Raw genomic sequence first — 66,381 nt, forward strand, 5'->3', positions numbered from 1 at the left:
CCACTACTTCCCTAGGGAACCCAGCCCAAGCGCTTCCCCACCCTCCTAGGGAAATAGTTTTTCCTAATATCCAACCTGGACCTCTCCCACCACAACTTGAGCCCATTGCTCCTTGTTCTGCCACCTGTCACTACTGAGAACAGCCTCTCTCCAGCCTCTTTGGAATCTCGCTTCAAGGCTGCTATCAAATCCCCCCTCTCTCTTCTCTTCTGCAGACTAAACAGACCCAAATCCCTCAGCCTCTCCTCACAGGTCATGTGCTCCAGCCCCCTCATCATTTTGGTTGCCCTCCTCTGGACCATCTCCAGTACGTCCACATCCTTTTTGTAGTGGGGGGCCCAGAACTGGACACAATACTCTCGGTGTGGCCTCACCAGAGCCAAATAAAGAGGAATAATCACTTCTCTAGATCTGCTGGCAATGCTCCTCCTAATGCCCCTAATATGCCATTCGCCTTCTTGGCTACAAGGGCCCCCTGTTGACTCATCTCCAGCTTCTCATCCACTGTAACAGCAGGTCATTTTCTGCAGAACTGCTACTTAGCCAGTCGGTCCCCAGCCTGTACCAGTGCTTGGGATTCTTCCATCCCAAGGGCAGGACTCTGCACTTGTCCTTGTTGAACCTCAACAGATTTTTCTACTCTGCGGAGGGGCCCTCCTGGCTCAGCAGGCAGCCCGTGTTGGTGGGCGGCAGACCCATGCCCTGAGCTCCTTGGAGTGAGCCCAGTGGGGGCCAGCTGACTTGGACCTCTGGCCCTTCCCTGTCTGCTGCAGGGCCTGGGACCGAACCCTCGGGAGCGGGGCTCCTCTACCGGTACCCAAGGGGCCACAGGGGACCTTGAGACAGGGCCTCCTGGAAAGCCAGGAGACACTGTTGACTGAGCAAGGTCTGTGGACGGCCAGGCTCTTTGCAACTCCTGCGAGGTGCAAGGCCCTATCTGCCCCCTGGAACTGCCCTCCCCCTGCCCAGGCTGACCCCCCCACACTGGGCAAATGATTCTCCACATTGCTGCCACCAGGCCAGGGCGGGTGCCTTGGCAGGAAGCGGCCTGTGATGGGGGCTCAGAGTCCTCATTGAAAATGTTTCCCCTGGGCCTCCCCATGGGCTGTTCACTGAGGCCTCCTCAGTACGCGGCCACGGCCGGGAACAGAACGACAGGATCAGGCCCAAGGAATGCAGAGAAGGGCATAGTGCCAGGTCATTCAAGCAATGCGGAGCCTAGGGAAGGTCAATCCGGCACGCCAGGTTTTCCTCCTGTCAAGTAGAAGGGCAAAGGAGCAGTCAACGACGTGTAAAGCCAACATGTTTAAAACAGATGGAAAGACATACAGTTTTTAATATGAGGCATAGCTAACCTGCAGAACTCCTTGCTACAAGGTATCACTGAGAATAAGATCTTAACACGCGCCCATCGGCGTAGATAACGCCACCAGCCCCATCGACATAAAGCAGGCGAATGCTCATTTCAGTTTCAAACAGGAGGCATGGAGGACTGAGCTGCACTTTCAGTTTCCAGGGAACACCAGGCTTGTTCCTCCTCCCTGAGCCTGCCCTAGATATGGGCAGGGCTCCCATCCTGCCTGGCTGGGCACAGGCCAAGCTCCCCTGCAGTTCTCTGAAGCGGTTCAAGTGGCCGCTCAGCACAGGAAGCAGCAGGGATGTGGGGTCGGGGCGAGTCTCTGCCCCACGTGATGGGCCCACAGACTCATCGCTTTAGGGACTGGTCCTGCATGAGCCCCTGCAGCTCCCCCCATCTTCGGGCAGGGCCTGGGCACAGAGTGCCGCGGGCACATGGCAGCATCAGCCCGGCTGCCCCCGAAAAGGGCTGACAGGTGCCATCCGGCTCCGTTATCCACGCAGGCAGGGCAGGCTGCCGGGAGACACCCCAGGACCTGCTGGCCAGTGCAAAGCGGAGGCTGGGTTAGCTCTGCCCCTTGCCAGCCCGCACCCGAGGGACCATCTGTGCTGCCCAGCGGCCACACCAGGCTCAGGGAGCAGCCAGAATCCCTCCCCTCATCTGGGCCTCGTGCCAAGCTCAACAGCAGTGACGGAGAGGAGGGTCCCGCGCTCTGTCCGGGGAGCTCAGTGGCTCCAGGTGCAGTCCCCGGTGCCGGAGCTCGGGCGCTAGCCGCAGGCAGGCAGCCGAGTGGCCCCAACACACGGGACCAGCGTGCCAAGGCACAGCTCACCCCGTTAGGATGCAATTTGTTCCCCCTCCGGACTATTCCCCACAACTCACCGATCCCCTGGGACACAGACCCAGCAGCCTGGGGGTCTAGTGCCCTGCCTCGCACTAGGACTGGCCTGCTGGCCATTGCCAGGGGAAGTATGCAGTCTGCTCTGCCGCCTCCACAGCTAACGCCACGGACTGGCCTTGGGCGCCTGAGCCACGGGGCCCCGAATAACTTCCCTGGCAGGGATTCCAGCGTGGTGCCCCATGCAAGGTCTGTGGGTGTGAGATCTCAGCCTCTGCCCGCGCGGGCGTCTCTGCCCGGCTTCCTTTGCACCTGACCGGGTCCCTGCCTCTCCCGGTGATGCTGCTAGGCGGGGCCCGCACACTGCGGGGGGGGGTAACGGACAATGGGGGAAACGCTGTTGAGAGGGCCCCATGGAACCGGCCTTCCACAGCGTGGTATATCTGGTGTGGGGAGGGCAAACTGGCCCATGGGCTGCATCCGGTCCCCCAGGGCTAGTTCCTGAGGACCCCCACCACTGTATTTACCTGCGCCCCTGCATGTACAGGTGAGAGCAACTCCCATTGGCCGCGGGTCGCCATTCCCGACCAATGGGAACTTTGGGAAGTGGTGTCCCGGTCTGCACCACTTACTGCAGCTCCCATTGGCTGGGAATGGCGACCCGCGGCCAATGGGAGCTGAAATCAGCTGTCCCTGCGGAGGTGAATTCAGTGATGGTGGCCTGCTGGGGGCTAGGCCTGCCAAACTGGCACCGTTTTATTGCCCTCCCCTGCTCGCCTTGTTTTCTAGGAGCTGTCCCTTAAATTGGGAAGAGCTGCCGGCTTGCGGGACAGACGAGACGCACACCGTGTGCTCTCTCCGGGAGAGTTCACTGCTCGTGCTGGCTTCACTGTAAAACGCCACCCAGCCGGAGGGTGAAGGGCCACGCGCCTGCGCCTCTCCTGCAGCGTGTCTCCCTTGCCCAGGGGGATCTCCACATGGGGCAGGGACCCCCCCTTCCTGGCGCACACACAGTTAGCCGCATTAAAAGGCAGCAAGAGCTCTGGCGGGATGCACCTGCTCCCGACGGCCCCTGCAAGCCCTCGGCCTGTCCCACAGTGCAGGGGCACTGCTGATGGTCTGCGGGAGGGGCCGCCGGTGACTTTGCTTGGCTGCTCTGGGCCGGGCAGTCATGAGACCCCGGCAGCCTTTTTGTGAATGATCAGTGTCCGTGGCCCGCTGGTCACATTGCGCAAGGCTGGCGGCTCACTCAGCAGTTTCACTTCCCAGGCGCGGCGCTCACGCTGCGGAGGGTCTGCCCTGCTCTGGGCCAGGGGCGCTCTCCCGGCTCCATGGCAGCGCACTCGAAGGACGGGGGGCAGAGACTCGCTGGGCCCCTGGGCGAGGTGCGCATGCACTTGGCTCCATGCCCCTGGAGGGGCCAGGCTGGGAAGAGCCAGCCCTCCACACAGCCCAGAGCGCACCCTGCGGTGCTCCAGCAGCGATTTAACGGGCCCAGGGCACAGCGGCAGCGGGGAGCCCTGGGCCCCTTTGAATTGTCAGACCCCTCCCCCCATCAGTGGGCCTGATTCTGATCATCCAGGGGACCCCACACTAGGGTCCCGACCTCTCGGGGGGCGCGAGACGATGGGGGGGGGGGTCACGAGCTGCCCAACCCTGAAGGCAGCGCTGCCGCCGGCAGCCACGCAGCAGCAAGGGCTGCCAATGGAGTCTGCAGTGAAAGGCGCCAGCGGCGAAGTTTCTTCTCACCCCCAGGATGGAGCCGTCGCTGTTGAAAAGCTTTGCTGCGTCCAGCAATAATTCAGTCACATGTGCGGGAGTCGTGATTCCAGCGTGGCGAGACGAGGGTTCCGCCCGCGGCGTTCGAAATAGTGTTAAGTAGGAAAATGCGGTTGTAATGTCCGGGGGGGGGGGGGGGGGGGGCGAGGTTGAACTCAGCGGCTTGCTGCGTGAACGCTGGTCACCTGGAGAACGGTTTTGAGGACCCCTGAGTTGGAGCTCAGGCCCGGGACTTTCGCCTCCCGTTCCTGCGCGGAGCCCAGGAGGGGTGTGTTGCACCAGAGCCCCCGGCTAGAAAAGCTTCCCTTCTTGATTTAACCCTGCCCAGGGGGGAGAGCCTGCCACGCTCCCAGGGAAGCTGCTCCCCGGGATAAGTCCCTGCGCTGGTACCAGCCTGAGTTTGAGTCCCCTTTTCTAGCTTTCTAAGGACGTTTTCTAACCTCAGCCTCCAGACTCTGGCCCTTGATCTGCCTTTAGACTAAAGAGCTGTCGGGAATCAGCAGCAAGTGTAGGTGCTTCCAGGCCACGCACAAGTCACCCCTGCAACAGCTCTTTGGAAGGCCAAATACTTTCCACTCCCGGCTCCTTTTGCGTGTGAGGTGGCGTGTTGAGACCACAGCCTGTCCTGCTGGCCGACATGGTCTCTGAGTTGCCTTGCGCTGCCCCTGGGTGTGTATCCGTCTCTGGTCTTTATTCCAAGATCGAGCGCCCCTGGGGCAAGGGGGCCTGGGGAACGGTGGCCTCCAACGCTCGGCCCTCGTAGGGAGCAGCCAGAGACCTGTCCCTGCAGCAGTGATCGGCAGCCCTGCGGTGCCTTGGGGTGCCCACGCTGTCTGGGGGAGGGGGCTCACGCCCCTGGGGCAGCGGGGGGTGCCTGGGTCGCTCTGCCGGAGTGCTGGACTCAGCACGGGACAAGGCCGGGTGCCCTACCCCACATGACCGGAAACGGTCACCGATTGAGGGAGCCTGAGTCACATCATCTCAGTGGGGTTAAGGGGGTCCATGCAGACTGCAGCACCCCTGGCAGCATTAGCCGTTGCGTGTCTTGTGCCCCTCCAGCTCCAGCTCCCCTGACTGCTCTCTGCAGCCGTGCCAGAGAGCAGAGGCCTCTTGCTGGGCCAGGATCACTGGTAGTGCTGCCTAGTGGTTAGGGGATTAGGCCCCTGCTGGCCACCTCACTACCTTTTCCCCTGTTCCATCTTCACAACCAGCGGCCTCCTGCCGGCTACCCGAGATTCCCCCCTGAACGGGCTCTCGCACAGCCCTGTCCAGCCCACCAGGAATGGATCTGGGCACCACAGCCTGCTCCCGGGGCCGCCCTTGGCGGGGTGGGTCTTGGATGGGGGAGATGTGGGCCGTGGAGAGGAGGAGAGTCGCCGCCTTTGCTGGTTCTGGCAGGGGCCCTGGCTGGGTCGCGTGCTATGGGAAGTGCCTCGCTCAGGAGACCCCAAAGCACGTCGGCCGTGGAGGGAGAAGAGGGCAAGACCCCTGCCCATCACTCCCCACCCACCTACCCACCCTCCCCCTCCATCCTTGGGGGAGCCCCTGTGCCCCACCCTGCCCGGCCACTCCGGTTTCCTGCCCGGGTCGCAGCCACGAGCATCCCAGCGGCTGGCGAGACTCCGCTCGCTCTGCTCTCGCTGCCTGGCCACTTCCCGCTCCAGTGCAAGCGCACGAAGCTGGCTCTGGGGAGAGCCACGGGAGCCCTGAAAATGGGGCAAGAGCAGGCGGCAGCAGCTTCTCCCCTTCCCAGCGGCTGCAGCTCATGGCACCTGCCCCCTGCCTGCAGCGCTGACAGGCCACGAGCACAGGAGAGGTATTGGGAAAGCTGGGGAGCTTTGCTGAGCCGAGAGCCCGTGTCTGGCCTGCGATTCCCGGGCCTGTTTGGCTGCACACAGAGGAAGTTGTGAGGTCAGGAGAAACCGCTCAGCCACTCGGCGATGGTTTTAGCCTTCCAAGAATTCACTGATTCTAAGGCCAATCTCAGCTATCTGACTCCAGCAGCATCAGAAAAGGGCAACACAAATGGTGAGGGGTTTGGAACAGGTCCCATGTGAAGAGAGATTAAGAAGACTTGGACTTTACTGCTTAGAAAAGAGGAGACTGAGGAGGGATAGGAGAGAGGTCTAGAAAATCATGACTGGTGTGGAGAAAGTGAATAAGGAAAAGTTATTTACATAGTCCCACAATATAAGAACCAGAGGTCACCAAATGAAATTAATAGGCAGGAGGTTTAAAACAAACAAAAGGAAGTTTATCTTCACTCAGAACACAGTCAACCTGTGGAACTCCTTGCCAGAGGATGCGGTGAAGGTCAGGACTTTAACAGGGTTCAAAAAAGAGCTAGATAGATTCATGGAGGTTAGGTCCATCAATGGCTCTTAGCCAGGCTGGGTAGGGATAGTGTCCCTTGCCTCTGTTTCTCTGGAGGTGGGTGACAGAGGAGGGATCACGCGAGGGTTACCTGTTGTGTTCCCTCCCTCTGGGGCATCTGGCAATGGCCACTGTGGGCAGACAGGACACTGGGCAGGATGGACCTTTGGGCTGACCCCGTCCGGCCGTTCTTACAATCAAATTCAGCCGCATGTAAAGCTCAGCTGAGGAACCAGCTCTGTACCCCCCCCCCCCAGTCCTGCAGCCGGTGTCATTTTATTAGCACAGGCATTTCCCAGCTCAGAACTCAGCCTCCATCACACACAGCCTGTCTCAGTGATGCCACCCGCCCGCCTGAAGCAAATGGCTTGGAATATGAGGCCTTTTCGGGCCTGGTGGAGGTGCTTCACGCGCCGTATTGCTCTCTGACCAGGAGTTTTACAAAGATTCGTGACTTATCCCCTTCTTGCTAACCCCTGCAAGCCAGCGCAGCGGTGAGAGGGACCGGCCTGGCCCCAGAGCAGGTTACCCCTCCGCCGTCTGGACTGAAAGCAGTCGTGTGCCACAAGGCCAGAGCTGGTGATGGGACCTTTGTTACTGGGGGTGAGGACAATGGAAAGAACCCATTAGTGTTCATTATTATCTGTATTGATAAACGGGCTGGGCGTCCAGGCCCAGAACCCATTATGCTAGGGACTGTACAATCACACCCACCAAAAACTGCCTTTTGGCACCCAAACAACAGAAGCCTTCACACTGCAATGAGACTTGTTGGGGAAAACACCCAGGTTTGCCAACAAAAATCTTCCACCCTTACAAGCAACTTTTGTCTTTTCCCCTCCCTTTATTGTAAACAAAGAGCAGTGTGGACTCTACTGTTTGTTGTGTCAAGAGAGCTGGCTTCTGTCAGTGTCCCACCAGGCCTGCCCTGCTGGCTGTGCTCAGTGTTTTGTGATCTCTGCTGCCCTGCAGGGCGGCGCCCTCCCCTCCCCTTTTAGAGCTCTGGGAAGTGTCTGACAGCTGAGTGAGCTGCTCCATTTGGGGAAATGGCTTTTGTTCCTTCTCCCCCTTGCCAACAAATTCAGAGATTTGGGATTTTAATCAAAACTTGGAAATCTTCAGAGAAACTGGAACATTTCCAGTCCTGCTGATAGCCCTGCCATTTGACAGCTTCATAAGTGACCTGGCTAATGAAGGGGAAGGATGCTTTCTAACATTTGCAATGAGACCAAGTCAAGAGGAGTGGGAAGCTCTTTGGAGGAGAGGGTTGGAACCTTCCCAGGAGGTTTGCTGACCTGCTAAGCACCGCAATGGAATTTGAGAGTCATTCTAGATTTCAACTTCCTCTTTGATTTCTCAACTCAGCAAAATGTGGGTCTCCATGTCATCATCTGCTTGGTACAGCACATCCGCTTCCCTGCAACGCTCCTGTATAAAGACAGCGCGATGCCCGGGGGCTCAGTATCCACCGAGGAGCACTTGCAAGCCTTCCAGCTCTCGTCCTGCTGCTGCGCGCATCCCCTCCCGGCAGAAACATGAAGGCTTGTGTGGCTGCCTTTGCTGTTCTCTTCATCGCTGCCCTCTGCTCCCAGGCATACTGCCAGCTTGGTACGTCCCGTTTCTCTTCTCTTTTCCTGCTGCACTCCCAGCTCTCACTTTCCCTGGGTTTTGTGTTGGGCGGTGGAGACCGACGCACACCCCGTTCAGACACTGTGGCTTGGAGCGACCCGGCCTGGCTGGGAGGGAGCCCAGGAAACAGCCCTACACTTCTCTTGCTCTTGCTGGAGAACCCCTGTGCTCTGAGCTGCCCCAGAGCCGGGGCAGGGCAGGGTGGAGCTGAGAGGTAGCAAACCCTGCGGGAGAGGCCAGCGAGAAAGGCCACTCACGTCCCTTCTTTCCTTCCAGACGGTGTCAACACCCCAACCTCCTGCTGCTTCAACTACGTGGCCAAGCCTATCCCGCGGGCCCTGGTGGTGAAGTATCGGCACACCAGTAGCAAGTGCTCCATGCCGGCAGTGATGTGAGTATGAGTATCAGCTGGACCCTCTGTTCATGCAGAGAGCCAGCCCAGAAGGGTGACTGGATGGAGGGAATGCAGGACTCTTGGAAACCCCTTAGCACAAGCCTGCCAGAGACAATGATCCCAGACTCCTGCACATTCCCCCGCAGCCTGGGCTGCCGTTCGTTTAGAGGCCTCCAGCGGTTGCTCCAGAGGGCAGGGACAAAGGTTCATGCCTGAGCACTTGCTCAGGGATGTTGCACCGAGGGCTGGCCGAGCCAGCAGCTCAGCAGAGGCCGTGGTGCACAGCCGACTCTGAGCAGGAAGCAGGGCCTCCCAAGACAGCAAGAAAGCCGGGGCAGAGTCACAGCTGGGCTGCCCTGCTGGGGACCTACCCTGACCGTGCCACCTGGCGTCCCCACCGGGGAGCTTCACAAGGGAGGGGAGGAGAACGGAGGAGGAAAGAGGGTTGTTCCCCTCAGGCCAGCCAGGTTAAGGACGTGCTCTGCTTTAGAGGATGGTGACCACTGGTGCTGGCTGCATGGCCACGTGGAGACATGGTTCGGCAGAAGGGAGCTGCCCGGGGCCGGGGAGTGGCTGATGGGACCAGAGTGAGGAGGGTGTCTCCTAGGTAGAACGTAGAACTGTGGGGGTGGGCTGCTGGATGGGACCCGTCAGCACTGTCACTTTCATGCAGGGACCATAGGCCCAGGGGTATCGACACTGGAGATGCTAATCCAGGGACTGTGGGACTTTGTCCCCAAGATCTGACTGCAAGGTCTGAGGCAGGTTCAGTCCTGGGTCTGAGGGGGTGGAGCTACTGCGGAGTGACAGGTGCTTGTTGTAACATGGTTGGCCTGCTGCATTCTGATTGGCTTAGAGGATAGGCCTGAAATGTGCTACAGCGAATCACAGATCAGCTTCTCCCCAGTAGCGTTCAGAAAAAGTTTCACCTTCAGAAAAGAAGAGCTCTGATTGGCTCACAGACCGCAGTTGTTGTACAGCGCAGAACCCCCCTGGTCCTCACCACGCCCTCTCCCACTCCGGTGTCCCAGGGGGTCGATTTTCCGTCTGCTCCCTGTGGCGATGCTGAACTGAGCTTTTATCTCTGCAGCTTTACCACTAAAAAAGGCCGGGAAGTCTGTTCGAACCCCACCGCAACCTGGGTCCAGGAGCTCATCAAGCATGTGAAACAAAACTGACAAGCCCCGATGACGACTGCCTCAGAAGCCATCGGAGGCCACGTGTATTTTATATATTATTGGTGATGTTTACTTTTTGACAGCAACAACACCTTATTGTATTTAAATTATTTGCATTTAAGTTAAATCAATATCAACTTTGGATTAAAAAAACAAATAAAATATGCAATGAAATGATTTGGTTGGGCCTGTTAATGAAGATTCAGGGTTCAAGGAACTAAAATGTGACATGTTAACAACAGTGTCTGGGCCTTTGCATCTGTGAATGCTTTGGGCTGCCGCTCTGAGGCTTGCGCAGGACGGGCCCCTGACCTGGGGAGATGAGGGTCCCAGCAACACAAATGATGAAAGGTCTAGAGAACATGAGCTAGGAGGGAAGACTGAAAGAACTGGGTTTGTTTAGACTGGAAAAGAGAAGACTAAGGGGGGACATGAGAGCAGCTTTCAAGTATCTGAAAAGGTGTTACAAGGAAGAAGGAGAAAACTTGTTCTCCTTGGCCTCTGAGGACAGGACAAGAAGCAATGGGCTTAAACTGCAGCCAGGGAGGTTTAGGTTGGACACAAAAAACTTCCTGCCTGTCCAGGGGGTTAAACATTAGAATAAATTGTCAGGGGGGTTGTGGAATCTCCATCTTTGGAGACATTGAAGAGCAGGTTGGACAGACACATGCAGGGATGGTCTAGACAGTGCTTGGTCCTGCCGAGAGGCCAGGGGACTGGCCCTTCTACTTCCAGGATTCTATGGGTCCATGTTTCCGGCTAGCTCAATGCCCAGTTAAAATAATCCAGCCCCAGACGGTGACAGCTGGAAGCTGGAGGGATAAGGCTGAAAACCAAGTTCTGTTTCTGAGAGCAGGGGGAAGCTGGGTGCGGTGAGGCCTGATTCCTGTTCACCTGCTGAAACTCTGGCCCCCAGCTAAGAATCAGCAGGAGGATTGCCCACCGAGCTGGAACCCCGGCTGGGTGGTTTCTAGGTGGCTGCTGTGTCCATATTTCCACCTGCCCTTCTCCGGACACCTTGCCTGGCCTACAGGGCTGTTCCGAGGGGGTGATGCAGCATCTGGCTGCCAGCCATTGGCATGTCCCTGTACGTCATTAACTGCTCTGTAACTCCCCAGAGAGGACTCTGCCTTGGCAGGTTCTAGTCCAGGTCCTGGAAGGATGGCCGATGGGTGGGTTTGATGAAGGGCCTGCCGCTGGTACCTGGGTGACCCCACCTAGTATATCACAGTGTGTTGCTCTCTACGGGTATGTCTACACTACCACCCTAGTTCGAACTAGGGTGGTTAATGTAGGCAACCGGAGTTGCAAATGAAGCCTGGGATTTGAATTTCCCGGGCTTCATTTGCATATTGCCGGGCGCCGCCATTTTTAAATGTCCGCTAGTTCGGACTCCGTGCTCGTGGCTACACGCGGCACGAACTAGATAGTTCGGATTAGGCTTCCTATTCCGAACTACCGGTACACCTCGTTCCACCAGACCTGGTCACTCCACTGACGTTAGTGACAGTATCCCAGTGTCATGTTACTGGAATTTGAGGGAAGCAGCCAGATCATGGCTGTACCCATAGGGGGGTATTGGCCCCAACAATGGTATAAAAGGGGGCCATGTGGGGTGCTGAATAGAAGCTTATTATCTGATAATCCTATGTAAGCTATTTATGTGAGTGTATAATGTCTGTGTGTGTAGTTAGGAATCTGTAGTCTGTGTGGATACTGAATACTTCTCTGCATGTGGCTGAGCATTGGGCAGAACCCGGGCCTGTGGACATGCTAATTAGCGAGGCCCTGTGGGACAATGGCACTCAATGGGCCAAGGACACACCTAAAGCATGAGGGCGGACACCTAAGAGCGGCCAGCAGAGAGAGGCTGAGGACCAGGTGACCTGCTGCATACCAGAAGAGGCCAGGAAGGGGGTATAAATAGGCCATGTGGTCGATGCCATTTTGTTCTCAGCTCAGCACTTCATCCCAGAGGCAGCAGTGCAGGGATCGAAGAGCCCGGAAGACCTGTGAACCCATCCTGACCCTAGGATGTGCAACAAGAACTTTTAAACCAGCAGCTGTAACATCTCTGCTAGAGCCTGCATCGAGGACTGGGAGATTCGGTGCATGTAACGTACTATTCTTTAACAACCTTACTCTCATGCTTTTCTTTCTTGTGATAATAAACCTTTAGTTTTAGATTCTAAAGGATTGACCCAGCGTGATTTGTGGGTAAGGTCCAGAGGGTAAATTGACCAGGGATCTGTGGCTGGTTTCTTGGAACCGGACAGAACTTGTTCGGGGTAGGTGGGATTGGGTGCTAGGACCCCCCACCTGTGTATGAGGCCCGGGGCCATCTGGGGCACGGATATTGCTGGGGTTTCGGAGGGGTTTTGCTCGGGAGGCTTCAGGCAGGCAGCTGAAGCGCTCTGTGGGACTGGTTTGTGGCCTGTTTGGAGAGGTCACCAGTCTGGGGGCTGTAAGGAGCCCCGGATTTGAGCAATTCGCCCTGAGCGGACGCCCTCAGCTGTGCCCAGACACGGCCCGGTCCATCACACCCAGGGAGGGATCTGTCAACTCTGGCTGCACCGCGCTGGATGGCCTGGCTCCAAAAGCACTGACCCCCACCGTGGCAAACCCTCACTGCCCCAGGCCAGGGCCAGGCCACGCAGCCGAGTAGCTCTGCTCCCTCCAGCAGGGGGTGCTCTGAGCCTGGAGCCCTGCCTAGGTCACAGGTGACCCATCAATGGTTACCTAGTTGCCATGGCGTCGCACGTGGCAACAGGCTTGACCTGCACAAGATCAGGCTCCCGGTGGCAGCAGGTGAGTGCACAGGGATGCGCCATTCTGCACCCCGTGCCAGGCCTGGAACGTGCGACAGGGGGGCCAAGCGGCGGCCCAGCCCTGAGAGCCACAGCTGCTTGGGTTCGGTCCACGCTCGGGGCCCTGCCTTGGAGCGGTTTCCATCACAGGCAGGCTTTGTCGTTTGGTGCGGTGGCTCCCCGGGTGCCTGTGAGAAAAAGTCCCAAAGGGGTCTCGGCAGGAGCTTTTCCCTGGCCCGGGCGTCCCAGCCACAGAGCCAGGGACCGCTTGCAAGGCTGGTGTCACCGCTCTGCCTTGTGGGCTCTGCAGCATGTGGCCTCGGTTCTCCGCTGCGTGGCCTTTGACTCAGAACCCGGCAGAAGCCAGGCAGCTTTGTCAGCCCCGAACTGGGCTGTGACGTTTTCAGCTCTTGCTTGTTTGCTAGGTGAAGAGGGGGTCTGGGCCCCCGTCCCACGAGGAATGCAAAGCCGCAGCTGTGTGGCCGTGTCCCGCGCATCATGTGATGGCACGCCACCACCAGGCAGCATGGAGCAGCTCCCAAGGGGAGAGTGAAGGCAGACCCAGCGCAGTCTGAAGTGAGGCTCTGCTGCTCCAGTAAGGTCACAGCCCCGGTCAGCTCCGCGCATGGGAGGGGTTTATCTGGCCTTTCTCTCCATGCTGTGTGAGCACCTCACACGCTGTCAGCTGAAATCCCCATTGGGCAGGCTGGGAACCGAAGCTCAGAAAGACTAAGTGACTTGACCGAGGTCACATGGGATGTCTGTAGCAGAGCAGGACTCTGGCTCAGAGAGGAGAATGTGCAGGAAAGGGGTGGGGGTGCATGACTGTGCCTAAAGCCGTCCTCGTCTCGGACCAGCACAGCTGGGTGGGTTGGTGAGTTCCCATCAGCCACCCGGGACTCAACCACATTAAGTGGGCCTCTGCTGCCCTCGCTAAAGGATGGGGAATGGCTGTAGCAGGCCAGTCAACCTCTGGCAGGCCTAGAGGGGGACAGGGCGCCAGGCCTGGGGGACGTGGCCTCCGCTACAGGGGGAAAGTTCCTCACTATGGGCCAACCAGAACATTTCTGTTGTTCTGATTGCTGGGGAGCCTGGGAGCTGCTGACCCGGCTCGGGCCCTGCCATGCTAGGTGCTGTGCAAACGAGCCAGGAGACGGCCCTGCTCTGGAGAAGGTGCTGTCAGAACAAGCACAGGGTGGGAGGAGGATGTGGGGAAGATAGGGGTTAGTGGATTAGCCCATGGACACTGATGCAGGCACTGGCCGCCCCAGCTCCCAACCTGCCCCTTGAAGCTGGGATGAGCTGGCTCGCCAGAGTAGCCCTAGGAACCCAGCTAGGGCAGGCACAGCCCCAGGAGCTGACGGACCCTCCTTGCCCTTTGCAGCGCTGCTGGAATGAGCCCCCGGACCCTGGTGCTGCAGGAGGCGGGTGAGAGGAGAGGTCCCAGCTGTGGGCAGGGAGCTGGCTGAGCCCAGGCTGGGAGGGAGCAGCTGCTGTAACGGGGAGCATGTGGGAGGAGGGGCAGGCACAGCCCGGGGGAGGGGGGCAGTGAGCCCGGCAGGAGGGTCAAACAAGGGGAAGGCAGGTTACAGGGCACAGCCTGGGAGTCACAAAAGAGCCGGATTGGTCCCTCTGCAGCAGGGCCCTGGGCACTGGTGGAGTCTGGATCCCACAGGCCGGCCAGAGAGAGGTGACCCAGATCTGGTGGGGGGGGGGGGGGGCTCTGGGCTGGCTGGGAGCTAAGGACCCAGATCTGGTGGTGGGGGGGGGCTCTGGGCTGGGTGGGAGCAGAGGACCCAGATCTGGTGGGGGGGGGGGGGGCTCTGGGCTGGCTGGGAGCAGAGGACCCAGATCTGGTGGGGGGGGGGGCTCTGGGCTGGCTGGGAGCTAAGGACCCAGATCTGGTGGGGGTGAGGGGCTCTGGGCTGGGTGGGAGCAGAGGACCCAGATCTGGTGGGGGTGAGGGGCTCTGGGCTGGGTGGGAGCAGAGGACCCAGATCTGGTGGGGGGGGGGGCTCTGGGCTGGGTGGGAGCTAAGGACCCAGATCTGGTGGGGGGGGGGGGGCTCTGGGCTGGCTGGAGCAGAGGACCCAGATCTGGTGGGGGGGGGGGGGACTCCGGGCTGGCTGGGAGCAGAGGACCCAGATCTGGTGGGGGGGGGGGGCTCTGGGCTGCGTGGGAGCAGAGGACCCAGATCTGGTGGGGGGTCGGGGGACTCCGGGCTGGCTGGGAGCTAAGGACACAGATCTGGTGGGGGGTGGGGGGCTCTTCCCATGCTCGGTGCGACTCCATCTGGCCCCCCAGACCGTATGTCCAGGGCCGTCACAAGGGCGAGGTGGGCGAGGCGCTTGCCTCGGGCGCAGGGAAGTCAGCTCCTGCGCTGTCTGTGCTCCTGCCTCGCGCCACGTCAGCGCCCCGCCTGCGCCGAGGACGGTCTTAGCTAGTTACGACTCTGCCTACGTCCCAGCCAGCCCGGCTCCCCGGGCCCCGCCAGTGCCCCTCCCCCATTGGCAGTGGGAGTCGCTGTTGCCACCATGGCTGCCCCCCCAGGATGGTTGCGCCAGGGCCTGTCTGATTGGTGACGTCTCCCCCTGCAGCCTGCGGGCTCTGCCGCCGGCCAGACTCCGACCCCGACGCCTACGGGCAGAAGTGCCGGCGGGGGAAGCTCTGCGTGCACGAGAACTGCCTGGTGAGCGACCCGGCCCAGGGCTGCCGGCTGCCGTGGAGGGACAGTCGAGCCCTGCGCAGGGACTCCCGGCCCCGAGTCCTGGCCCCCCAACGCCAGGGCAAAGCTCCCCAAAGCCAGGATTTCAGCTGGTGGCATCAGCCGACCCCTCTGGGCCCCGCGCAGGGCTCCTCCGTCCCTGGCACAGACAGCTGGTTCCTCACCTCGCCAGGCTGCCCTGTGCTCCTGCCTCTGCCCCAGAGCAGAGCTGCTAGCGCTCAGCCAGGCTTGTGGTCCCCGGGGCCGGAGGGTCCCCGCGCTTGGCACGCTGGTCCAGTGGCCAGGCACCCGCCACGGTGCATCTTTTCCCGCCTGAAGGTGCCTACTTTCAGCTTCCAGCCGCTGGCCGGGGCCAGGCCTTTCTCTGCCCGATGGGGGTGCCCCGTGTTCGAAGTCCCCTGCTGGGGACAGATCCAGCCCCGGCTGTGCCATCTGTGTCCCCAGTACGCCCACTCTGCCCAGCCCCGGCTGAGGCTTCCCGCGCCGGCGCTCTGCTGGGTGGGGGTGGCCATGCCCGGGGAGGTTTCTCAGGCCCAGGCGGAGTTTCAGGTGACGAGCGAGGAGTTCGGGAGCCCGTCTCAGCGCCCCACCCCCGTTTCCCAGTACCACGCCAGCGGGCTGCGCCAGCGGGGCCAGGACGAGGAGGGGTTTTACGGGTTCCTGTATCCAGACATCCGGCAGGCGCTGAAGCGGGCGGCCCAGAAGGTGAGGCCAAGCCGTGCGGTGTGACTCTCACCTGGCGCGTTTAGCCAAGAGGGGCCCCTTGTGCTAGGTGCGGTACGGGCCCCGGGCAGAGCGTGCAAACAAAGGGGTACCACAGGCAAGCAAAGAGCAACGGGCTGGCGGCCATGGTTGCGGGGGCTGGAGTTAGCTGGGAGAGGGTTAGCCAGATTGCAAGGGGGCTCCAAGCAGGCGCGGACCCAGAGACTGAGGTAGGACCCATGGGCGGGGGGTGGGGGGAGGGCTACAAGCAGGTGCAGACCCACAGACTCAGGGCTCCCACCCCGCCCGCCAGTCCGGAGCTGGTGTGACGCTGGCCCCACCAACGCTGTCGGCCCCCCGTTCGCTGGGGGGAGAAGCCGAGCTGACCAAGTCCCAGCGTGGGGTGGGCAGGTCTCCTGATCCCCCACAGCTTGGCCAGGCCGTCACCCCAAGGCTCCAGCCGACGCGCCGGCTCCCTCGGGCCCGCACGGCTTAGCCAGCCCCTCCCGCCCTGGTTCCCGGCACCGGCATCCCCAGCGTGTCCGGTGGGAGGGGCCTGGTGTCTGCGTGACGCTCCCACGGGTCCCGAGCGTGGCGGGGGCGGAGCCCGGGACGGGGGTTCTCGGACCCGACCCCGAGGCTGCTCTGCTGTTCCCAGGCCTGCTGCGTGTGCGGCTGCCGGGGGGCGTCCGTCGTGTGCCAGGGGAAGAAATGCTCCAGGAGCTTCCACTTCCCCTGCGGCGCCGAGCGAGGCTGCATCTCCCAGTTCTTCGGGGAGTTTAAGTGAGTCGGAAGCTGCGGGGCCCTCCCGGGGCGGAAGGGCTGGTCAGTGTTTGCGGGGCCTGCTGCCCCGTGACAGATCCCCCACTCGGGGGGGGGGGGCACAGAGGCCTTGGGGCAGAGCCCAGATTGGGCAAAGCAAGGGCCCGAGAGACGCCGGGATCAGGCCCGGGAGGGGCCCCGAGAGCAGGGCTGGAAAACCTTTGGGGTTTCTCCGCTTTCCCAAGGGATCCGGGTGCAGCCTCCCCCTCCCCCCCACCACGGGATTCTTGCCAACTCCCTGCGCAGCACTGGGGGCAGACGGCCGGGGAGAGCTCCAGGGGAGGCATGTTGCACCCGCCCCGGGGCAGGGCAGCGGGCACCCCGGCCCAGTCCCGTAGGGCCCGCGGTGCCTATCGGCTCTGCCCTCCTGCCGTGCCCCTGCCCAGGTCCTTCTGCTGGAAGCACCGGCCGGCGCAACGCGTGAGGCGGCGGCGGCGGCGGGCGGAGACGGTCTGCGTGGTGTGCCTGGAGGCCATGCCGGGCAGGGCCTCCTACAGCGCCCTGGTCTGCCCGGCCTGCAAGCGCGCCTGGTTCCACCGCAGCTGCATCCAGGTGCGACCCCCCTCGCCCGCCCCCGGGAAACCTCCAGCCAGAGCACCCGCCTGCCCCCCGGCAATGCCAGGAAATGGCCGAGCCCCCAGCATCCGAATCGAGAGGCAGCCAGGCCAGTCCCCTGCCCTCCCGGCAGGACCAAGCCCCGAGCAGCTCATCCCTGCAGGTGTCTGTCCCGCTGCGGTGATGGGGATTCCACAGCCCCCCACAATTCACTGCAGGGGTCAGCCACCCGGACAGGCGGGAACCTTCCCTGGTGTCCAGCCCTTTGGTTCCAAAGTGTGTGGAGTGCAGAGCCATCTCCTGTCTGGCTGGGCAAGGAACTAACCCCCGCCCCCGCCCCGACCCCCACCCTCACTCTCACCCCAACCCCCACCCTCAACCCCACCCTCACTCTCACCCCACCCTCCACCCCCACCCTCTTACCCCAACCCTCACCCCAACCCCCGCCCCCACTCTCACTCTCACCTCCACCCCCACTGCCACCCCAACCCTCACCCTCTCACCCTCACTCTCACCCCCACCCCCATCACCACCCCCACCCTCACTCTAACCCCAATCCTCACCTTAACCCCAACTCTCACCCTCTCACCCCCACTGCCACCCCCACCCTCACTCTCACCCCCACCCTCACTTTCACCCCCACTGCCACCCCTCACTCTCACCCCCACCCCAACCCCAGCCCTCACCCCCACCCTCACTCTCACCCCCACCCCAACCCCAGCCCTCACCCTCTCACCCCCACCCCCTCTCCAACCCTCACCTTGACCCTGATCCCTTCACTCCAACCCTCACCCTAACCACAACTCTCACCCCCACCCCAACCCTCACCCTCTCACACCAACCCCCACCCTCACCCCCACCCTCACCCTAACTGTAACCCTCCCAGCAACCTTTTGGGGGAATGGTTCCTTTGCTGGGATCCAGCCAAAGCTGAGATCTGATTCCGTAGCCTGGGAACCCCCCTGCATAGGAGTGGACAGGTGTGAGCGGGCACCCGGCCCCTCGGAAGGCCTGGCTGTGGGGGCGCAGGCTGTCACTGGCGGATGCTTCCTTACCGGCCCTGAGCGCTGGGGACAGGCCCTGGCTGCTGCAGGGCAGACGCGGCCGGGGAGGGATTCATGGAGCAGTTCTAGCACGATGCATCCCGGGGGTCCCTGGGCCCCCCCAGGTCCAGGAGCGGGGGTGGGGAGAACCCCTCACTCCAGAAAGGACCAGAGCGAGGGTGGGGTCAGAGTCACTCGGGACCCAGGCTCACCCCTTGCTTCCAGCAGCAGCCTGCCTACCGCCAGCTCCCCTCCCCGCGCTGGTCCCTGACTTGGACGGTGATTTCCAGGGTCATTTTCTGCCCTTCCGGCAGCCCGTTTACTGCCCTGGAGCACGAGTCCCAGGCTGGAAACCTCCCCTCACCCGCGCTCCTGTCCGGGGGAGTTTCTCCCTCCCCGCCTCAAGCAGCACTTGTGGGTTGGTTTTGCCCCGTGCTAGTCAATGGCTGATTCCCAGCCCTGCCTCCCCGCCCCGATGGCGCCTCTGTCCCGCAGGGCCGTGATCTCTGCTGCCCGTTTGTGTCCCTGCTGCAGGGCCTGGCCCTCCGCGCCGCCTTGTACCATTTCCGGTGCCCCCGGTGCCGGGACGTGGGGGCCTTCCAGCCAGAGATGTTTCGAATGGGCATCAAAATCCCCGACAGGTGGGTCCCCTTTGAACCTCCAGGAAGAGCCGCTCCGCTGGGCGCCCTCCCTGCGCCAGCTCAGCCACCAGCTGGGGCCTGGGGCCGGGACTCGCCGGGCGAGCTGCCCCGGCCCAGAGGCTCCGTGCTCCCGCCAGACACCGAGCTGTGAGAAGCAAGGAGCCCAGGGTGACCAGGGACGGCGGGAGGGCTCCAGGCCTCCTTCGAGCTCCCAGCTCTGGGTTCCTGTAGCCCAGGGCCCACCAGCCAGTCGAGCGGGATCCACCGGGAGATCTCGGAGCCTCTGACGGGATCCCCACTGATTTGGCCAGGAAGCTAGCCCTGCCCCCCACTGTCCTGCTGCTCCTGCCCCTGCCTTGGAGCTGCCCCCCGGGAGCCTCCTGCTCGCTGGGCAGGGTGTGGGATGGGGGGGGGGGGCTGATGTCAGGGTGTCCCTCCTCCCCCCACTCCTGTACCCTGTCTCCACACAGGGAGGAGGGGTTGGAGGGAGCTTGGCAGTGCAAATCTGTGTCACTCTCACACACTATGTGTGTCTGTCACACACACACACACACTGTCCTTCCCTCCCATCTCCTGACCCAACACACATGGGGGGTTGTTACTTTTACGGCTGGCAAAGTGGGTGTTTTTGGCTTTGGGCTGGTCTGGGCATTTCATGGTTTCATTCTCCCTCACGCTTCCATGTAATTCTCTGAGCAGTGAGTCTAAACCGCCCAACCTGGCGTGGCTGGAGCCATTCTCCCCGTGGGAACTGCTGCTCCTGGAGGTGGCTGGCATGTCCCTGCGGCCCCCGAGAGAGGCAGAGCAGGGGGTCTCCAGATGCCGCCCTTGCCTGCAGACACCGCTCCTGCAGCTCCCCTGGATCAGTGATGGGGAACCGCAGTAGGAGCTGTGGGCTCAGTGCCCATAGATGGGGGGCAGCACATGGCGCTATGGAGCCATTGCTGTCCATGCCAGCTGCTTTCAGGGGTGGTGCAGGGCCAGGGCATAAGCCTGTCTTAACCCCACTGCTCACCACCCGGAAGGCGTCTCAGTTAAATGGTGCCCAGTCAGATCCTGCTTCCTGAACCCCTGTCCCAGCCCTGAACCTCCTCCTGGACCCAGCCTCCTGCCCCAGACATGGTCCCCCTGCACCCAAACTCCTTGCCAGAGCTTGCACCCTGAAACCCCTTCTGGATCCCAATCCCCCACCCCAGAGCCCCTCCCACAGAGGCCCAAGACTGGAGTCTGCCTACCCCAGCCTGGAGAAAGTGAGTGAGGATGGGGAAGAAGGGGGCTGGGACAGGTGAGGCCTTGGAGAAGGGTGAAGCCTCAGGGAAGGGGTGGGGCAGGGTGAGGTTGGAGAAAGGGTGGGGCAGGAGCAGGGCCTTGAGGAAGGGGCAGGAAGGAAGTGGGGGAGGGTCTTTGGGTCGGAGGTTGACCTTTCATTGCACTGAAATTGAAAAGTGACTTCATTACTGGAGACCCCTGCTCTCGGGCCTGGAACAGGCCTCGGGAGGCTGCCCAGCCTGCGCTTTGTGAGTTGCACGGCGCGGGCGCTCCAGGGCCCCCGGACGGCAGAGATGCCACTGACAGCGAGGGGATCCAGGGCAGCTGAGCCAGGTGTGGAAAGGGGCTAAGAGGGCCCTGGGCCAGGGGGCAAGTGGGGCCCTGCCCAGGCCTCTCAAGACTTGGCTTCTGGTCCTGGCTCTGCCAGCGGGTCCCAGGGAAGCCCATGTCCGTGGGGCTGAGGGTTGGGCTCCGCAGTGCGCTGAGGTCTGGGGCTGGGGCGCTTTTGAAGAGCTGGCGGGGGAGGGGAGGCTATTCCCACGTCTATTTTGGTAGCAAAGCGAGCGGCCTCGGGACCTCCAGGATGGCTCTCGGAGGCGTTTGCCCGGGGCACTGCCCAGGCGGCGGGCTGAGCAGCGGGAAGGGCCCCACAGGCCGGATTTGTGGCCCTCGTAGTTCTCGTGGCTCTGTGGACGGTTGAGTAGGGGTCGTGCCGAGGGCCCCGTGACAGTCCCCACGGCGGCACAAGGGCGTGAGTCTCGCCCTCCGGCAGGGCCCAGCCCCCAGGCGGCTGTGAGTTCTGTGCTCCCATTTCACCGGCTAAGGACCAGCTCTCTGGGCACCGTCAGGGCCTTACGTCCGAGTCGCAGGCAGCCGGGGTACCCTGGCCTGCCGTGCCACCCAGGTGAGCAGCTCTCTGGGATAGAGGGCCCCTTAACCAGGGACCCCAGCAAGTCAGGTGACTCGCCCAGGCCAATAGCACCTTCGGTCTCGCGCCAAAGGCAACACTTGCAGCCCAGCCTGTGATCGGCGAGAGCCGCTGACCAGCTTGGAGCGAGTGAGCCAGACCGAGGCCGACCAGCCGGGGATCTCTCGAACGCCCAGAGACCCCGATCCCAGCGTCCAAGCCGCACAACGATGCCTTTGGCTTGGTGCTACCCCTCTGAGCTGCAAGCTCCTGCGTGGCTCATCTTCCCGGGGAGCTGGGCAAACAGCGCCGCTAGCCCTTTGCTTGAGGGTTGCTGGGTGCAGCTGTGAGATGTGGCCAGAGCCCATCGGCCATGGAAGGGTCTCCTCTCCGCCCGGCTCGTCGCTGGCCGTGCTCGCTGGAATACAGGGACCCTGGCGTGAGCTGGCGCCTGGCAGCAGCATCCCAGCCCGGAGACTAGGCCTCTGTTACGCCAGGTGCTGCGCAAGCAGGGGCTGCTTTGGGATTCGGGCTCGCGGAGCACTAATTCCCTCTGCCCCGCTGCTCCCGCAGGGACGCCGCCTGGGAGGAAGAGGGCGCCTTCAGCGACCAGTACCACAGACACAGCCGCTGCGACGCCAGCCGGTGCCTGCACGAGGGCGGCCGGGAGCAAGCCGCAGAAGCCGGGTAGGCGGTAGCCTTGTCCCAGCCATGCTGGCCATGCTGCGCAAGGGTGTGGGGCCAGCTTCAGATTAGACCCCGCCCCTTGCTGGCCATTGGCCGCCCAGTTCAGACGCGGTGACTGGCTATTGGCTGACCTGCTGAATAGCTCCGTCGGCGTGAATGGAGACGGGGCCTTTGGCCTGCTCTCCTGCCTCCATCCTATTGGTGCAGGGCTGTAGCCCACTTCCTCGCAAGCATTTAGGCTCCTAAGTGCCACTCACCCAAGGGCACTAGGAGCCTAGGGCCCAGCCCACCCCATGCCACCTTGGCTCTGCTCTGAGCCGGGAGGTGCCGGCACTGACCTGTTTGCTTTGCCAGCCTGTGGCAGCTGCTGCTCTGCAGCTCGTGCGGCTCCCAGGGGACCCACCGCCGCTGCGCCGGGCTGGGGAGCGCCGTGGGCACGTGGGAGTGCGAGGACTGCGTGGGGCCAGCAAGCGCAGGGCCGGGTAAGGAGCGCTGGGAAGGCAGGCACCCGGCCCGCCTGGCCCAGCGCCCATGGCAGGCGATGGGGGGGCACCCTGGGATCCTGCGGGCCCAATCCTCCCCAGGCGTAGATCTCTGACCCACAGCGAGCAGGGACCAGCCCCTGAGCTGGGGCAGCCCCACCGCCACAGTGCCAAGGCGGGAGGCCCTGGGTCCCATCCCTGGTGTGTGGGCCAAGGTGGCCCTGTCTGCACCCCGATGTGCCCGGAGCCCCCTGCCTGGGCTGGGCAGGACAGGAATTTGCTCTGGCTCCTGTAAGGGGCGCTGGGGGCTGCTCCCCATACGGTTGGCTGGCTCTGATTGGTGTGGGGTGGGGCAGAGTCATCGCACCTCCCCTCGGTAGCAGCCCACGGGAGCCAAAGGGCTCTTGCTCCCCCTCTCCCCATGGTCTTGAGGGGCCGGCCACACCTGAGCCCTAAATGGACAGTCGCCCTTCCCTGGGCTGAGTCTCCCGGGCAGCCCTCTGGCCCCCTTCCCCGTGCAGAGCCTGGTGCTGCTACCCCAGCCAGGGTCCACCGCCCGTGTCTCTCCCCCCCACCCCCCGGGACGGGCTGGGCCCTGGGTTGCTCGTTGGGAGCTCAGGGCTGGCGACGGTGGCTCTTTCCAGGGGTGGGCACCGGGCATCCCAAGGATCAGTGACATGGGCTCCTGGAGGGAGGGGTGCAGAGCCGGCATGTGCCCCTGGGCACCGCACAGCTGGCTGTCTGCCCATGGGTCCCGGTTAGAAACACCTGCCCGCCTGTCACGGGCACAGCTCCCACCGGCTCCGCTAGCACCGCCAGGGCCTGTCCTGCAGGTGATGGGACCCCGGGTCTCTGCTGCCAGCGCTGGTCCTGCCAGGGCTCTGCCGGGGCTGCCCATTGGCGACAGTGACCCGACTGCCTCTGGTTCCAGCGTCCCGCCAGCTCTCCGCCCCAGGGAGTCCAGCTCCCAGCCCGGCCACGTGCAGAGCCCGGTGCTGCGCCAGCGCCTCTGCCGGAGGCAGGAGACCAGGCCCCTCCACGCTCACCCTGCGATCCAGACTCTGCCGGCCCCGCAAGTGATGAGCCTTCGCTACCCTGGCCCTGGCCCGGCAGCCTCCAGGTCTGTGGGGCCTGCCCAGGGCGGTTTATAGCGGCGCGCCCCTCCCGCCCTCTCCTCTCCCCCGCTGCCTCGGGGCTGCCCGGCTCCGCGCCAGGGCCTCGCTGCTGTGCTCCGCGTCCTTGCCGGGGTCTCAGCGTTGCTCTCTGCCCATCCCTCTGGCTGCTCCAGTCTCCTCCCAGGGTTACCCCCACTACCCCTGCAGCTCCCTTATCCCCTATGGGAGCTGACACCCACCCAGGGGTGCCTCGTGTTCCCCAGGGTGTGAGAGGCAAGGCAAGGTGGAATGCCCCCTAGATTGGAGGTTCCCATCAGCCTCCGTGTGGGGCCAGAGCTGGGGGCTTTAGTCCCTGGGTGCTATTGCCTCAACTTCCAAAGTGATTTGGGGTCCCCTGAGTTCTGGGCCCCAGACTTGGTGCAGTGTGAAGAGGCCAATTTTCGGAGGGGGGGGGGGCTCTTGCATATGTCTGGAAATGGGCCCCTGGATCACTAGTCGCTGAAGGAAATCCTGACCGCCTCAGCTGTGGGCGCAGCCGGCCTGGGCTAACCCCCGGCGCTGCCGTGCTCACAGTCCCCTCTCCTCTGCCTTTATCCGGCCAGAAGTCGGTTTCCAGGTGGGACTCGCAGGGTCTCCTTACCGGAGCTGAAGTCTGGGTGGCAGCTCCTTCGCTTCTATCTGGGGTCTTGTCTACATGGGGAAATTAATCTGGATCCAGTAAAGGTGTTAACAGAAAGTGGATTAGTTACAGTGGGCAGGGCCCTGTGTTCACACTGACCTGGAATAAAAGTGGCCCCAGTCAGTTTAGTTCAGTTTGCATCCTGACCCATAGAAGCACATGGCATGGCAATGCCGGGAAATCTCCCCCGGAGACACAGGCCTTTAGTTCCCCTGGGCTTGTCCAACCCACATGCCAGTGAGTTGAAAAAGTCATTAGCTAATCTCGCACCATGCTGGGATGCCAGCTGGCCGGATGCTGATTCATAGGAGCTCAGGGCTTCTGCCTGGCTCCGCTCGCTGGCCTTTTGCCAGCCGTGGGTTAAAGCGGCACAGTCCCAGGGCTGCGTTACCTCCTCCGGGCGCCCTTTTCACACGGGTCAGGCTGGACATGATGGGGGGCTGGACCTGGGGGGGCTGGAACTAGAGGCGCTGCTTGAAGCTGTTTCCTTTGCACCATAGGCACCGACTAAGAAAAAACAGGGGTGCTCAGCACCTACCAGTCTCCTGCTGATCAGCTGTTTGGGGTGGGGGGAGGGGCTGGGGAGGCCTGGGAGGGGGTGTGAAGGGATAGAGCGAGGGGGAGGGGGTCTCAGACACAGCAGGGGCAGAGCAGCACCCCAGGCAAGCTGGAAATCAGCCCCCCAGGCTGTTTGGTTCAGTGGCTCCAGCACCCCCACGATACAAACTGTCCCAGCCCGTCTGGGCTGACGGGGCCCAGGGCTCAGCCGCCCTCGCCGCCCCGGCACTAACGGGCAGCCCTTGTGTGTTACAGAAACGCCCCGGGAGCGCTCGCCGCCAGCACGGGTGAGAACCGGGAGGACTCGGTGGGGCCGGGAGCAGCCATGCCGCAGGCTGGTAGCGGTGGGGCGGGGCGGAGGCAGCAGCGTGGCCCCCGCGTGAGGCAGAGACAGGTCCTGGGCACCGTGGGCCGCTGCAGGGAGCCTGCTGCACGCCAGGCGGTTTGGGCGCTTGCTGCTGGATAGGGCCCGACCAGCCCAGGCCGCAGGCACCGGGACCCGCCTGCTGTCCGGGGGGCGGGGGAGGGGGCAAATGGAGCTCAGGCCAGCGCCCTTTGGGCAGCGGGTTCAAGGCAACGACACGGTGGCGCCCTCTAGTGGCCACTTGTGCCAGTGTCTGCTGGACGTGCAGCCTCCGGGGCATCCCTGGCCCTGGCGGTACAGACCCTTCCCCTGCCTGGGGCTCTTCCGCGCCGCCCAGAGTGTGTTGAGCCCCCTGGGCCAGGACTGACGGCCACGCCTGGCTCCTGGTGCCTCGGGGCGTCTCCTAAATCAAAAGAAGATTCCCAGTTTGCGCTAAATTGTGTATCTGACCTCGAGTTTATTTCCAGATAAGCTATTTCGAAATGTGGCCGGTCTACACGGCGCCAAGTTTTGAAATAGAGCGCTATTTCGAGACAGCCCTTATTCCTCGTGGAGGGAGGGTTACGGGGATAACGAAATAGCGCGTCCGTTATTTTGAAAATTCTTTTGAAATAGCGGACATGTAGCTATTGTGGGATACCTCCTGAAATAGCCTCGCAGTCTAGACGTACCCTGAACCTGCTTAACTCCGCCCAAGCTGGGGAGCGTTTGCAAACCTCTCCCCCCACCACCGTCCTAGGCCAGCCCCACGGGTCACAGCGGCGCTGGGAGACTGACTCTAGTGGGTTGCTGGCTGGTGTTAGACACCGGGGCTGGGCCTGCTCAGAGGACGCCTCCTTAACCGGGGGCTAAAACCAGCGGCCACAGCGGGGAAGCTGGAGGAGACCCGCAGAATGAGACCCCTTGGAGGGGCATCTCTGGTAGATTGCTCCGGAGACTCGGCATCTCAGAGCAGGAGCAGCTGCTGTTCTTGTTACAGGCCCCAGCTGTGTTACCCCAAGACCGGGGGGCCCAAGGTGCTGTTTGTGGCCAGGTCACTAGAGGGGGACAGAGACCGTATGGTGGTGGGTTCCACACCGAGAAGGCTGCAGAGGGACATACTGACAGGGTTAGCCCAGCAGGTTCCTCAGCCGGAGGGGAGTGGGGGGGGGGGCACTGGCTGCTCTGAATACTGTGAGCTGGGGGGGGGAGAGCGGGAGGGATATGTCACATTCTGCCTATCCTTCAAATAGGTGGCTCCCACTGGCTGGAAGCTGGCCAATGGGAGCTGCCAGATGATGCTGGGGGTGGGGCCATGCGTGAAGCATCCCCCCATTCCCCCGGGCTCGTGGCGTTCAGAGAGCTGTTCTGAGCAGCGTGCGGGGAGCCGGGCCGAGGCTCCCATGGGTCAGATCCGGCTGCTTGGCGGGCACCTGGGCTGTGTTTTGCCTGCACCTGCTGGAGAGAGTGGGCGGTGCTTTGAAGCCAGGGTAACTAATGGTTCCCGATGCCCCAGGTGAGCAAATGCTGCTGCCATTGCCCTGTTGAAAGCGAAGGTTAGAAAGCCCCTGTGCTCCGCACACCTGTTAACTGGGAGCGCTGCAGCTCCGTGGGCTGCTGTGACTGCCGGGGTGGCACCTGCTGCAGGGCAGACTAGCAGGAGCCAGGGCACGAGCCCCAAATTGGCTGTGAGGTCTGTACGTGGATTTCACCAACCAGCCAGCAAGTGTAACCACCTCCGGTGCTAAACCGGCCTCCCCCTGGAGTCACAGACGCGCCCCTTGGGTGCACTGAGCTGTCTTACCCCCGGAGGAGAGCACCCCTGGGACAGAGGGTCCCTTCCCCCAAGGACCACAGCAGTGGTCAGGTTACTGCCAGTCCCAGGCCAATCGCATCTTAGATCTCACACCAAAGACAATTCCTGTAGCCAAGCCTGCAATCAGCTCTACAGATTTGTGAATAGGAAAAAGAAACGAGAGAGTTGTTGACCAGTGAAAGGAGATACAGATAGATACAGGTAGTCCCCGGGTTACGTACAAGATAGGGACTGTAGGTTTGTTCTTAAGTTGAATCTGTATGTAAGTCGGAACTGGCGTTAGCCGCTGCTGAAACTGATCAGTTTCAACAGTGGCTGAATCTGGACTCCAGTTCTGACTTACATACAGATTCAACTTAAGAATCCCAGGCATCCCCAAGTCAGCTGCTGCTGAAACTGATCAGCGGCTGATTCCAGGAAGCCTGGGGCAGAGCAACTCTGCCTCGGGCTTACTGTAGTCAGCCGCTGGTCAGTTTCAGCAGCGGCTGACTTGGGGACGCCTGGGGCAGAGCAGCTGGGGTGCTGCTGGGTTGCTCCAGTAGCGCGGCTCCTCGGCACTACTGGAGCAACCCAGCAGCACCCCAGCTGCTCTGCCTCAGGCGTCCTGATTCAGCCACTGCTGAAACTGACCAGCAGCGGCTGAATCAGGACGCCTGGGGCAGAGCAGCTGGGGTGCTGCCGGGTTGGTCCGGAGCGGCGCTGCGGGACCAACCCGGCAGCCCCCAGCTGCTCTACCCCAGGGATAGGCAAGAAAAGCCTGTCTGCTGGGGGGGGGCACTAGCTGCACACCCCCCCCCCGCAGACCAGGGAGACGGGGGTGGCGGGATCGCCCAAGTCCTCCATGGCTTTGCTCCGTCTCCCTGGTCTGCTGACCTGGGAGATGCGGAGCAAAGCCGCAGAGCACGTGGGCAGCGGGACAGTCCAGGCGCGCCGCAGCTGTCCCACTGCTGGCGTGCTCCGAGGCTTTGTTCCCCGTCTCCCTGTAGACCAGGGAGACAGGGAGCAAAGCAGCTTTTCTCGCCCCGGAGGACGGGGGCGGCAGACCGCGGCGCAGCTGGGCGTCCCGCCGCTCCCATCCTCTGGGGCGAGAAAAGCCCCGTGCGTAACTGCGGATCCGACATAAGTCGGATCCGCGTAACTTGGGGACTGCCTGTACACACAGACAGATTTACACAAATACACCCAGGGTATGTCTACACCAGCCCCATAGTTCGAACTAGGGTGGCTAATGTCGGCATTCGAAGTTGCAAATGAAGCCCGGGATTTAAATATCCCGGGCTTCATTTGCATCTTTCCGTGCGCCGCCATTTTTAAATGTCCCTGAGTCCGAACTCCGTGCCCGCGGCTACACGCGGCACGGAGTAGGTAGTTCTAATTAGGATCTCTAATTCGAACTACTGGTACACCTCATTCCATGAGGAGTAACGGTAATTCGAATTAGAGATCCTAATTCGAACTACCTACTCCGTGCCGCGTGTAGCCGCGGGCACGGAGTTCGGACTCAGGGACATTTAAAAATGGCGGCGCACGGGAAGATGCAAATGAAGCCCGGGATATTTAAATCCCAGGCTTCATTTGCAACTTCGAATGCCGACATTAGCCACCCTAGTTCGAACTATGGGGCTGGTGTAGACATACCCCCACATACACAGACAGATTTACACAAATACACCCACATACACACAGACAGATTTACACAGATGAGCTACAGTCGTAAGTTTCAAAAGGGCACAGAACCCTCAATGAACAAGCTCCCTATGTCCTTTGAGGCTGATTCAGACTAACCGGGGATCTCTTGCATATGCCTACACACCTGGCCCATGGACTCTGAGCAGCACAGAGATACAGCTCCCTCTTCATGGGGGCTCTGTTCCCCTCCGCTCATGCACGCTGAGCTGCAAACTCAGCTGATGCAAGGAATCTTGACTCAAGCCGAGAGGGGGCGGGGGGCACAAAGTCTTTTATCCTCTTTGATGTTCCCCCATGGTCCGTCCAGTACTGCGGGGCCGTTTGTTGTGCAGGGCGCGTCGTCGGTCGCAGAGCCGCGTGTCCACTCGCGATGTAGTTACCGAGGCGACTGGCTAGCCACTCGAGCGCTGCTTTGCTCTCTAGGACACAGGAGTGTGAAGTGAGGGCGAGGGTGTGGCAGCGCACACGTGTAACACAAGCTGAACACTAGATGCTAGACACACGCGTATCACTCAAGTGCCAGGTTAACACACTAGTGCTCCGGGGCTATTCACGAAAACGTGCCATCACCGAACATTTCAGCAGTTACACGTTTCTGCACGGGGGTGGCTCCCCCCACGCCACTGCCTGTTTATCAGAGTCGGCAGCGCAGGGGGAGGGGCCAGGTGGCTCCCCGGGAGCCAGTGCCCGCAGTGGCCCTTCTTAAAGCCAGATCCCCACAAGCACCAGCTCCGGCCTGCTCCCCCCAGCTGCTGCCTCTGATACAGAGGCAGCAGGGGGCGGAGGCTGAGTAACTGTTTGCACGTGGACACTAGCCTGCTGCCAGGTGTTTGTCAGTGCGCAGTGGAGACAGGGACTTGGGCATGAGCTGGCACCAGCCCTGCCGGAGTCACAATCTCAAGGGAAGCCAGAGCTCAGCTGAGAAAACACAGGCCCGATAATAGCAAGTCCCCCCCCCCCGGCCCCCCGCAGCCTCCCGCTGGGAAAGCAAGCAATGTGGGGGGGGTTCACAGCAACTCTCCTCTGTCACAGCAGGCACTGGTGCTGGGAAGAGCTGTGGCCCCCGGAGCTTCCCTGCCACTGGTCCTCTTCGGAGCCGCAGCCCTGCGAGAGCCAGGGGCTAGCCCAGCGCCCAGAGAGGAGACCAGCAGCTGGCTGGCAGAGCAGCTCCCAAGGACGCCGTAGAGCAGAGCAGCAGAGACCACCCCCCATGGGAAAATACAGCCCAGCATCCTTTTACTCCGGGGTGTCTATCAATAGTGCCCTGCTCAGGGCTGTCTAAACCGGGGTTGCGCTGCTGGGGTCTTGTGTGTCACTGAAGGTGTACTGGCTCCTGCACCCCAGCCCAGAGCCTGTGCCCCCTCCTGCACCCCAGCCCCCAGCCCAGAGCCTGTGCCCCCTCCTGCACCCCAGCCCCCAGCCCAGAGCCTGTGCCCCCTCCTACACCCCAACCCCCAGCCCAGAGCCTGTGCCCCCTCCTGCACCCCAGCCCCCAACCCAGAACCTGTGCCCCCTCCTACACTCCAACCCCCAGCCCAGAGCCTGTGCCCCCTCCTGCACCCCAGCCCCCAGCCCAGAGCCTGTGCCCCCTCCTGCACCCCAGCCCCCAACCCAGAACCTGTGCCCCCTCCTACACTCCAACCCCCAGCCCAGAGCCTGTGCCCCCTCCTGCACCCCAGCCCCCAACCCAGAACCTGTGCCCCCTCCTACACTCCAACCCCCAGCCCAGAGCCTGTGCCTCCTCCTACACCCCAACCCCCAGCCCAGAGCCTGTGCCCCCTCCTACACCCCAACCCCCAGCCCAGAGCCTGTGCCCCCTCCTGCACCCCAGCCCCCAGCCCAGAGCCTGTGCCCCCTCCTGCACCCCAACCCCCAGCCCAGAGCCTGTGCCCCCTCCTGCACCCCAACCCCCAGCCCAGAGCCTGTGCCCCCTCCTACACTCCAACCCCCAGTCCAGAGCCTGCACAGAGGTGCCTAACCTGCTCTGGGGGTGCCTGCTCTCCATCCCCAGGGGGCCCGCCGTGGGCAGGCGGAGCAGCCCCTGACCGTGCTGCAGCCCAGCCTGTTGCAGGTGGGGGACTCCCAGCCGGGCTGGGGCAGCGGCCTGGCCCCCGCTTACTTGGTTAATTAAAGGGGCTGCTTTGTCCCCAGGCCCAGGCAGATGCCCCAGCCGTGCCAGCTCCGCGCTTGGCCCTGCATGGTCTTACCCCGTTGCAATCTGTGCCCCCCGCCCCCCAGTCCATACACTGCAGCGCCCCGCCCCCAGTTCTGCCTGCGCCCGGCCCCTGCCAGCCCCGCGCCCGGGAAGGACCCGGCTTCTGAGGGCTCCTACTGCGCCTACCAGCGGGCAGCAGCGCTGCCTAGTGGCCCCTGCCCTCAGTGACTGCCAGCCGGTCCTCTGTTCCGGATAGCGACTGTTCGGTCCTTGGCTCTTTGCACCCCGCACACCCTGCCGGAGCCCAGAGGCGGGCCGGGGCGTGGGCCGGGCGGGACCCGAGCCTGCCGCTTGCCAAGCGTTTTCTTGCCGTTGGTCGTTAACGTGGCGGGTGTCGGAGCCTCAGGGCTCCCAGCTGGAAGAGGGGACAGGGATCGGCTAGTCTTCAGCCCAGACCGGCCCCGGGGAGGGGGGCTGGTGGGAGGCCAAGGGGAGGGCGGGGGAACGAGATCAATATTTTAGGGGTCAGGGAGGATGGACTAGATCCATCCAGTCCCCACCCCCACCCGTTCCTGCCTCCAGCCCCCCTTCCTCCCTTCTGCCCCACCCCGCCTTCACCCCTTCCTGCCTCCAGCCCCCCTTCCTCCCTTCTGCCCCACCCCGCCTTCACCCCTTCCTGCCTCCAGCCCCCCTTCCTCCCTTCTGCCCCACCCCGCCTTCACCCCTTCCTGCCTCCAGCCCCCCTTCCTCCCTTCTGCCCCACCCCGCCTTCACCCCTTCCTGCCTCCAGCCCCCCTTCCTCCCTTCTGCCCCACCCCGCCTTCACCCCTTCCTGCCTCCAGCCCCCCCACCCTTTCCTCCCTCCTGCCCCACTCCACCCTCACCCCTTCCTGCCTCCTGCCCCACCCCACCCCCACCCCTTCCTGCCTCCAGCCCCCCTTCCTCCCTCCTGCTCCACCCCACCCTCACCCCTTCCTGCCTCCTGCCCCACCCCACCCCCACCCCTTCCTGCCTCCAGCCCCCCTTCCTCCCTCCTGCTCCACCCCACCCTCACCCCTTCCTGCCTTCTGCCCCACCCCAGCCCACCCTCACCCCTTCATCCCTCCTGCCCTGCCCCACCCTCACCCCCACCCACAGCCCCTTCCCTCACCCAGCCCGCTACCCCCACTCAACCACCCTTCCCCCTCTCACAGCCCCTTCCCACACCCAGCCCCCTAACTCCACCCAGCCCCCAACTCCACCCACAAGCCCTTCCCTCACTCAGTCCCCTGTCCCCATCCACTGCCCCTTCCCCCACCCAGCCCCCTTCCTCACCCAACCCTCTTCCTGCCATCTAGCCCCCTTGCTGCTGCCCATACCCCCTTCCCCCACCGAGACCTCTTCCCCAGCCCATTTATCTCCCTGTCCTAGCTCACAAGCTCTGAAGACTCTCCCTGAACCTAGGTCACCCCCCCAACAGAGCCCCCCGGCCAGAAACCACTTAGCCGACGGCGGGTGGGCGGGTCTCCAGTCCTGGCTTTGTGCCCAGTGGTGGCGGGGCCATGACCCTCTGTGTCCGTGGAGGCGTCTTCTCGGCCCGGTCCTCCCGGCTTGGGCTGGCGCGTGTGGCTCTGAGGTCCCAGGCTCCATCCCTCTGGACGGGCAACGCGCCCTCTCGGGCCCGGCTCTCCGCTCTTCCCTCCTCCCGGGGCCAGGCCGGCTGCGCCCGTCGCTGGTGGGCCTGGCTGTGGCATCTGCAGGTGGCCCCTCTGGCTTGGCCAGTGGAGGGAGGTGGCCCGGCTGCTCCGCCTCGGCCTCTTGGTCCCTGGTGCCGGCCCGGAGCGCTGGCCGGCCGGGGAGACTGGTCTCAGGCCAGCAGCCGGCACGTGTGTCCCACTGGCTGCCCTGAAGAATGGTGGGGGGCAGGGCCGTGCTCGGGGGCCCGTGTCAGGCCTATCTCCCCCACACCAGCTGCACTCCCGGCTGCGGGTCCTGCCTCGCCGCCTCTTCCCCGGGCGCCTCTCCCGCCCGCAGCCGGCCCAGCACGCGGCGGTAGATGCGGCAGCTGAAGCCTTTATGCAGCCTGTGCTGGACGAGGGCCCGCAGGCTAGGGCAGAGGTGGCAGCAGGCCAGGCCCTGCTCCGTGGTGGCCCCCGGCTCCTGGCTGATGGAGGCGTCGCACCAGGCCCCCTCCCCTGCCCCCCCCACGTGGCCCTCTGCCTCCACGACCGGGTCCCCCAGCTCAGATCTGGGGTGGAAGCTGCTCAGGCGCGAGCCGGCAAACGGGCCTTAAAGATGCGGGGTCGCTCCCTGATGGCGCCACGGTCAGCCCCGGTCTCCCTGGCCACCGTGGCCTTGACCCGCATGTAGAACAGAGACTTGTCTCCCTGCACCGCGGCGGCGCTGACCCAGGCCGGGCGCTTTCTCTTCGGGCGCCGGGGGGGGCTGCGCACACAGGCGGTTGCAGGGCTCCGGCTCTGCGACGCGGGTGAAGGAGTGGCTGCTGACAGTGGCTGATTTCCCTCTGCTGATCAGCCGAATCTAGTTTAGACACGCCCTAACACTTGCAGCCCTGTCGCAAGGCAGAGACCCCACGGGGGCAGAGCGCTGGGCGGGGGAAACAGCTTGTCTTCACTGCAACACGGGCGCAAAGTCCCCCGGAGCTGGGACCGCACAGGGCAGGGAGAGGGAAATACAACTCACCAGAAACCGAGCCACCCCGCTGGCTGCAGCCGCCTGGCTTCCCTGCCACCCCCTCCCTCGGGCTGTGTTGCCCCTGTGACCCTCATGCCCAGGGCAGGTTTGCTAGCAGGAGGGGCCGTGCCCCAGGCAGCCCCCAGGGGGCGCTTCGCCAGCTGTGCCACGCAGCTGCTCCCCAGCTAGGCCGCGGGGCTGGGGGCAGTTCTGGGTGGCGGGACTCAGAGCAAGTGCCTGGGTAAGAAGTTGGCACGGCCCAGCCCAGCCCTTCTGCTCACACTGCACCCCAGCCCCGTCCCCTTCTACTGCCTCCCGCTTCTCATCCCGCCTGCTCTCCGCTCCCCCTTCCAGCCAAATCCCTGAACCCAAATACAGCAAATCGCACTGGGAACCCCCCTCCCCCCCCACTTTTCTCAAATGTAGGCAGAAGGTTCCTAATTCAAAGCACTGACGCTGGGAATAGAAAAATGCCGGTTGCAGGTTTGTCCGACGTGCTCCGAAGTCCGTCAGGTATGTCTACACTAGCCGAACTAGGGAGGTTAGTGTAGACACCCTCAGAGATTTATTTGCGAAAACTGTCATGAGGACAAGTCAGCTGCCCGGCTGAGCACAACACCAGTATCATGGGAACCACGCTGCAGCCCCTCTGTTTTACATTCCCTTCATGCAATATCTCTACGGTGATTCGCTATGTCACACGTACTCCTAAGCCTTTGTAATCCCTCCGGAATGCCGGGCGTTTAACACCGAACCAACGACACTCGTTTAAATGCATCAGCCGGCATGGTGGGGTGTGTTCATAGCAAGGCGCGTTGCTTTTGGGAACACTCCTTTGTTTTGTGTGATCTTCATACCAGCCGCCTTCGTGACCCCTCACTGAATATGTGTTACAGCCGCGCTCCAAAAGCTTTGAGGAGGGCCAGCGGGGTTTGTAGCTCAGCAAGGCACTGACTTTGCTGAAGGCTCTCTCCAGACCCTCAGGGAGACTCATTGAGCCAGCCGTCTGGAAGAAAGCCCAGCGTTGCTTGTTGGCTGGGCACCAGATCTGCCCGAAAGCTGCCTCGGCTGAAGTGCCCGTCCAGACTGCAGCTTGAGGGGTGGCCTTGGCTGCCGTGCACACCTGCCTGGTGTGTTCCTAGCTCGGGGCGGGGAGGCTTGGGCTCCTCCCCAAATCACCAGTGTCCTGCCCCAGCTCAGACGCCTCTCGCAGGGACCTCAGCTGGGCAGATGCCAGGTGGGTCTGTGGGCAGACTTGTGGACACGGGTAGCGGGTACGAGAAGCCAGGGGAGGCTGAGCTTCCCCTAACCCTACAGCCTGTCCCAAGGCCCTGTCCTTACTCCCCCTGTCCCCACAAGCTGGGGGGCTCAGCTCGAGTCAGCTCAGGGTGTGGGGCAGCTGGGGCAGTTCACCTGGGGCTCCCTCTGCCACAGAGCAGGGGGACAAGGGGTGGAAGAAGCGGGTTGGAGCAGGGCCTGGGGGACGGGGGCGGGGCTGTCAGGCGGGAAGCGGTGGCCTGGACGCACTGTGTGAGCTCTGCAGGGCCAGGCTGGGACACGGCTCCTGGGGGTCTTGTGCTTTGCCTGGTTCTACTAAGAGACTAGATGGGAGCCAGGTGGTATGGGGCAGTTCCCATCTCTGCCACCGACTCCCCGCGTGACCTCAGGCCAGTCCCTTCATCTCTCTGGTCCCTGCTGCGAAATGCTTTTACTAACGTTTCCTCCCCCCACCCCGCACACACACCTTGTCTGACTGCTCGGAGCGAGGCTGCTTCTCCCTGTGTGTACATGCAGCGCCTTGCACAGAGGGGCCCCCATCACCCAGGGCCTGTTGCTGTCCTCGAGCCGGAGACGCTTGTGAGACAGCGGGGGGCTGTGGGGGCGGGCGGATGCCAGATGAGCCGCAGGGTGGATCTGTGCCGATCTGGTGAACCTGCCCTCCTGGTAGATAGGGAGCGTGCTGCTCCAGGTGTAGCAAAACCGTCGGTTGTAAGACTGCACATGTGGCGTACAAGGAGTCGCTTGCAAGTTCGGTAGCTTCTGCCTCTGTCTCTCAGGATTAGATAATGTAACTGGAAGGCCTTGCTCCCTGTCAGCATTGCAAATTACCTTGTGCCTCATGTCTGCATCACAAACTAAGTCCTGTCTCCTAAAGCTTCGGGGGAGCCGCGTTCGTCTGGAACAGGAAAAACTTAAAAAACAACCAATGATCTGGTGACACTTTGGAGACTAACGAACCACGTCGATGGGATCAGGAGCTTCGTGGGCACAGCCCACTTCCTCAGATGACTGGCTCTATGGTTGTTCGTCTTTAAAGTGCTACCAGACTATTTGCTGTGTACGTTTTTCAAGTCTTCTAGTAACTATTGATCTTGTCTCAAACTCTGCACAGGGGTGTGAGTGGAGGAGGTGTGAGTGAACGCCAGCACAGATGCCCAGGTGATCCAGAAGAAGTGGAAGCTTTGAAGATAAGAAGGAAACAGCCTTTGTGTCTTGAGGCTGAATTAAATTGGCAGCATTGACAACCCTGGAGACAGGCAGAGACCGGCCCAAGAGGGCAGCCTGACAATCCCCATCAAAGGAGAACTCTGAAACCTGATTAACACCTCCTAAGGGTGGATGAGGGCAGCATGACACTGTATCCACAATATCCTCAGACCCCAATGGGAACTGACGTGTAAGAAGGGGGGCTCTGGCCATAGGACTCCGGGTTCAGTCCTGCAAGCCAAGCCTCAGAGGGGTCTCAGAGGAACCCGACTCCTCGCTCAGTCAGCCCGGCCTGGCCGGTGAGACTGACCTGAGCTGGTCACTATGCACCATCTGCAGGACGTGTGTGTGTGTGTGTGTGTGTGTGTGTGTGTGTGTGTGTGTGTGTGTGTGTGTGTGTGTGTGTGTGTGTGTGTGTGCGCGCACGCAGGCGGTAATGGCTTCTCTCCAGTATTCTCAGTAAATACGGCGTATTGGCCTTTTCCCCTGAAAAAGATCCCGTATGGCTCTTATAAGCATGACATTGGCAAGGCCCACTCTGAGCCCCATAAAGTGCAAGCCACCCACCTGGGAACAGGCCTGGGACTTTGTCACCTGAACTCTCGGAGGCGGGGCCCGTGTCTGTAGGGGCAGGGCCCATTCCCAGCCTGGTTTCACACGTGTAGTGCTACTCCAAAGCCTTTGCAGTCTCTGCCCATCCCCGCACTCTGCACAGGGGCCCTGTCGCTATAGCAACTCGCCCAGCATTAATGGATGCCCTCCTTCCTGCAGCATGGCCATACCCTGATTTCCACGTTCCAAACAGTAAACTGAGGCACAGAGCAGCTGAGGCTATGCTTACACTTCAGTGAGACACCGGGGGCTGGTCCTGGCCAGCTGGCTTGGGCTTGTGGGGCTTGGGCTAAGGGGCTGTCGACATTTGGAGTCCAGGGCCCCAGAAGGCCAGCAGGCAGGGTCTGGCTGCGAGTGTTTATTTGCAGCGCAGTCATATCCATGTGACTTGCCTAAGGTCACTTGTGAGTCAACTGCACCTTGCCCCCGCGCCCATCTGCCCTCCCCCCTTCTCACGCCCCATGGGGCCGGGGGTGGGGGGTCTCCCGGCAGTTTGTGGGTTGCCAAGGCCAAAGGAGCGGCTCTGCTCTCGGCTCCTCTCCTGTGGTTATTTTGAGCTCTCAGCACTGTACCACATCCTGCCTTTGGTCGCACTCCTCCCCCAGCCTCTGGGAGATGCACACAGCCGCCCAGGGCAGCTCTCTTCTCAGCTGGGGGCTCTTCCCACCCCCTTTTCCGCCCCTGCAGAGCCGCTGAACTCTGGGCTTCTCTCCGCCAGCCCCAGCCCACGGAGGCCAGGCATGCTGCGCCCATCACCCAGCAAGTAACCCCCCTGGGCTGAGCCGGCTGGGAGGGCAGCTCCTGCGAGCAAGGTGTTGAAATAGACCAGCGGTTCCCAACCTTTCGGTGACCCAGGGCAATTCAAAAAATGTGTGACTGGCTCCTTAAAAGCCACCCAGGGAGACACCTGGTGACCCTTTTGAAATGTAATAGCGACCCCATATTTGGGTCCTGACCCATAGGTTGGGAAACCCTGAATAGAGCCTGCCTGTCCAGTGCACATCACCAGCCACAAGCATCCTGGTGCCAAACAAGGCCCAGGCCAGCGCCCTGTCTGGCCCTGAATGTGGCTTTACACAAGGCTGAGACATCAGCATGGAATTCGGGCGGGGGGAGGGGGAGAGAAATATTCCCAACTCTGCCACTGAGCATCGTGTGATGCTGTGCTCATTGGCTGGCGGTTTGCCTCTTAGAGTATGTCGACACTACAAAGTTAATTCAAAATAGCAGTTATTTCGAATTCACTTTAATAGCGTCTACACAGGCAAACGGCTATTTTGAAATAAATTCGAAATAGTGGAACCTCATTCTACGAGGAGTAATGCCAAATTCGAAAGAGCTATTTGGAATGAAGTGCTGTGTAGACACTTAATTGGAAATAGGGGGCCTCCAGCCCTTCCCAGGGAGCCCTGGTGGCCACTCTGGGCACAACCAGGGAAACTTACTCTCCTCTCCCCCAGCGCCGGAGACATTAAAGGGGAAGACCCTGGCCACAGTGCCTGTGCCAGCTCCAAGCCTGCCAGCCCAGAGCCAGCAGTGGCCACCGGGGCCCCTGACCCAGTGGCCCCAAAACATGAGCCAGCAAGCCACTGGCAGCCAGCCCTCCACCGCTCCCCAGGAGCAGTCTGCCAGCTCCCAGGAGCCTGCCAGGGGCTGGAGAAGGTGGGCGCCTTCCTGGTCCAGGGTGGAGATCATGGACTTTATTCAGGTTTGAGGGGGATGCCCCCAACTTCCATGATCTCAGCCCTAGATGGAGGAACATGGCCTTCTAGGGCAGGATAGCTGCCAGCCTGGCCACCAAAGGCCACATGCGAATCCAGGAGCAGGTTTGCATGAAAGTCAGGTTGGTCCAGTGAGACCCCCGACCCTGAGCCCTTCTTCCCCTGGCTTCCCCCTTCCAGCTCCCTCCTCTCAGGTTTCCCCCTCCCCTCTCCCACCCTCTCTTTTCCCCTCTCCCACCTCCTTTTCCCAGTCTCCCCAGAGGTCCATCCCCCCCAGTTTGGTTCAATAAACCCAGTTTCTATTTTTGAACATACGTGTCTTTTATTTGACATCAGGAAGGGGGGCTAGGGAGGGGTAAGTGGAAAGACGTGAGGGAGGAATGGGGCACGAGCCCCCAGTGGGGAAGACCAGGGAGGCTCCGAGGGCTCCTCGGTGTGGACGCTCTCCCTCAGGGCCTCCTGGATCCTGACAGCCCCCTGATGGACCCCCGGATGGCAGCCTGCAACAAGTGCAGCCAGGCTGATGGCAACGACCCCACGAGATGCACCGGCATGCCCAGGGGCAGCTCTGGTTCCATGTGGCCGAGTGCTGTGGTGTACCGAGTTCGGGCACTCAGGGCACTCCAAGCCAGGACTGCTTTGCTGTCCCTCATCGAGGTAGACAAGCAAGCGGGGAACCCCGAGAACTGTCTGTCAGGTGTGGGGGTCGGGTCCCTTTAAGCATGGAGCTCAGTTAGCCTCAGGCAGCAGCCCCACACACTAAGTCCTAACCTGATGCCCTGCCGGCACTGCTTCCAGCCAGCCTTAACCTCGGTTCAGGGTCCACTCAGTGTGGACGCGCTATTTTGAAATAGCAAAACGCTATTTCGAACTAGTTTTTGTGTATAGATGCGTTATTTCAAATTAGCTTAATTTGAAATAGTGCTGTAGTGTAGACATACCCTGAGAGTCTTACTTTCCCTGCTGCTAACAAGGGGGAAGGATGCTTACCCCATCGGGAGGCAGTGGCTGGCAAGGGTTAATTTATTTGTGTCGACTGTGGGAACCTGCATGGACTGTGGGGGGGGGGGGGGGCAGTTTGCAAGAAGCAGCAGGAAGTCAGTCTGTGTGCACATGGCTCCAATGTCCATGCGGTCGCAGCATCTCTGTAAGTGGCCCCCTCGCTAGAGAATTCGCTTGGTTTCAGAACAGGGAGTGCCCTCGTGTGCCCAGCACCCAGGACAGGGAACATCAGCGACAGCCTTGCAGACCCGAGGGCACTGTCAGCGCTGGCGACTGCGGTCAGGTGAGGGGCTCCCCACACTCTGTTCTGAGCACAGGAAGCCTTGAGCCACAGGCTGACAGTGGGGGGAGGAAGAAACAGCTCAGCAGAACTGAGCTGCGGGCAGCCTGGGAAATCCCTGGTCTCCATGACTGGAGGGGGGGTCCCATATACGTTACCAATGGCCAAAGGACTCGGCTGCCCACCGGGCTCCGTTCCTGGGCCTAGAACATCCAGTCCGGTGTCAGGAAACCAAACGTTTTACCCTGGGAAAAAATTCAGCAAAAACATCCCTGAAAATTGTTTTGGTTTAAAAAAATCTTCTTTGAAACACCCTGAAATGAGCATTTTCCTTTCTAATGAAAACCTGGGAAATGTGCCTGAGAACGGCACTTGTCTGGAAGAAATCCAGTGTGAGGGAAGCCATTTGGCAGCCGGCAGTTTTGAGGGGCAGTTCTCAGCCAGCTCCAGGCAGGACAAGCGTCTCCTGAGAGCAACTGCTCAGCCTGGCGCTGCCCTCTCCCCCCAGGACTCAGGAAAATGTCCCAGGTGCACCAAGCCTGGCCCTTGTTGGTACGTGTCTGGGTGCAGAGCAGCCTGGCAGAGCCGGCAGAAAGCTAATTTGGCAAAGTGGCAGCTGCATTCGCCAGCTTGAACAGGATTTGGCCATCAAAAACCTACAACTGGCAAACTCCAGGCCTGTTATTTCCACCTGAGCCTCTGGACGAGAGCCCTGGAACCCGCCCCCCCGGAGCAGAGAGGCATCGACATGCTGGTACCGGAATGGTGCCGCACTGGAGCCCTGGCCAGACCACAGGAGGTCAGCGCTGTCACCAATACGGCCACTGCCGGGTGGGCTTCGAGGAGACATTGGGGGTATGTCAGAGCTAAAGAACAGCCCAGAACCCTGAGAGCCAGGGCTGGGGGCTGCAAACAAACTTCATGGGACCGTGGGACACTTGGCCACCCCCTGGTAAGGGGACACCCGGCGAGCTCACATGGTGCCGGGCCATGGGTGTTGCCGGAGCAGAATGCCGGGCTAGAGAGGTTCAGCCTGTGCCTTCACAAGCAAACGCCACCAGACGATACTGTGTCTGGAATGGATTTACCCCAAAGCTGAATGTGAGCTGAGCTTCTTCCAAGAGTTCAACACTATCTGATCGAGGCAGCGGGGGCGGAGGGGAATCGACAAGCTGACTAGTCCTTCACACCTCTAGTCTGACCTAGAGGGTTTGAAAGAGAGGGGGGCCCATGGAGCCATAGGATCCGTGCTCATTGTCTAACCAGACCTGGCAAAAGGAGGATCACTAGCTCCATTTCCCAGATGGGAAGACAAAGGCTGAGACTCTCAGCACTGGCCTGGGGATTTCAGTGCCTATTAATGGGAAGAGCTGTTCATATGCCCAAGGCAGAGAGTACAGGTGGGACTGGACCCAGATCTCCCAGTGCCCAGCCCAGTCCCACATCTACAGAGATAAGAACATCAGAGCGGCCAGGCTGGGTCAGCCCAAAGGTCCATCCCGCCCAGGGTCCTGTCTGCCCACAGTGGCCAATGCCAGGTGCCCAGAGGGAGGAAACAGAACAGGGAATCATCCAGTGAACCCCCCCCCCCCGTCATCCATTCCTAGCCCCTGACAAACAGAGACCAGGGACACCATCCCTACCCATCCTGGCTAATAGCCATTGATGGACCTGTCCTCCGTTAATTTATCTAGCTCTTTTTTGAACCCTATTAAAGTCCTGGTCTTTACAACATCCTCTGGCGAGGAGTTCCACAGGTTGACTGTGTGTTGAATGAAGAAATACTGCCTTTTGTTTGTTTTAAACCTGCTGCCTGGTCATTTCATTTGCTGACACCTAGGTCTTGTGTTATGGGAACAGGTAACTAACTTTTCCTTATTCACTTACTCTGCGCCTGTCATGATTGTATAGCTCTCTAGCCTATCCCCCCTTAGTCTCCTCTTTTCTAAGATGAAAAGTCCTAGTCTCTTTAATCGTTCTTCATATGGAAGCCGTTCCAAACCCCTACTCGTTTTAGTTGCCCTTTTCTGAACTTTTCCAATGCCAAGAGACTGTGTAGAGGGAAGGTGACCACATCTGCCTGCAGCAATCAACCCCCTTCCTCGGCACTGTGGGGAGCTTGCGCCTCCAGTCGCCATGGCTAGGCAGGGTCTCTAGGGGAGACCCTCTGCTTGCAGCTGAACGGGGCGGGGCGGGGGGGAGGCTTCCATCCAGAGGGTGGCAAGGAGCAGCATTCTCCGCTAAGGAGGCGACCTTCATGTCCAGGCAGGTCCTGGGCTGGCCAAGAATGGGCTGGCTTCCCCTCGCCTGCCTCTGCATTTCATGCCCATGGGCGGTGAGTCCCAGGGTAGGGCTGGAATGGCTGGGGAGGCGGGAAGGGGCTGGCAATTCCGCCCGTTCATTCTCTGTGAACATGGGGCCAGCCTTGCGCCCGCTCATGGGGAGGGGCAGGCTGAGGACTTCAGGCTCCATTCAGCCACTTGCAAACCACACGGGATGAGGCTCGATGCCGGCCCTGGGCTTTGCTCAAGGCTGCACCGAGACTCTGTCCACCCGCCCGTGACGCTGGCCGGCTGCCAGAGAAGTGAAGCAGAATCCGGCCCATTTGGGGCAGATGGCTGTGGGTATATTGTCTATGTACGGGCGAGCTGAGCACCTCACAAGCCTATTTCATCTTCAGGGCCCCAGGAAGGCAGGGTAGTGTCGCCCCCTCATGAAATACCTGGGTGTGACGTAGTGGGGGGTACCTTGCTGGTTGCTGGGCAGTGGGTTGGGAGTGACCTCCACTGGCTGCTGGCTGCAGCACGGCCCAGCAGGGCAGGGGATGAGTCATTATGCAAGGGGGCTCCGAACCTGTCCGACCAGTATCTCCCAGGGAGCGGAACAATGGGAAGAAGGGGAATGGAGCCCTGGCTGGGGGCAGGGCTGGAAGTGAGGGAGTTAGTTTCTGTCGGGGAGCATGGAGGAGACAGCCTAGGGAAAGGGGCTAGAATTTAGGGGCTCAGTCTCCCCCATCTCAAGGGGGGCTGAGGCATCCTAGGCCTGCCCTGCAACCAGATGACATCTGTGCTGTGCTGTATCCTGGAGAAGCAATAAACTCCCCCTGTTCTATTGGCTGGTGGAGTCTGTTCGTGCCATTACGGAGGTGCAGGAGACGGGAAAACCCCAACGCGCCACCACACTGGGACACGGGGTAGGTTAAGTGACTTGCCAAAGGTTGCATGTGGGCAGTGCAGAGTCTGAAACTGTCCAGATCAGCTTAGAAAAGAGGAGACTAAGGGAGGATAGGACAGAGGTCTATAAAATCATGACTGGTGTGGAGAAAATGAATAAGGAAAAGTTAATTAATTAATAGGCAGCAGGTTTAAAACAAACAAAAGGAAGTTTTTCTTCACTCAGCACACAGTCAACGTGTGGAACTCCTTGCCAGAGGATGCGGTGAAGGCCAGGACTTTAACAGGTTTCAAAAAAGAGCTAGATAGATTCATGGAGGTTAGGTCCATCAATGGCTATGAGCCAGGCTGGGTAGGAATGGTGTCCCTAGCCTCTGTGTCTGGAAATGGGTGACAGGGGAGGGATCACATGGTGATTCCCTGTTGTGATCCCTCCCTCTGGGGCACCTGGCATTGGCCACTGTGGACAGACAGGATACGGGCTGGATGGACCTTTGGGCTGACCCCGTCTGGCCGCTCTGATGTTCTTACATTGATCTCCTCAGACCTAGGAAACCCCCTGAGGAGGGGACTGACCCAGGGACCTCTTCCATAAGTGCATGGGTCTCCGTCATGCGCCCCAGGGCCCACGTCCCTATGGGGGCAGAAATAGCTGCTTCATCCCGTTCCGTGGCCAGGATGCCAGAGGACGGCTGTTTTTGTAGATGTGTGCGCATGTACAGCACAGTGTGTGTGTGTTTGGAGGTGTGTGTTTGTGTTTTGGTGTGTGTATGTGTGCGCATGTACTACACAGTGTGTGTGTGTGTGTGTGTGTGTGTGTTTTGGTATGTGTATTTGCGTGTGTACCAAACAGTATGTGTGTGTTTCAGTATGTGTATGTATGTGTGTGTACAGAACAGTGTGTGTGTGGTGTGTGTGTGTGTATGTGTCTATGTGTGTGTGTACCACACAGTGTATGTCTGTTTCGGTGTGTGTGTGTGTGTGTGTGTGTGTGCGTGTGTGTGTGTGTGTGTGTTTGGGTTGCTAGGCCCTATCCCAGGCTGCGGCCCCCTCCGTCTCGTACCCTCTTCTGCGAGCTGGGACTGGAGGCAGCTGCCCCCCTCCCAGAGCCCACCCTGCTCACGCCGGCTAGGGGACCCCGCCAGGGCCACGCCAGCGCCCCAGCTCTCTCGCGCAGCCACGTGCTAGCACAGGAGCCAGACCTGGGCAAACCCGCGACTCCAGCGTGTGGCTCCTGCCTCGCCGCCCGCGCCGCTCGGCACTTTGTCAGGATCCAGGTCCGTGCCCCCAGCCCCTCCCGGGATCCACGTCTCCAGGCCAGACGGCCCGCGCCCCTCGCCCCTCGCTGACCTCCCTGCTCAGCCCCCCCCGGACGTCACACGCTGAGCATTTGTCTCTTCCATACATGGGGGAGGAAGCCAAACGAGGATTCTCAGGCCTGGCAGGGAGCAGACCCCCAGGCAGGCAGGTGCCGACAGACAGGCGCTGCGTGGCAAATCTCTGCTCCGGGAGCAGGCAAAGCCAGGGCAGCACAGGGCTGAGTGTCTGGCCGAGCTGTCCCTTGCTGGGCCAGGAGCCCTCATCGGCCGCCTGCGTCACTGCTGGGGGGGCTGCCAAGTGGCCCGAGGGGCCCCTCTTGTGGGGACTTTGCAGACACAGTCCTGGGGAAAACCCTCAAGGGGGGTGGCACAAGGGTGCCAGGTCACGGCTGGGGGGGGGGCGTTTTTTGCTCTCCTGGCCCTGTGGCGCTAGGGTTGCCAGATGGTTTCAACAAAACTACCAGGGTATGTCTACACTACAAAGTTAGTTCGAACTAACTTTCCTAGGCGCTACACTAGCGCTCTGTTAGTTCGAACTTAATTCGAACTAACGGAGCGCTTAGTTCGTACTAGGAAAACCTCATTTTACGAGGATTAAGCCAAGTTCGAACTAGCTAGGTCGAATTAAGGGCTGTGTAGCCACTTAATTCGAACTAGTGGGAGGCTAGCCCTCCCCAGCTTTCCCTGGTGGCCACTCTGGCCAACACCAGGGAAACTCTATTGCCCCCCTCCCGGCCCTGGACCCCTTAAAGGGGCACGGGCTGGCTATGGTGCCCGTGCCAGGTGCAAGCCTGCCAGCACCCAGCCAGCAGACCCTGCACCTGGCACGGATCGAGCCACCCACCCGATGCCCCCCAGCCCTCCGCCTCTTCCCGGGACCAGGCTGGCGGCTCCCGGGAGCTTGCCCGGGACCGCAAGAGGCGGGCACCCGCCTGGGCTAGTGCGGACATCGTAGACCTTGTCCACGACCTCTGCACTAGGCACAGGAAAGTGGGCGTCTAGGGCAGGAGAGCTGCCAGCCTGGCCACCCAGGAGCAGGTGTGCATGAAAATCAAGGTGGTCCACTGAGACCCCGACCCTGAGCCCTGAGCTTACAATGGCCGTCCTGGGTCAGACCAAAGGTCCATCTAGCCCAGTAGCCTGTCTGCCGACAGTGGCCAACCCTAGGGACCCTGGAGGGGATGGACCGAAGACAGTGACCAAGCCATTTGTCTCGTGCCATCCATCTCCAGCCTTCCACAAACCTTGGGCAGGGACACCACTCCTACCCCCTGGCTAATAGCACTCCATGGACCCAACCTCCATGACTTGATCTCACTTCTCGTTAAACTCTGTTCCAGTTCTAGCCTTCACAGCCTCCTGCAGCAAGGAGTTCCACAGGTTGACTCTTTGCTTTGTGAAGAACAACTTTCTGTTACTAGTTTGAAGCCTGCTACCCATTCCTTTCCTTTGGTGTCTTCTAGTCCTTCCATTATGGGAACTAATGAAGAACTTTTCTGTATGCACCCTCTCCACCCAACTCCTGCTTTTAGAGACCTCTATCCTGTCCCCCCTCCATCTCCTCTTTTCTAAGCTGAAAAGTCCCAGTCTCTTTAGCCTCTCTTCATATGGGACCTGTTCCCAACCCCTGATCATTTTAGTTGCCCTCCCCTCTCCCAGCCTCTCTCTTCCCCTCTCCCACCTCCTTTTCCCAGTCTCCCCCAGTTTTGTTCAATAAAGACAGATTCCATTTTGGAAGACATGTTATCTTTATTTTGTACATCAAGAAGAGGGGCTAGGGAAGGATAAGTGGAAGGAGGTGAGGGAGGAATGGGGTACGAGCCCCCGATGGGGAGGACTGGGCTGGCTCTGCGGGCTTTTGGGGTGGAAGCTCTCCTGCAGCCCCCCAATTGCCGCCTCTCCCCGGATGGCAGCCTGCGGCAAGTGCAGCCGGGCTGATGGCCGAGTGCTGTGATGTGCCCAGTGTGGGTAGTCCGGGCAATCCAAGCCAGGACTGCTTTGCAAGCGGGGCACCCCTGAGAACTGTCTGTCCGGGGTGGGGGTCGGGACCCTGTAAGCGCAGCCCTCGGCTAGCCTGAGACAGCATCTCCACGCTCTAAGTCCTCCTCTGATGCCCTGCCGGCACTGCTTCCGGCCAGCCTTAACCCCGGTTCAGGGTCCACTTAATGTGGTCATGCTAGTTCGAATTAGCAAAACGCTAATTTGAACTGTTTTTTTTAGTCTGGATCCGTTAGTTCGAATTAGCGCTGTAGTGTAGACGTACCCCCCGGACACACTTGACATTCCATCACAGTCGACATTCCATCTTATTTCGACAACACCCGACAGTTCTATTTTCTCAATGTGTTTCCCAAGCAGAAAGGTCAAATCCTGGACTGTCCGGTTCAAAACCGGACACCTGGCAACCCTAGTAGCAGACAGGGATGCCAGATGGTTTAACCAAAAATACCAAACATCCCCTCTCCCCCCAAAAAAACACCAGGGAAAAAGTCCCGTTGAAGAGAAAAAAAGGGGGAGACCAAAGTTGTTGAGCAAAAACAAAACACAAGCCTGAAAACAGCACGGCCCCTTTAAGAAAAGTCTTTGGTCTTTTTGCCAGTGGCCATCTTGTTTTCTTGATGTGGAACCAGGTAAGTCGGGGGGAGGGGATGGGTGGGGGCTGGGCCCGGTTGTAGGGTTGCCAGGTGTCCCGTATTTTCGCCTCCTGGCAGGGAGGAAAATGAGAAAATACTGGACATTTTAGGCCATTTCTGAATTTTTTTTACCGGGCAGGAGGTGGAAATACCGGACTGTCCGGGTCAACACCGGCCACCTGGCCACCCTGGGGCAGAAGAGGAAGTGCGTGGAGGAGACGTGGACCTTTGGGCTCCTGCCTGCATCACTGCATGGTGGGGGTGGGGGCTCCCGCGGGCGTGGCAGGGTGTCCCAGCTCCCTGGAAGGAGTGCTTCTGCTGGGCCTGCGGAGCAGACAGGGCATACCCACCCCCAGTGGGGACCTGTGGGGGAAGGTGAAACCGACTGGAGATGTCGTCAGCTACATCAGAGCCACTTCCTGTGGCCACGGCTCCCCCAGCGCTGGCTCCACCCAAGAGCCGGGGGCTGCTCCAGGGGAAGCAGAAAGCAGCAGGCGTCTGGTAAAGCCGGAGTCAAGCTAGCCGGAGAGGTTTGCAGATAGCCGGGTGGCTTCCGGTGCAGGGGGCTGGTCTCCCTTGCGGCCGCTCTAGCTGGGGACAGCCAGGGCGTTGGGCCGGGGCAACTCCTGGTATTTCCTCACCCACGGCTGGGCCGGGCTGGCACAGATCTCTTTGCCCCGTTGCGTCTTGAATCTGCAGGAGGAAGGAGGCGGTGAGCGCGGGGCCGCGTTTGGCACGAGCCCCTCACCGCGATGGTGGCCCCAGCTCCCGAAGGGCTGCGCAACGGAGCCAGGCGGCCCAGCCCCGTGACGGTTCGCCCAGAGCGCGATGCCCACTGAGCTCACCCGAAAACCCAGCCCAGCTGTGGGTGCTGGGCCCTCGGCGGGCCGGCCCCCAGCCCGGGCCTCCCTCCGGAGTGGGGCAGCTCCCGTGGGAGCAGAGCCAGGCCCCGCACGGGTGCGGCTGGCTCTGGCCTCAGCCCTGGGGAAGGTTTGTCTGGGAGCAGAGTGCCCAGGGCTGTGGCTTTGAACGGCGCCGAGAGCCCCAGGGCCTCACGGGTAGGCTGGGTCCTGCCTCCCTCTGCCATGGGGCTGGGCTAGACCCGAGCGGAGGGCAGAGCTGGCCTGGGGCGTCCCAGCAGACGGCTGGGGGGCTGAGTGGAGGGAGCCCCAGGCGCTCAAGGAGCCCCCATCGGTGCAGTCGTATCAGCCGGCTCTGGGGCTAGCTCACAGTGTCGACCCCTCCCCACATGAGCCCCCGAGCCCCCCGGCGCCCTGCGGGTACTCACACCACGGCCGGGAAGGGGCACTCGGGACTGGTGAGGTACCAGCCCACGACGTTGCCTCTCTTGAGCCGGCTTGTCTGGAAGGTGAAGCAGCACTTGTCCGGTGCGCCTGCAGCCTCTGGGGGGGCAGAGGACGGCTCAGGTGAGGGGGGGGCGGATAGACGGAGCCCGTCTGCTCCTCCCCCCCCCCCCCCCCCGCCGGCCCAAGGCAGGGGCATTGGAGGGGCCCGTACCAACAGGAATCCCTCCCGGGGCCCGTCCTGGGGCAGCTCTCCCGCCGGGGCTGCCAGGGGCTGGAGCGGCAGGTCCCCGTCCTGTCACCATTCACTGGGACTGACCCCTGGGGAGCAGGCTGGGGCCAGGAGAGCCCAGTGAGGCCCCAGAGTAACTTGCACCTGGCTGGCTAACTGGCCCCAAGTCCCGGAGCTGGGTTCTCCCCTCACTCCGCTGAGCCCTGGTAGCCCTGCGGGCTCGGCCCAGGCTCAGTCTGCCCAAGTCACAGGCTGCCAGAGGGACCCATCCCCCTTCAGAGCCTGCTCTGCGCTGCCCGGGGCTCCTGGGGGGTGGCGGGGGGGACTCACTCTGAGCCAGGCCCTGGCAGCAGAAGGAAGCCAGGAGGAGAAGCGCACAGCCCAGCCCGGCTGCCTTTGCCATGGCGAGAGGAGGAGGGTCCTGCTGGTGCCTGTGAGCTGGGTCCAGATGCAGAGGAACCTTCTGGCTGGGTCTGGCTGTTTTTATCTGGCTGTTTGGGACGGGATCCAGCGTCGGTTGCACGTGTGAGGGGGAGAACACCAGACGAGTCCAGTTCCCAGTCCAGAGACAGGCGGGAATTTTCCTTCTTTTCCCAGCTAATCCTGGGAGGGCGCAAGACCCCCCCGTGCTGGAGGCCTCCAAAGTGTCCCACCGCCAGGCGCTTGCTTGTTGCCATCAGCGGAAAGTGCAGCTGCAAACCTCTCCCTCCCCTGGGCTTCCCGGGACCCTGCAGGCCCCCCCCCCCCCAGCTAAACATGCTCTCGAGACGTCTGCAAACGGAAGGCCCCTCGCCTAGGGCGGGGTCCTGTGGGCCCCAGCTCAGTGACCCTGGTGCGGGGCACACCGGGAGAGCCAGATTTGCCGAGGGTTATTCCCACCTCTGGGCGGCTGGCCCCGGGGGTGTCTAGCTGGAAATGTCACGACCCTCTGTGCCCGTGGGCAGTGTGGAGAGCCCTGGCTCTGCCCGGGTCGCGTGGCTTGGCACTGCGTGGATGGTTGTGGCCCCGCTCCTGTGAGTCTTGGCCTGGAGCAGCCGGGGTCTGGGGCCCTGGCCTCCTGCCTGAATGTGAGCATGGGCGAGGCCTGGGGGCGAGGCCAGTCAAGCATGAAGCGAACCCGCAGTCAGGCATCTCGGGTACGACCCGCCCCGTGTCCATGGAGGCTGGGGCAGCTCCGCTGCTTTGCGTCGGCTGGGCCGGACCTGGCTGTTCACCTGCGGGAGCATCTCGGGCGCAGGCTGGTCACCTCCGACAGGCCGACTCTCAGAGCAGGGGTCGGGGCGGCTCACACCTCTGAGCCTGCCGTGGGGTGGCCTGCAGACTGCTTCCGCCTGGCCAGGGTGTGCTCAGTGCACTGACAAAGCGCCCCACCCCAGGGAAAAGGACAACGACTGTGCACTGCTGCGCTGGGTACAGTGTGGCCCAGCCACTTTTGGTGCTTTTAACTGATAAAATAAAAAAAGAACAAATTAAAACTCACTTAGAAAAGTTCGATGCCTGCAAGTCACCAGGGCCGACGAAATGCGTCCTAGAACACTCAAGGAGCTGGGAGAGGAGGTATCGGAGCCTCTAGCGATCATCTTTGGAAAATCATGGGAGACAGGAGAGATTCCAGAGGACTGGAAAAGGGCAAATCTAGGGTCCATCTATAAAAAGGGAAATAAGAACAAACCAGGAAACTACAGACCAGTTAGTTTAACTTCTGTGCCAGGAAAGATTATGGAGCAAGTAATCAAGGAATCCATCTGCAAACACTTGGAAGGTGGCAAGGTGAGAGGGAACAGCCAGCATGGATTTGTAAAGAACAAATCATGTCAAACCAATCTGATCGCTTTCTTTGATAGGACAATGAGTCTTGTGGATAGGGGAGAGGCAGTGGACACGGTATACCTAGCCTTTAGTAAGGCGTTTGATACGGTCTCGCACAATATTCTTATCAATAAACTAGGCAAATACAACTTAGATGGGGCTACTATAAGGTGGGTGCATAACTGGCTGGATAACTGTTCTCAGAGAGTAGTTATTAATGGTTCACAATCCTGCTGGAAAGGTATAACAAGTGGGGTTCCGCAGGGGTCTGTTCAATATCTTCATCAATTATTTAAATATTGGCATAGAGTGTACGCTTATTAAGTTTGTAGATGATCCCAAGCTGGGAGGGGTTGCGACTGCTCTGGAGGGTAGGGTCATCATTCAAAATGATCTGGACAAATTGGAGAAATGGTCTGAGGTAAACAGGATGAAGTTTAATAAGGACAAATGCAAAGTGCTCCACTTAGGAAGGAACAATCCGTTTCACACATGCAGAATGAGAAGCGACTGCCTAGGAAGGAGTCCTGCAGAAAGGGATCATGGGGTCATAGTGGACCACAAGCTAAATATGAGTCAACAGTGTGATGCTGTTGCAAAAAAAAAAAGCCAACATGATTCTGGGCGGCATGAACAGGAGTGTTGTGAGCAAGACTCAAGAAGTCATTCTCCCGCTCTGCTCTGCGCTGATTAGGCCCCACTTGGAATGTTGTGTCCAGTTCTGGGCACCACATTTCAAGAAGGATGTGGAGAAATTGGAGAAGGTCCAGAGAAGAGCAACAAGAACGATGAAAGTCCTAGAGAACATGGGCTATGAGGGAAGACTGAAAGAACTGGGCTTGTTTAGTTCAGAAAGAAGACTGAGAGGGGACATGATAGAAGTCTGACCAAGAGCTGAGCCAGGGGGATAGGAAAGGCTGGTAAGGGGCCGGGATGGGCCCAAGGCAACAGGTGGGAGATTTGGGGGGCTCTAGGGTGAGGGGGAGCATTGGGGGCCACATGGTGAGGGATTACGGCCAGTGGGGCTGAGGCGGTGGTGAGCGGGATGTGCGCCAGAGCTGCTGGGCCTGGGGGCATTGGGATAAATGGGGCTGGCTGGGGGGAGAGTACATGGGGGCTGGGTGACGCTGATTCCTGGTGTCTCGCCATGGTGGAGGCAGCCTCTGCGGTGACACTGCCTGTCACTAATGACTCCCCTAAACCAGCCTCCTCTCTCTGCTCTGTCAGGGCCAGGCCCAGCTCCCCGGAGTGAGGCGAAGGCCCCACCACGACCCCAGGAATCACCCTCCCGATGGCCAGTGCCCCAGTGGGCTGGCTCAGAGAGAAGTTGTGAGGAAAAGGGGGTTTTGCTGAAATGGGGGTTTCCGGTTTTCACGGCACCGTGGGGGCATCACTGAAAAAATGGAACCGGCCCTTGTTGCCATTTTTGGCAAGCGATAGCTGCCGACGTTCAGCTAACGTGGATTGTCCAGTTCGCAGAGGCCCAAGCCTGCAGCTTTTTGAGAATTTGTCTTTAATGAAAACAAACATCAAAAAATTGGCCGGGGGGAGCAAAATCTTCTGAAAACACAAAAAGGTTTCCATCTTCACGGAAATGTGGCATGGGGCCGAGCTCCATTCCCTCACCAGCTGTAGGGACGACCTCAGGCCCTCGGAATGACCTGGCTGGAGCCAGCCGGGGCCCAGACCATGTATGGACACTTCCTGCCATCGGAACCCCTTTGGGGCCTGTTGTTAGAATGCTTCTGTGACTTCAGCAGGAGGCTTGAACATCCCTGCTCGGCTCTTGCAATGCGCTGTGGCTTGTGCAACTTCTTTGACTCGGTGAGGGATTTTGCAGTTTGTCTTTGGGGGTCTGTCTGGGGTGGGATATCTAGGGGCGGGTGGAAGAGGTCCAATCATCAGGGGGATCCACTTTGGTTCCATAGTCAACCCAGCAAGGCCCGAACGGACATGCTGTGTGCCCTGGTAGCAAACCTGCAAGGACCAAGCAGTTATTCAAGGGTTAATGCAAGCGACACGCCAGGCCCAGGTTCCAGGAGTCTCTTGTGATTACTGAGCCCACAAATTCACCCTTTGGGGGCTCACCGGCAAAAAGTTCAGAGTGTCGCAGTGACCTGCCACGTGCCACTGGGGAAAGGGAGGCAGGGGGATGAGTCCCAGTAAAAGGCCCCCTGCTGCAACGCAGTGGCTGTCAGATGGTAGCTGATAAACGAATGTGTGAATGGAAACCGACGTACCAGTGTTGGCATGTGTGACGTAGTGGGGGTACCTGGCTGGTTTCTATGCTGCTGGCTCTGGGGTAACCCCCCCCCCCCCCCCGGCTGCCGTGGGTACCACGACCCAGCAAAACAGGATGAGTCACTATGCAAAGGGACCTCTCAACCGGGTATGGCCAGACACCCCCCATGGAGAGGAACAAAGGAAGGTGGAATGCTGCCCTGGCTGGGGGGCAGGGCTGGAAGAGTGTTGGTTAGTTGCTGTCTGGGAGCATGGGGGAGACAGCCTAGGGAAAGGGGCTGGAGTTTAGGGGCCCAGTCTCCCCCCATCTCAAGGGGGCCTGAGGCATCCTAGCCCAGCTCTGTGACCAGATTACATCTGTGCTGTGCTGTATCCTGGAGAGGCAATAAACTTCCTCTATTCCACTGGCTGGTGCAGTCTGTTTGTGCCATTTCAGGGTGCAGGAGACGGGGGACCCCCAACGCGCCGTCACACATGTCAGACACCAGCTCTCCTGGGAGGGCACAATAGGGAAGGGCTGGGTATTGCCCCACCATTTATGTCTTGGGTCCTTAAAAAAGAGCCTTAATGTGAATCATTGGCACCCTAGATGATATGCACAAGCATTAAGCACCAAAAGCTTGAAGCACCAAGGTTATAACAGCGAGACAGCGGCGAGGAGTCCTGTGGCACCGTATAGACTAACTGAAGTGTTGCAGCACTGGAAATTTCCTCTACATGCATCTGACGAAGTGGGTCTTTGCCCACGAAAGCTGATGCTCCAACACTTTGGTTGGTCTGTAAGGTGCTACAGGACTCCTCGCTGCTTTTGCAGATACACGCTCCCCCTCTGATACTTAACAGTGAGACAGTGTATCAGGTGAGCCCACAGCCCCGCCGCGTATGCCAGGTGTCCCGGAACACCCGGCACGGCTGCAGCAAGCATTTGGCATGAACAGGTAGAAACTTGTCCCCTCCAGATTCTGTCAGTGCCTGTCCCGGTCCAAGCTTGGGAAGAGCCCTCAGGGAATGCCAATATCGACACCAAAGCTAACGAAGGACGGAAGGGGGGGCCTGGGGTGAACGGACGGGTTGGGTCTGAGGTGTAAAGGAATGTGGAACTTGCAAGATCGTATAAACAATCCCCGTTGCACCGTGCCACTTGGGCAACACGACGTCTGGGTAAGGGGAATGGAACATCCCTACATGGGACAGTGCTTCCAAGTCTGCCATCACACAGACCAGGGCTACTCTGCACGTGGCCCGTTTGTTTTCGGCCCGCTGGTAGGAGCCAAAACAAAAAAGTAGCCAAAATAATGGTCTTCTGTTGCTATGCGTTTTAGTAGTTACATTCCTGGACTGTCAGTGCTCATTCAAAGTGCTGTAGTAGGGGTGGAAATGGGGTAAATGTTGCATTTTATTAATATCAGCAGAACTGACTGAATGGGGCCTGTGTGTTATATAGCCTTTCCTTAATCTTTGTATTCATGCCCGTCAGTGTGAAAGAAGCTATTTGCATATAACTGCATGTATATGCAACCACACTTCAGTTAAAGCCACAAGGAGTCCTGTAGCACCGTATAGACTAACAGATGTATTGGAGCAGAAGCTTTCGTGGGCAAAGACCCACTTTGTCAGACGCATGTCTTCCCACGAAAGCTTCTGCTTCTATACATCTGTTAGTCTCTACGGTGCTACAGGACTCCTTGTGGCTTTTGCAGATCCAGACTAACACGGATCTGATACTTCACACTTAAGTTGCAGCCCTTGGCATCTCCTATGAGTATCACTGTGGCCCCCAAAGTTGAGTACCCCTGGTCTAGACCCTTGCTCCCGTATAGGCTGAACCTCTCTAGTCCAGCACGCTCTGGTTCAGCAACACCCGTGGTCCGGCATAATGTGAGTTCTCCGGGTGTCTGTTTGGCAGGGGGGTGGCCAAGTTTCCCGCAGTCCCGTGAAGTTTCTTTGCAGCCCCCAGTCCTGGCTCTCAGGGTGCTGGGCTGTTTTTTAGCTCTACACCCCCCAGTGATTGCTAAGAGCCCACAAGTGGGGGAAGTGCTGCTGATGCTGCTAGACAACACTGACCGCCTGTGGTCCGGCAAACTCTCTGGTTCGGCACCGGTCAGGTCCCGAGGGTGCTGGACTAGGGAGGTTCGGCCGCTAGCACATTAGTGAACCTGCCCGACTCTGCTGATTTGGTCTCTTGGAAATATTCCCCAGTGAGCCAAAGACAGACTCTGCTCCAGATCAAGAGGGCAGAGGAGCACGCCGGCTGATGGAGGGAAGGAGTGCGGTTTACCAGGGTTTTACAGGAGCTCTGTCAGGCCTGCTCTGATGTTCTGACCAGCTTTTGCCAGAAAGGGAGCTAGAGCACCTCCCACCTCTGCCAGCTTTGGCTCCATCCCGAACACACGCTGGGCCGTGAGGAGGTGCCACACCCCATCCCCCGTGGGGGTCACTTTTCTTCCCCGCTTTGTTGCTTTTCTCCTCTCTCCCTCCCCCCTTTCCTGCAGCCTACCAGGAATCTGGCTTAGCGGGCCAAGATGGAATATTTGAAAGCTGGTGGCCGGAGAGGCAGATAAAAGCCATGTCCTGAGCAGCCCGATGCTGTCACAAGTTTGCCAGGTCTCGAACTGGCTAAAAGGATCAGCCTGTGGTTTCTGGCAGTGAGAGTCCAGGTAAACCAGAGACAAGTGCTGCATTTCCCACCTTTGCTGCTCTTTCCGCTTACGCACGTTTCTCGTTTGCTCCCTTTGCAAACAGGCGATGGCAGTTCCAGCCCAGCTCACCCACTTCTCATCCCCCCAAGAGAGAGTTACGGGGTCTGTGATCAAGCACAGAGGCTGCCCTGCAAGGAGGGAGGGGCCCAGCGCTCAGGTCGCAGTCCCAACCGGAACGCCTGCACAGCAACTGGCCAGCCCCTGTGTACGCACCCCCGGCACCGGGCAGCAGCGGAGTCTGATTGCCCCGAGTCGTCTCTGAGCTGCAGGGGGGGGGGCACACAGGAGCCATGGGAGCCCATCACGGGCAGGACCCGCCGCCATGCCCCCTCCCTCTGGAAACTAGCTGTGTCATCCACAGGGGGCCTTCCCCTCTGGTGGTCGTCTCACCCGCCGCCCCCTGTCTGCGTCAGATTCTGGGCTCCCGGCGCCCCCGGATCACAGCGCCCTCCGGCTGTGCCCACTCCTGTGGTCTTTTCTCCCCCCTCTGGGGGGTGTCGGCAGTCTGCGCAGCCTTCGGACCCGGCACAGTGCCACCCGCCCTGCCCCAGGAGTACTGGTACTACCCCCATTGCTCCAGCCTGGTCAGGTGCGGTGCAGCCAGCACGGCACAAACCCACCGGACACAGCAGCCCTGCCAAGAGCCTGCAACCCGAGACACACGCAGAGGAATCGGCACCAGGCCACCTCCCCAGTGTCCTCCCCATTCTCCAAGCCCCTTAAACCGCCCCGTGCCCACAGCGACCCGGCTGGCGGGAAGGAGCAGCCGGGGCGGGAGGCAGCACTGCAGGGCGTTAGGCCGGTGGGATCCTCCCATGCCTGCCTCCTGCAGAGCGCCCAGGGGTTCTCCCCCCAGGAGCTGTGCTGACCCCCACGCCACATCATTGCAAAACTGGCCTGATGCCTCCATCCCTGGAGCGGGAGCAGCAGAAAGGCCCAGGGGCTCTTCGCAGATCTGGGGCTTTCAGAGCCGGGACTTGACAGCCGGAAGAAGCCAGTCATCCATGCAGCTGCTTCAGCCGGGCCCAGCTCCAGCTCCAGCTCCAGCTCTTTGGATTGTTTCCTTCCCCCATGTCCTCTGTTACCCCTTTGTCTGAGTCACTGCCTCCCCGCCCATGTCTCTGCCTCCATCCCTGCTCCCTCCAGGTCTCACTCCCAGGGCCCGACCCCTCTCCCTGCACCCACATCGATCAGTTCCCCCCCCCCCCACCGAAGGGCCCCAAGGCCATGCTGCTGGCCGAGTGAGCATGGAGCACATGCTCCCATTGGGCACATTCAGGGAGTGCCTGCAGCAGGGCCTAATGCTCCCCCAGGGAGCCAGCCAGGGGGCTGCCCAGAGGACAGCAAGGCAGAGGGCCCCTGAATGGAACCGAGGCGGGGAAGCTATCCGGAGAAGGGCATAGACGCGGCCTGCCTTTGCCCTGAGGGAGCCGGCCAGGAGATGGGCCCCCTAAGACACCTGGGAGGGAGGGTACGTCTACACTACAGCGCTAGTTCGAACTAACTTAGTTCGAATTAGTTAATTCGAACTAAGCTAGTTCGAACTAGCGCATCTAGAACTAAAAACTAGTTCGAACTAGCGTTTTGCTAGTTCGAACTAGCGCGTCCACACTGATTGGACGCAGGGGGGCATTTAAGGGCAGCTGAAACCGGTTCTGGCAGGGCATCAGGTCAGCAGTTGCTTTGTGTGGCTGCTGTCTGAGGCTATCTGAGGCTCGTGCTTAAAGGGACCCCCCCTGGACAGCCGGTTCTCAGCTTTTCCTGCTTGCTTGCCAACCTCGCCGAGGGACAGCAAAGCGTCGGTCTCTGTGCCCGTCTGTGTCAGTGCTTCCCTTCGGGGGGGACTGCCGCAGGTGGCAACATGGAGCCACGGCTCGCCCTGCACCTTCTGGTGCACGTTCTGGACTTGCTACTGCAAGCCTGCCAGCAATGGCTCGAGGCTGCCTGGCACCACCTGGGGAACGTCAGCCCCCTGCCTCTCCGCCTGGCCGCCCTGGGGGCCGTGGAGGAGCCGCGGCGGCGCCCCGGCACCGGCGTGCCCCGCCGCATCTGGCGTCTGGACACCAGCAGCGACTGGTGGGACCGCATCGTCCTGGAGCGCTGGGACGACCGACAGTGGACCCAGAACTTTAGGATGAGGAGGGACACCTTCCTGGAGCTCTGCGAGTGGCTCGCCCCTGCCCTGCAAAGAAGGGACACTCGCATGAGGCCCGCCATCCCCCTCCAGAAGCGGGTGGCCATCGCCCTCTGGAAGCTCTCCACGCCGGACAGCTACCGATCCGTCGGGAACCAGTTCGGCGTGGGGAGATCCACTGTCGGAGCAGTGCTCATGCAGGTACGGCGCTCGTCGGCCACCGAGCCGGGGGGGAGGGGGGCTGCGAGGAGGGGATGGGCCGCCCCAGGGACAAAGGGGGGGGGCGGGAGGAGGCGAAGGCGCCCCGCACCGGAGGGGTCGGGCTGTCCCGGCCGTACTACACGCCGCCAGGGGGGTTGCTTCCGGGAGTGGGGCGCGGGGCACTGCCAGGGCACGCACGCTCCCAGCCACCCGGGCGCCCCACTGATTGACGCTTTGCTGTGTCTCTCTCCGCAGGTGGTCAAGGCCATCAACCGGGTGCTGCTCCGCAGGGTGGTCCGCCTCGCCAACCCGGATGCCGTCATCCGGGGATTCGGCGCCCTCGGCTTCCCCAACTGCGGGGGGGCCATCGACGGGACGCACATCCCCATCCGTGCCCCGGAACACCAGGCGTCCCGGTACGTGAACCGCAAGGGGTACTTCTCCGTCATCCTGCAGGCCGTGTGTGACCACCGGGGACAGTTGACGGACATAAATGTGGGCTGGTCCGGCAAAGCACACGACGCCCGGGTGTACCGGAACTCCTCCGTGTGCCAGCGGCTGCAGGACGGGACCTTCTTCCCCGACCGCCACATCAGGGTCGGGGACGTGGACATGCCCGTCTGCCTGGTGGGGGATGCCGCCTACCCACTGCAGCCCTGGCTCATGAAGCCCTACACGGGACACCTCAATCCCTCCCGCCAGGCCTTCAATAACAGGCTGAGCAGGGCCCGCATCGTGGTGGAGGGGGCCTTCGGGCGACTGAAAGCCCGCTTTCGATGCCTCCTCACCCGTCTGGACCTGGCTGAGCACAACATCCCTCCCGTGGTGGCGGCATGTTGTGTGCTCCACAATTTGTGTGAGCGGAAGGGGGAGGCTTTCTTGCCAGCCTGGATGGCTGAGGCTGACCGCATGGCTGGACACTACGGTCAGCCCCGCACCGCCGCCGTCCGGGAAGCCCAGCGGGGGGCCATCCGGATCCGGGAAGCCCTGCGGGAGAGCTTCCAGGTGGAGGAGGAGGAGGACTGACCTCTCCCTGCATGCCCCACCGGGGCCTTCTTCCACCCTACCCCCCCCTTCCCCTTTCCCCTCCCTACCTACTGTCAAATAAAGACACCTGTTTTTCCAACAAAAACGTCTGTTTATTTCACAGAACTGGGGTGGGGGAGGGAGGAATGAAGGTGGGAGAAGGGAGGGGGAAACCTGGGACGAGGGAGCTGGAAGGGGAGGGGAGGGAAGGGAGGAAGGGAAAGGAAAGCTCAGGGGTGGGAGTCTGGGTGCCTCTCCCGTCTCGCCACACTGCGGGTCCGGGGGCGTCGGTGGGGAATGGTTGTGGAGGGGGGGGCAGAGAGGACAGGGGGTGTGGAGGAAGCAGGAGCGGAAGCAGGAGCGGAAGCAGGAGGAGCAGGAGGAGCAGGGGGAGCAGGGGGAGCAAGAGGGGGAGCAAGAGGGGGAGCAGGGGGAGCAAAAGGGGGAGCAAGAGGGGGAGCAGGGGGAGCAAAAGGGGGAGCAAGAGGGGGAGCAGGGGGAGCAGGGGGAGCAAGAGGGGGAGCAAGAGGGGGAGCAGGGGGAGCAAAAGGGGGAGCAAGAGGGGGAGCAGGGGGAGCAAGAGGGGGAGCAAGAGGGGGAGCAGGGGGAGGAGGAAATGGAAAGCGGTCTAGCAGGCTCTGGAGGTGGCCTCGCAGGGCACGGCCCTGCTCCTCCAGGGCCTCCAGACTCCTCTGGCGCAGCCTGAGGTCCTCCTGGACCCAGTGGTCCTGGAGACGGAGCTGTCGGTCCAGGAACCGGAGATGCCGCCTCTGGTAGTCCTCCTGGTTCCTGGCTGTCCTGCTTGCCCGGGCGCGGGCGGCTGCTGCAGGCGGTGTGGTGCGCCCTGCAGTCCCCGGTGCTGCAGCTGTGGTGCAAGAAGACCAGCGGTCAATTACCCCAGGGGCCCAGGTGTGTGAAACCCAGCTCCCCTCTGCAAGGCCAGGGCCCCTGCAGGATCCCCAGCTGCTGCTCCGTAGTGGGCAAGGCCCAGGCGCACGGTCCCGGGGCTCCCTCTCGCCCCAGCCCCCCGTACACATAAGGGGAACACGAGGGTACTCACAGGTGGACGCCTCCCCGGCCTCTGATGATGCAGGCGAGCGGCTCTGTGGGGTGCCTCGGGGGTCCCGGGTCCTGGGAAGGCTGGCGGCAGGCTCCTGGCTCTCAGAGCCCTCTTCCTCCTCCTCGGTGTCCAGGAGCGGTCCCTCTGCCCCGGGGTCAATCACGTCCCGGGGGGCAGGGACGGCATGAGGCCCCAGGATGCGGTCCAGGGCATGGAAGTGGGGGCAGGCCTCCGGGTCAGCCCCTGGCAGGCAGGCCCGGGAGTAGGACTGCCGCAAGTCTTTAATCTTGCAGCGCACCTGCTCCCGGCTGCGCTGGTGGCCCCTGGCGGCCAGGCTGGCAGCCATGCGTCCATAGACGGCCGCGTTCCGGTGGCTAGTGCGGAGATCGTGGACATTTGAGGCTTCCCCCCAAACCTCGATGAGGTCCACGATCTCCGCACTTGACCAGGCGGGCGCCCGCCTTTTGCGCCCCCGGGCAGGCTCCCGGGAGCCGCCAGGCTGGTCGTGGGGAGCAGTGGAGGGCTGGGAGCCCTCGGATGGCTGGCTCATCCTGTGGCAGGTGCAGGCTGTGCAGGCACGGGTGCTGGCAGCCTTGCAACTGGCACAAAGTGAGTAGCCAGCCCGTGGCCCTTTAAGGGCTCCGGGGCCGGGAGGGGGGCAATAGAGTTTCCCTGGTGTTGGCCAGAGTGGCCACCAGGGAAACCTGGGAAGCCTTAGCCTCCCACTAGTTCGAACTAAAGGGCTACACAGCCCTTAGTTCGAACTAGCTAGTTCGAACTAGGCGTTAGTCCTCGTAAAATGAGGTTTACCTAGTTCGAACTAAGCGCTCCGTTAGTTCGAATTAAGTTCGAACTAACGGAGCGCTAGTGTAGCGCATAGGAAAGTTAGTTCGAACTAACGTCCGTTAGTTCGAACTAACTTTCTAGTGTAGACATACCCGGAGGGAGGAGCTGGGTAACAGGGCTGGAGGCAGGGCAGGGGAATGAACCGGCTCCTGTTCGGGAAGGATGGGATGTTCCCAGTCTCCTCACCGGGCCCAGGGGCTCTGAGCCTCTCACGTTAGTGGATTTTAGGGGGAGCAGCCAGGTCACTGCTGCGCCCACGGGGGGTGTTTGCCCCAAAGTCTATACAAAGGGGCCGTGCGAGGTGCCAATGAAAGCCTGTGTTCTACTGATTCTGGGCGCTACTCGTGTACGTGTGTGATGTCTGCGTGTGGCGTGATGAGTACGGGCTCTGGGGCTGGGTCTGTTCTCTGCCTGAGACAGAGCAGTGGCCTGGGCTGCCTGTTGTGAGGAAGGTGTGACGTAGTGAGGGAACCTGGCTGGTTTCTATGCTGCTGGCTCTGGGGTAACCCCACTGGCTGCAGTTGGTACCATGACCCAGCAAAACAGGATGAGTCACTATGCAAACCAGTGGCCAGACACCCCCCATGGAGAGGAACAAAGGAAGGGGGAAGGCTGCCCTGGCTGGGGGGCAGGAATGGAAGAGTGTTGGTTAGTGGCTGTCTGGGAGCATGGAGGAGACAGCCTAGGGAAAGGGGCTGGAGTTTAGGGGCCCAGTCTCCCCCCATCTCAAGGGGGCCTGAAGCATCCTAGCCCAGCTCTGTGACCAGATTACATCTGTGCTGTGCTGTATCCTGGGGAGGCAATAAACTTCCTCTATTACACCGGCTGGTGCAGACTGTTTGTGCCATTTCGGGGTGCAGGAGACGGGAGACCCCCAACACGCCATCACACCGGTGTCAGGGGTGGGATGCACTGCACCCCGTGGATGGAGCTCCCAACGGCGAGCGACAAGGTGCAGTAGAAGCAAGAGCCCTGGAGCCAGGCGTGCTGGAGACAGAGCGAAGCGGTTCCTGGGAATCGTGGGGCGCTGCAGCACTAGACTGGTGAGTCTGCACCGAGGGGACCAGCGGGCAGATGGCCTACGCCCAACTCTTTAAGGCAGAGCTGGTGGGGCTGTGCAGAGAGAGGGACTTGCCTGTGCGGAAAGCAGCCAAGGCCCAGCTGATTGCCCAGCTGGAAGAGAATGACCAGCCACAGGGCCAGGATCTTGTCCCCAGGGGAAGCAGCCAGACCCCCCCTGAGAGTGTGTCAGGTTCAGAGAGGGGGAGGAGCGCTGGAACCCACCGGAGAGATGAGACAGCATCTCCCGGGAGGCCTGCAAGTAATAGCCCATCTAGGGCAGGGGCCAGCCCAGCAGAGCTGCGGCAGCTGGAGATCCAGCTGCGGATAAAGGAATTGGAAGTAGAGAACCGAGAGAAGGACCGCCAGGACCGAGAGAAGGAGCACCAAGATCGAGAAAGGGACCGCCAGGACCGAGAGGCAGCGACAGCATGAGTTGGCCATGGCAGAGCGGAGAAACGGCAGGGCATTGGCTGCTCCAAGTGCGGATGGGCCCCAGGGTCCCGGGACTGCCAGACTCTTGGAGAGGCTCATGGTGGCCCAATTGAAGGACATAGGTGACATAGACGGGTTCCTCAGCTCCTTTGAGAGGGCCTGTGGACTGCAACGGGTCCCCCCAGCTGACTGGCTGCAGGAGCTCATCCCCGCACTGAGCCAGGAGGTGGCCGGAGTGCTTAGTCAGCTGGAGGACCTACAGCCAGGGGATTACAACCGAGTCAAGGAGGCCCTGCTGCACAAGTTCGGGCTGACCCCCGAGATGTACAGGAAGAAGTTCCAGGGGGTACAGAAAGGGCCACGGGAGACCTATGTGGATCTGGCCTCCCTCCTGTCGCAATACGGCCACTAGTGGGTGTCTGGAGTCGGAGGCCAGACCGCAGAGGAGCTGCTCAAGCTGGTCATGATGGAGCAGTTCTATGAAGCATGCCCACCCAAACTGAGGCTTTGGCTCAAGGACTGGAGACCAGAGAACCCCCAGGAGGCCGGGAGGCTGGCGGATGAGTTCACGGAGAGCCGGTCCGGGTGTGAACGGGAGTCCCGGAGAGAAAGGGAATCGCGCAGAGACCGGATCTCGGCTGAGCGACGGAGGGAGTCAACTACGAGGCGAGCCCAAGGAACAGGTCGTCTGTGCCCCAGAGAACCAGCCAGGGCCTGAACAGAGACAGCCCAAAGCCTAACTTGCCATCGCTGTGGGCAAAAAGGCCACAAGAGGGCTCAGTGCACCAGGTCCCAGGACCGGGGACTTTCCAGGGTTAACTGGCTGGGGCGGGAGGAAGGGCAGGCTGCCCCAGAGGCAGGGGCTGGCAGGCAAACCTCAGCTCAGAGTGGGGGGAAGGATGCTCAGTGCACCTCCCCTGGGAGGTCTGATTCTCAGGAGGCGGATTTCTCCGTGTACCAGGTGGGGGCAGGGCGGCCCCTGCGGAGCGAGTGCCTCATACCCCTGGAGGTGGATGGTAGGAAGGTGACGGGTTTCTGGGACACGGGGGCGGAGGTGACGCTGGCCCGATCCGACATAGTGGCCCCAGACCGGATACTACCCCACACCCAGCTGACCCTGAAGGGCATAGACGGGTCCCCGTTTAAGGTGCCTGTAGCCAGGGTGCATCTGAAATGGGGGGCCAAGGAAGGTCTCAAGGAAGTGGGGGTGTACCCGCACTTGCCCACCGAGGTGCTGATGGGGAATGACCTAGAGGAGTGGCCCCATGAATCCCAGCGGGCTCTAGTCACCACCCGGAGCCAGAGCCAGTGGGGGAATGGCAACCTGGGTCCAGGGAAGGGCTCCCAGCAGAGTCCTCAGGGTCCCATCCCAGTGGACACGGGGTCCAGCCAGGCTGGGACTCCGGACCTAGGCAAAGGTGGGGAACAGGTCCCGATCCCTGCTTCAGGAGCTGAATTCCAGGCTGAGGTGCAGGCAGACCCCTCCTTGCAGAGGCTGAGGGACCAAGCTGGCCTCCGTGCAGTTCAGCCCCTGGGGAGAGGTGGCCAGGAGAGATTCCTGTGGGAGCATGGATTCCTGTTCCGGGAATGGCTTCCCCCCAGGAAGGTGAGGGCATGGGGGGCCCAGCGGCCGCTGGTCCTCCCCCGAAAGTATCGCCTCAAGCTGCTGTATTTGGCCCATGACGTCCCTGTTGCGGGCCACCGGGGGATCCGGAGCACCCGGCTGAGGCTGCTCCAACACTTCTATTGGCCGGGAATCTTTACAGCCGTGCAGCGGTACTGCCGGTCCTGTGACTCCTGCCAGAGGGGCAGGAAGGCCCAACAGGAGGAAAGCGGCTTGGGGGTCCCTACCCCATATAGAGGACCCTCTGGGCTTGCTGAGAGAGTTATGGGAGGGGAAGCCCCCCTGGATGGAGCATCGGGTGTGGGAGCCACCCTGGCTGTCCAGAGAAGGCTTGCTGGGCTCATGGCCCCGGCCCGAGAGACCCTGGCCAGAGATCAAGGCCAGCGTAAGGGTGGGTGTGACCCCCGAGGACAGGCCTGTGCCAGTCGCCCTGGAGCGGTGCGGCAAGTGGACAGAGGGAAGCCAGCTCATGTGGGGCCTCGCCACAGCCGGCTCGAGTCAAGGGGAGCACCCAGGTCCCCAGGGCGGCTTCCCACGCAGAGGACCCGAACTTCCCTAGGTCACGAGCGGAGTGACCCTACTCAGTTCGCTCTTGGAGGGGGAAGAACTGTGACGTAGTGAGGGAACCTGGCTGGTTTCTATGCTGCTGGCTCTGTGGTAACCCCCACTGCTGCCGTGGGTACCACGACCCAGCAAAACAGGATGAGTCACTATGCAAAAGGATCTCTCAACCGGTATGGCCAGACACCCCCCATGGAGAGGGACAAAGGAAGGTGGAGGCTGCCCTGGCTGGGGGGCAGGGCTGGAAGAGTGTTGGTTAGTTGCTGTCTGGGAGCATGGAGGAGACAGCCTAGGGAAAGGGGCTGGAGTTTAGGGGCCAAGTCTCCCCCCATCTCAAGGGGGCCTGAGGCATCCTAGCCCAGCTCTGTGACCAGATTACATCTGTGCTGTGCTGTATCTTGGAGAGGCAATAAACTTCCTCTATTCCACTGGCTGGTGCAGTCTGTTTGTGCCATTTCGGGGTGCAGGAGACGGGGGACCCCCAATGCGCCGTCACAGAAGGGTTGTGCAGTGACTGTGCTAACTGGCAGGGCCCCAGGGACAGTGGCTCTCAGGGTGGCCCCCACACACCTGAGACTGGAAACCTGCAACCAGCCAGGGCATAATGGCTGCTGGCAGGGGACACAGGGACAGGTCACTGGGCCACGTGACCCGCTCCAGCTTGGGAGACACCAGGGATGGATAGAAAGTGCCAGGAGGCAGACTTCATCTTGTCTTCAGTTCTGCTACTGCTCCCAGCTGGGGCACAGAGCCGGGAAGGGCTGCTGACCCGTCCTGCCATAGGATGGGCACCAGGGACTTCTTGGCTGGCGGTTTGGAACATCTCTGCTGACAGTCTGTGCGAGAACTCGGGGATTGGAGCGTGTGACGTATTCTCCACAGCAACCGCACTCTCCGCCTTTTCTTTCCTTTGTTAATAAACCTCTAGAGGTTCGATTCTAAAGGCCTGGCCCAGCGAGCTCTTGTGGGGAAGATCCAGGCTGTAAACTGACCGGGGGTCTGTGGCTGGTTCTTTGGCAGTGGGAGGACTGGTTGGGGGTAGGTGAGGTTGGGTCCTATAACCCCTCACCTGTGTGCAGGCCCGGGGCTGACTGTGACACAGGGAGAGCTGGGGTGTCCGAGGGGTTTTGCTCGTGAGGCTTCCTGCTGGCTGGATTGGCAGCTGGAGCGCTCGGTGTGGCCGGTGTGTGGCCTGTTTGGAAGGTCTCCAGCCTGGGGGCCGTAACAAGCCCTGGTTTGAGCAATTCGCCCTGAGCAGACGCCCTCAGCAGATGGCTCGGTCCGTCACAGAGCCCCCACGGCCTCCAGCATTTCCAAAGGGGGCTCTGAGGTGGGAGAAACGCTCCCGACTGGGCTGCTGTAGCGCATGGTCCCAGCGCCATCGACACCAAGAGGTTTTGCCTGTTTAGCTATCAGAAGTCATTGCAAAATCGTAGGTTTCCATCAGGCTTGGGACCAACACAATGGGACTAGCCCACTGGCTGTGCGACTGCTCTGACTCTGAGTTCCAGCATTTCCTTAACCTCGGCTTGAATCTCCCCTCACTTTGCTTAACGGTCCCCTCCACCTCTGAATGGCTGATGCTGTCGTGGTAAAAGTTCTCTTACCGGGCTCCGTAGAAAACACGTCGTGATTTCTCTCAATTGTGTCAGCTGCTTCTGCCCCTTGGTCCGGAGTCAACTCAGGGGATATGCCCACGTGCTTTTGCGAGCTCTCTCCTCGGGGTGGTCTGTGTGTGCATGTTTGTATGTGTGCTCATACGTGTCTGTGTGTGTGCACGTGTGTGTGCACGTGTCTGTGTGTGTTCACGCATGCATGTCTGTGTGTGCATGCAACCCTGTATCTGTGTGTGTGTGCATGCACATGTGTATCTGTGTGTGTGCATGTCTCTGTGTGCGTGCGTGCATGTCTGTGGCCGCACGCATGCGTGTCTGTGCGCGCATGTCTCTGTGTGGGTAGTTGTGCATATCTGTGTGCATGCATGTCTGTGTGTGCATGCGTGTGTGTCTGTGTGTGTCTGGGTATGTGTGTCTGTGTGTACATGCGTGCGTGTCTGTGTGTGTGTGTGTCTGGGTATGTGTGTCTGTGTGTACATGCGTGCGTGTCTGCGTGTGTGTGTGTCTGGGTATGTGTGTCTGAGTGTACATGCGTGCGTGTCTGCGTGTGTGTGTGTCTGGGTATGTGTGTCTGTGTGTACATGCGTGTGTGTCTGTGTGTGTGTGTGCACAGGGAAATCCCCAGATCGGGGGAGCTGTGACAATTTGTTCCCTGCCAGGGAGCAGGCAACTGTCGCTGTGGGCTCCATGGCCCCTCGGATGTTCTGTGGGCAGTGAATGGCGATTGATGGATGTTGGCCCATTGTCCTGAGAGGCCAGAAAAACAACCACCTGGGAGACCCCGAAGGAGGGAGCCATGCGGTGCCGTAGGGTGCGGGGGGGGGGGGCGGGAGCAGGTGCCAGGGTCACCTGTGGCGCCCCCCTCTGGCGGTGGTTCCGGGGGGCTCCACGAGCTGCCTGCCGGCCCTCCCCCCCCCGCTGGCCTGCGAGCACCCCCCAGAGGTGTTCCCCGGCCCTGCCCGCTGCTCCCCGGCGATCCGGAACAGTCCCGAGGCCTGTCACCGCCTCAGGCAACGCAGCTGGGCCTCTCGCTCTGCACGGCTGCCAAGCGCCTCTCCACGCACTCCCTGAAGGCAGCAGCGCACGGAGAC

General features: G+C 61.0%; 3 protein-coding genes and 1 pseudogene across 22 annotated transcripts; 2 read left to right on the forward strand and 2 right to left on the reverse strand.

Annotated features, from left to right (window-relative positions):
- Positions 1 to 7,795: 7,795 nt before the first annotated feature.
- Positions 7,796 to 9,725, forward strand: LOC102463217 (C-C motif chemokine 3-like). Its single transcript, XM_006115864.4, has 3 exons — positions 7,796 to 7,955; positions 8,253 to 8,367; positions 9,461 to 9,725. The coding sequence occupies exons 1-3, from the start codon at positions 7,883 to 7,885 to the stop codon at positions 9,546 to 9,548; spliced, it is 276 nt and encodes a 91-aa protein (XP_006115926.1). The 5' UTR covers positions 7,796 to 7,882; the 3' UTR covers positions 9,549 to 9,725.
- A 2,586-nt stretch (positions 9,726 to 12,311) lies between these two features.
- Positions 12,312 to 29,685, forward strand: LOC112544617 (E3 ubiquitin-protein ligase PHF7-like). Of its 20 annotated transcripts, none has more exons than XM_075905043.1 (12): positions 12,396 to 12,505; positions 12,781 to 12,950; positions 13,740 to 13,783; positions 14,953 to 15,044; positions 15,684 to 15,785; positions 16,441 to 16,565; positions 16,991 to 17,156; positions 21,593 to 21,706; positions 22,061 to 22,188; positions 23,120 to 23,308; positions 24,796 to 24,827; positions 29,424 to 29,626. In XM_075905043.1, exons 3-12 carry the CDS (start codon positions 13,750 to 13,752, stop codon positions 29,510 to 29,512), a joined length of 1,071 nt encoding a protein of 356 aa, XP_075761158.1. In that variant the 5' UTR covers positions 12,396 to 12,505; positions 12,781 to 12,950; positions 13,740 to 13,749; the 3' UTR covers positions 29,513 to 29,626. The 20 variants fall into 20 exon arrangements, 18 of the variants coding, with proteins under 18 accessions (XP_075761146.1, XP_075761155.1, XP_075761154.1 ...); XM_075905041.1 differs by having other exon boundaries at positions 12,397 to 12,505; positions 29,421 to 29,626; XM_075905044.1 differs by lacking the exon at positions 24,796 to 24,827 and adding an exon at positions 18,737 to 18,843 and having other exon boundaries at positions 12,403 to 12,505; positions 29,421 to 29,539.
- Positions 29,686 to 30,764: 1,079 nt separating this feature from the next.
- On the reverse strand, positions 30,765 to 35,337 carry LOC142819299 (uncharacterized; annotated as a pseudogene).
- Positions 35,338 to 46,131: 10,794 nt separating this feature from the next.
- On the reverse strand, positions 46,132 to 48,466 carry LOC142819284 (C-C motif chemokine 4-like). Its single transcript, XM_075905050.1, has 3 exons — positions 48,310 to 48,466; positions 47,732 to 47,846; positions 46,132 to 47,136 (listed from the first exon to the last, which is right to left on the reverse strand). Exons 1-3 carry the CDS (start codon positions 48,380 to 48,382, stop codon positions 47,031 to 47,033), a joined length of 294 nt encoding a protein of 97 aa, XP_075761165.1. The 5' UTR covers positions 48,383 to 48,466; the 3' UTR covers positions 46,132 to 47,030.
- Between the last annotated feature and the right edge of the window lie 17,915 nt (positions 48,467 to 66,381).

The sequence above is a fragment of the Pelodiscus sinensis genome, chromosome 21 (genome assembly GCF_049634645.1).
Source record: "Pelodiscus sinensis isolate JC-2024 chromosome 21, ASM4963464v1, whole genome shotgun sequence".
Classification (NCBI taxonomy): Eukaryota; Metazoa; Chordata; order Testudines; family Trionychidae; genus Pelodiscus; species Pelodiscus sinensis.

Excerpts from the sequence above, each read along its gene's own strand:
- LOC142819284 (XM_075905050.1), bottom strand. The coding sequence starts at position 48,382 with ATGGCAAAGGCAGCCGGGCTGGGCTGTGCGCTTCTCCTCCTGGCTTCC. Across the intron at positions 47,847-48,309 it reads CTGCCAGGGCCTGGCTCAGA|AGGCTGCAGGCGCACCGGAC; the intron begins GTGAGTCCCCCC and ends CTGCCCCCCCAG. Across the intron at positions 47,137-47,731 it reads TGCCCCTTCCCGGCCGTGGT|ATTCAAGACGCAACGGGGCA; the intron begins GTGAGTACCCGC and ends TTCCTCCTGCAG.
- LOC112544617 (XM_075905031.1), top strand. The coding sequence starts at position 13,750 with ATGAGCCCCCGGACCCTGGTGCTGCAGGAGGCGG. Across the intron at positions 21,707-22,060 it reads GAGCAAGCCGCAGAAGCCGG|CCTGTGGCAGCTGCTGCTCT; the intron begins GTAGGCGGTAGC and ends TTGCTTTGCCAG. Across the intron at positions 22,189-23,119 it reads GCCAGCAAGCGCAGGGCCGG|CGTCCCGCCAGCTCTCCGCC; the intron begins GTAAGGAGCGCT and ends CTCTGGTTCCAG.
- LOC102463217 (XM_006115864.4), top strand. The coding sequence starts at position 7,883 with ATGAAGGCTTGTGTGGCTGCCTTTGCTGTTCTCTTCATCGCTGCCCTC. Across the intron at positions 7,956-8,252 it reads CCAGGCATACTGCCAGCTTG|ACGGTGTCAACACCCCAACC; the intron begins GTACGTCCCGTT and ends CTTTCCTTCCAG. Across the intron at positions 8,368-9,460 it reads TGCTCCATGCCGGCAGTGAT|CTTTACCACTAAAAAAGGCC; the intron begins GTGAGTATGAGT and ends TTATCTCTGCAG.